General features: G+C 41.5%; 2 pseudogenes; one reads left to right on the forward strand and one right to left on the reverse strand.

The window, feature by feature from the left end:
- Positions 1–22,527: 22,527 nt before the first annotated feature.
- LOC124106628 (chondroitin sulfate synthase 1-like) lies at positions 22,528–27,182 on the reverse strand (annotated as a pseudogene).
- A 7,545-nt stretch (positions 27,183–34,727) lies between these two features.
- LOC124106629 (KH domain-containing RNA-binding protein QKI-like) lies at positions 34,728–36,401 on the forward strand (annotated as a pseudogene).
- Positions 36,402–72,089: the final 35,688 nt, after the last annotated feature.

Genomic DNA, 72,089 nt, shown 5'->3' on the forward strand with positions numbered 1-72,089 from the left:
CCCTCCAGGTAGGAGGATAGAGAGAGGGAAGAGAGAGAGCGAGGGGAGGAAGAGAGAAAAGAGGGAGAAGAGGGAGGAGAGTGAAGAAGAGGAAGAAGGATGGGAGAGGGTAGGAGAGGGAGGAGGGGAAAGAGAAGAGGGGAAAGAGATGGGAGGAGTCAGGAAGAGGAGGGCAGGGGCAGAGGGGAGGGGACAAGGAGGATAAAAGGATGTGCTGAAGGAAGGAGGGAGAGCAGAGGGAGGTTTCTGGACTCACCCAGCAATTGCAGGAGTACAGGAGCCAGCGGGCCGGCTGCTGCTGAGCAGCCCACAGAGCTAAGGTGGGATTGCCATCTTTGGTGTCTTCCCCAGGGTCCCTGTGTTCCCAGCAACCCCTACTCTGGCCTCTCTCTAGCCTGGGCTGAGGTCCCATGGGAACACACCTGTCCCCACCTGACAAGGCCAAGAGACAGTTCAGGGCTGACAGTATTACAAGTCCAGAGCATCAACCACCAGCTCAGTGCCCTAGTGTCTTCATACCTGCCCCAAGAGAAACACCCTACAAAATCATTGGGAGATCTGACTAGCTGGTATAAAAAGGCTTGAGGTGGCACTACATAAGAATCAGTTTTCTGATCAATATTACCAGTCTGTTTTCAGATTAGGAAACTGAGGCAGTGAATGGTTAATGCCTATCCTGTTCTTATCGCAAGACCATCCAGTAGGAAGGGAAGGTAAGGGAAGGAGCCACAGTGCTGCCTGAAGGTGAGCTCTAAGCAAGTCCAGCCCACACACTAATCTTGGCTTTTGTGTGGCCTGGGCAGGAACAGTGGCCATGAGGATCCTGGTGCCCAGGATGCAAGCCTGTTGGATAGGTACTAGGAACACATGATTTTCTTTTGTGCCATTAGTGGCTGGAAGGGGACATTTTCAGGGATATCCTGAGCTGTGGCCCCCTATCCTAGAAGCTGGTGTCAGAAGGCCATAGAGGGGTTGGGACATTAGTCAGGTCAGGATTCATAGATCCAACAGATACCAACAATGTCCCTGTGAAGTGGTCACGTTGCTGACCACAGTTACAAGGCAGAACAGCTCAGCACACTGAGACCAGGAATAGATCCAGATGGGGGTGGAGGGGCCAGTGTCATCCCCACACTGGATAGGGACAGGGCACCCCTTACCATGCCTGACCCCGACTCCTGCCACCCCCTACCAGCCATCTGTTCCCCTCATTCTCACTTCTCACATACACTACCCATCCTCCATCCATTATCAGGCCTGAAGACACGTGAAGGGGCAATTCAAATTCCCATGACGCTTCCTGTGCCCTTTGCACACCCTAAGTGCTAGAGATAGAGGGTAGCAGCAGATCTAGAGGGGGTCAGATCACCCTGTGTCTCCTAGGGGTGTGGCTCCCAGCTCCTGCTACACTGTCCAGGTGTCCCAGAGGCCCCTTCATTATTGATCTTGGCTGCAGGGATGGGCATACATGTCAGGTCAGTAATGGACAAAGCCACCAACCATGGCAGGAGAGCACTTGACACAAGTTGAGGGGCTTCAGGTCCAGCCATGTGCAGTGGGGAAACTGGACTAGTTTTGGCAGAAACCTACCTGCAATCCTACTATGACTGGGACAGTTCTGCTGGGACTAACTTGACTCTGCTAGGTGTTCCCTCTGCCCCTCTGGCCATAGGCCTTGCTCCTGCCCAGCCTGTCTTCTTTGTGATGTTGGGATTACCTGAGATAATAGGGTGCCTTTAGACCTAGGCTTGGGGCTGAGCCCCCTAAGACTGCTGATGACTCCTAAGGGTCAAATTTTGTTGACCCATTTTATAGATGAAGAAAATGAAGTTTGCTGGTTAGGGGGATGCTAGAATTCCTACCCCAACCCCATGACAAGAGGGGCACTGAAAAACTATTACCCTCCACACCCCTAAGCCAAGTTCCACACTTCCTCCACCAAAGAAAAGTTTTCAGCCAACACAGCACCCTTAGCGTCTACCTTGAGCCCTTTTCAAGCTAAGGACATGGAGGCTGGCAGGGGAGGGCCCTGGCTTGAGGGCCACTTCACAAAGGGGCAACACCGCAACAGGGGCCATCCACTCACTCACTCCTCCCTGTTTCCCTCAAACTACGTCAGGAGGTCCCTGCCCCAGGCTCTGTCCTGCATGCTGCAGATGGAAGAACACAAATAATAGCAGGTGCCATACACCGGTGTGTGTGTGTGTTAGGGGCCACAGCGGCCTGAGTCAGCCCCAGGGAGCATGAGGATGTTGGAGAGAACCCCAGGAGTCCACTGTCAGCAGACCCTCTGATGTGTAGAGTTCACAACTCAGGATCCAGACCTTAGGAATTCATTCTTTTTTAAGGCTGGGCTGCCAATCCAAGAGCTCCAGAACCTCACCTGGTCATCACATGCTCCAATCTGATGCCCACCTTGCTGGTCCCAACCTGTGAGCCTTACACTAGGGGTCCACAAGTACCTAGAGGCTCTCTCTGAAGCCCAATACCGCCCTAGGACACAGATAGTTCAGGCTGTCCCAGTTGAATGGACTCAGTCAATGTCTCCTTGAGCGGTGGCTGGTAGCCACTCCTGTGCCTCCTTCTTCAGGTGGTAGCAAACACCCACTGTCTAATTACCTGAAGGAGTCTGTCTCTAAGATAGCTCAATATGGTCCTGTGGCTAATTTGGCCCAGCAACCAGCCTGGGATCCAGTCCTGAGTCTTCAGGAGAACTAATAAGAAACTAGCCAGTAGCCCACATGCCCCTGCCCTTGGGAGTGGGGTTTTAAGAATGGGAAATCCTGTGCCATGGCTTGGGCTCCAGCACTGCTGCAAACTTGCCCCCACATCCATCTGCCCACCCTGCCCCTTCCCAGGATACCTATCTTGGCAGAGTCCACAGTCCTGGGTCTTGCCCTCCCTTGTGCCCCACACCCACTCCCAGGTCTAGCACCCTGACCTGAGCTGCTAACCATGGATCTTCTGCTGACACCAAACTGACCATTGCCTGTGGGTCAGAGTGTCAGCCTCTGACAGGGATGCTTAAAGTACCCAGGTGTGTACAAGGGGTATGTGCAACAGGAACACATATTCAAAGGCACAAAATCAGACAATAAGTGTGCATGGGGGGTCAAACAATGGGAGTGAATGCAGAGGGTACACACAATAGGAATGTACTTTTAGCCTGATTAATATGCAAAATAGGAGAACATCTTGGGAACTCAGAACAGGAGTAAGTATACTTAGGCCTTGGGCTTCTGGGGTTGCTATGTTGGGGCCACAAAGATCTGGGGAGCTGGTAGAGGGTCTACTCTCACTGTAGTGGGAGGAAGTGGTTAGAAACCTCTCCATGTATTTTTGAGTCCTCAGCACTTGTAAAACATGACCAGCCAGGCAGGTGGATGGCCTCTGCCCAGGCAGAATTCATTCTTCTATGAAAAGTCACATATAGATCTTGAGGCCACCCTCTGGAATTAGCCCATCCTGCCTCTCAGCCTCTTGTTAGGAGAACAGCCAGCCAGGCTGCCACTGGAGCCATTGAAGTATAGCCCTGGCCTGGCACATTCTCCTGACCAGGGGCTATTGCTGCTTCCCAGAGACATTTGAAAGAGCTGAGGGAGGTAGCAGCACATGGCACTTTGGCAGCACACAAAGAAGCCTAGTGAGGTCTGGTGAGTGTGCCTGGCTAGAGCAGGTAGGACTCCCACTGGAGTAATTCCCAATGAGGCAAGAATGGTGAGACCAGAGAACCCAGTCTAGGGTGCCAGAGGGAAACCCTCATCAAAGAAAAGGGGCTTCTTACCTCCTTTTCTATAAGCACTCAGCAAACTGGCTCAAGAATTGGCTGCTGCTTTTGTAAATAATGTGTTTGGGGCATACACCACACCTATGTGTTCAAGTATTGTCCGAGACAACTCATTGGCAGTGTTGAGTTGTTAAGACACACCACCATGTGGCCCACAACACTGGATTGATCTAGTGTAATACCCTTTACAGAAACTGTTTGCTGACCTGGTTTGTGACTGACTCCCTGCTACATGTGGGTGTTGCCACCTTCACTCTAACAATGGCCCAGTAGAAGCACTCAACTTCTCACCTAATGAAAAGAAAAGCAAGGGTTGTAGAGGACCACTGTCTTGCTGAGGCCATGTGACTGAATGTGAAAAGCCAAGAGGTGTCTCACTTGGTGGGGAGTCAACCCCCCAGGAGACCTGGGCGACGTTAGCATCTCACTGGGTTGCGGGTGAAGGATATGAGGAGAGACATACCAAATTCTGAAATACAGGGAAGGCCCATGGAAAAACAATTATTTTGCTGAAGAGGGTGTCAGGAGGCTTGTAACCAAACATGCATAAAAGGACAACTTAAAAATACAAAGAGCTGTGTGGCACACATCTGTCCTCCCAGCAACTTGGGAAGCTGAGGCAGGAGGATTGCCAGTTTAAGTCCAGCCTCAGCAATTTAGCAAGGCCATCAATAACTTAGTGAGACTGTGTCTCAAATTTTAAAAAATAAAAATAAATAAATAAATAAATAAATAAATAGGGCTAGGAATGGGCTCAGTGGCTAAACACCTCTGGGTTCAATCCCTGCTACCAACAAAAAAAAAAAAAAAAAAAGAGAGAGAGAGAGAGAGAAAATAAAACTAGTTGTAAGGATGAATAATACAGTGACAGTGATGATGTCTATGATGAAGATAATGATGGTGGTAGTGAGGGTGATCATAACAATGACAAGAATAGAAGACATCTCTATGGCCCACATTCCCAGGCACTGGGAGGAGGTGCAAAGCAACACAGTCCTCACGTGGGAGGAAAGGATGAAGACACTTCTTGGGAGACAAATCTAAGGGAGATGGTTTCTGAGTAGGCAGTGTGGGAAGCCTCTGGGGCCATGGCTTCTCCATGCCAATCTAGCAACTCCTAGCATCCTTCTGGGGTTGGGTGGCCTCTTGTTATACCATGTTCCAGGGGCTCTGTCTAGTCACATCAAGGATGCTTGCTGACCTAATGACAAAAGCTAAGTCCTTGGGGTGGGCATGGCCTGGAAGGAGTGTACATGTGCAGGTCAGTGCCTCTTTAGAAATAGGAAGTTCTGCACCACATTTGGTGGCCATGGGCCCAGCCACATATGAAGCCCCATGTCCAGCATCATGAAGGGAATGTGGGCTGTAGAGGTGTCTTCTATTTTTGTCATTGTTATCATCACCCCCACTACCACCATCATTATCTTCATCATTGTCATCATCACTGTCACTGCATTAGTCATCTTTCTATCACTCTGACAAGATATGTGAGATAATAAACTTCCAAGGAGGAAAGGTTTATTTTGGTTTATGGTTTCAGTCCATGGTCTTTTAGCCCTGTTGCCTTTGGGCCTGTGGTGAGGCAGCACATCATGGTGGGATATAGCAGAGGAGGATGCTTATTTCATGAGAGAGAGAGAGAGAGAGAGAGAGAGAGAGAGAGAGAGAGAGAGAGAGAGAGAGAAAGAAAGAAAGAAAGAAAGAAAGAAAGAAAGAAAGAAAGAAAGAAAGAAAGAAAGAGGGGACAGTGTTCCAGTATGTGCTTCAAGCCCATGCCTGCAGTAACCTAAGTTCCTTCTACTAGAAAGATTCCATCTTCTAAAATGATTATATACTTTCCAATACTGCCACAGGCAAGAGACCAAGCTTTCAATGCATGGGCCTTTGGGGTACATTTAAGATCCAAACTACAGCAATCACCATCACCATCACTACAACTATTACCACCATCATCACCACCACCACCTTATGCAAAGCTTTTGCATGAAGGGCAGCATGGGGCAGACCTGGAACACATGACATGTGGAACACATCCAGTCTCACACAAGGACAGAGAGTCTCAAAGGCAAGTACTATATAGACATCAGACATCCTTGAGTAGATGCCTTGGCCCAAGGACATCCCATTCCAGCATCAGAGCCTTGAGGTCATACAAGGATTTTTTGGATGAGCATCTGTCTCCTAAGGAGGCACTGTCAGTATACTATCATATCCCTAGACTTACACAGGGCCCCCAGTAGCAGGGCAGGGCAGGGCAGGGCAGGGGAAAGGCAGAGGAAGGGAAGAGAGAGATAGGGACTCTGGTTTCTTTGGGACAGTCCAATGTGTGAATATTTTTTATTTCTGGAAGTTACTTGACATCCCCACAGTGCATTCTCCCATAGCACTCCTCAAACAACAGTCTTGAGGCATGACAAGATCACCAGAAAGGCATCAGAGAGGCCAGGGATAGGGCACATAACTGAGGCCCTAGGGTACTCCTCCATTATGATCAGAGCCAACTACGAGCCCCAGAGACCACACAGGGAACTGCAGCCACTCTGGGCACCCTGACGCCCTAAAGCACCTCATCCATAACACTGACCTCCTTCCCTGGACTGGCTGAGGGTAGACCCTTGGATGGTTCTTTAGCCCTGGAACAGATGCAGCCTTTATACCCACTCTAAGACTAGTTGGAGAAGTTATCAGCCTCATCTGTTTGTAATCACACAAACAAAATGAGGATAGGCTAGCACCCACCTCTCCAGGATCTTAGACATATTCTCACCTAGGTCTGGCCTCTTTGAACAGTCTCCTGCCTATCTAGAGTCCAATCTGGATCCTGATACCTAAGACCAGTTTAGGTAGCCTTCTGGTGTGACCATGGCCTTGCTATATGTAGGCAAGAGCTCAGCTGTTTTTAAGTTGGAGGAGGTAATGCTGGCCAGCCTGCACAGCAAAATTTCCTACAGTCACTTTCCAATTTCAGTCTCAGCAGAGAAAGGAAGCTGGCAGATAAATCTAGATCCCAGCATAGCCTGCCTCAGCTTGAGAGTTGCCCACCCTCACTCAGCATTAAGTTGCTGCTGCTTTTTATACAACACTGGTGGTCCCCTTCCTCTTTCCACCACCACATTAGACACTCTAATTATGTTAGAGACTGCCGAAGTCTGGCTGGGCACAATCAGGAGCCACTTGTCAAAAGAAACTAACTTTATTTTTAGAACCACACACGCCAAACAAAACAGCCTCTCAGGAAAATCCCTCAGAGCCTCAACTGCCACCACTGGCTTTCCACAAGCCTCTCTCTCCCACACAAGCTTCTCTCCACCTCCCACAATCCTCCTGCTCTTGAGGCCGATTGGCTGGGTCACGTGGGCGGAGCCAAAAAAGTCCCCCAATGAGCAGCTCCGTGGTCTGAAAGGGCAGGGAAACAGCCCAATGAGCATCACCGCAGAGGAGCCAATCAGCTAGATGTTGCTGGGGCCGAGGAGCCAATCAGCTAGATGTTGCTGGGGCCGCTGTGAGCCAATCATCAGCCGGCAGCTGGAAGTTTGCTGGGGCCCCTTCGGCTGTGGCTCTCAACAAGAGACATGTGTTCTTCCCCTTCCTGAGATGATGATGACACAGAGCAGACCCTTGGAAAGGCAGGGAACAGGATGATGGAAATGTTTCCCCTATGGAAACATTCAGAGAAGGGGTCTTCATCACTAACATCTGGGGGTACCCTGGATAGCTCCTGCTTGATGCTTGAAACTTATCAGAGGATAAGCTTGATCTCTCCCCGAACTAGAAGAAAAATCTAATTAGTATCCTCCTACAGATAGAAGGGGATTTAAAACAAGAGCAGGGTGCTATGACCAAGGAGCCACCAGAACAAGAAAGAATGTCTAGAAATTAAAAATAGAATTGCTAAAATTAAAAAAAATCAACAGATGGTTTAAAAAATAACGTCAAGGAAATCTCTCAGAAAAAAAATAAAATGAGGAAGAAAAAATGAATGAGATTCAGAAGACAAATATAGGTCAAACATCTGTCTTAGGGTAGTTCCATAAAGAGGAAACTGAGAAAATAGAGAATTAAAAAAATAGAGAAATAATACCAGAAAATTTCCCAAAGGTGAGAACCTAGTCCTTCAGTGTGCATTCATAACACAGGGATCAAGAAAGGCCTGAAGCTCCAGGGAAAAAAAAGTCAATCACAAAAGATGCAAGGTGAGATTAGACTTCCCCAAACCAAATTGGATACCAAAGAACAACAAAAGTGAAATAGCTTCAAAACTCTGAGGGGACCCCATTTTCAAAATGGCATTCTGGAGCCAGCCAATCAAGCTAAACAAACTTGCAGCCATGGGAGGATTCAGAGAATGTTCTTCACTATACCTTCCTTAGACAGTTTAGTTGGGGTTGCGCTTCAGCCTAAACAAGAGTGTAAACCCAGAGAAAAAAATCATACAGTGAAAGTTGGATGCAACATTAATAGTGGTTAAGGGAATTCATGGGGTAGCAGGAAAAGGGCCTGAGATCTTTCAGGGAGAAAATAAGAAACCCACTACAAACTCTGACTTGGGAAAGAATAAGCTCATGAAATGGGATAAGAGGGAAAACAAAACAAAACACCAAAAACCAAAGTCAAGTATAAACACTGGGAAAAACCAAAGACCATGCAAGAGAGGGGCTAGTGTGAGAGCCTCAGAAATGCAAAGGTAACCACTAACAAAGGAAATGGGGGTAACAGTGGCTGCCTCCAGGGAGTCCTGCAGTTAGGAGTTGAACAAACCAATTTTCCAGATCAATAGCTGGGTAGAGATTTTAACCTTGTGCAAGATATTGTTGACCAAAATGTTATAGTTTAAAAACAAAAGCATGCATATTTGGCACTGAAATTTTAGAGATAATAAAAAAAAAGAAAGGAAAGTGCATCCTCCAGAAGGTGAAGAAAAATGTGGATTAGAAAGAGTTGTCTCCGAGGTGCAGGAGGAAAAAGCCCCTGCACACACAGCCTTGGGTATCTGGCATCTGGGGCAGGGTCTGAGCCCTGCAAACTGCTCTGTGACCCCTAACTCAGCCAAGTGTGGTTGAAGAAACATTGGCTCTACAAGGACACTCTGGGCTCTTGGTTACAAAGGATTCTGCAAACCAGACCCTTGAAGGGGCAGCTTCTGGCCTAAAATTCTCTGTGCTCAAGCTTTCTTTGCCACTCCTCCTTGCTCTGCCTGATGTTCCTCCATGTCCACCTGGCCCAGCCCGTAATGTACTGACAAATACTCACTCCTGGATCCCTCCTTATCTTTGCCTGCTCCTGTCCTCTGTCAAAAGGCACCTCCCCCATCAGGCTGGTGGGTCACTCAGCAGGGACCACCTTACACTGGAATAGGGTCTGCAGCCACTGGGCCTTAGACCTGACCTTGGCTGGAAATGAAGAGGCATCTTCCACTTCTGTGAGAGACCCCAATGCATTCCTGCAACAGAACTTGCTATGTGCACAGGCAAGGACAATGTGGATAAGTAATTGCTCTTTTATTAATGAATGATAAATTATTCCTATATGATTGTGTGTGAAAACTCTTGCTTATTTGAAATAAATTTGGGATGGAAATTGTTGGCGGCTTCTCACCTGCACAAGTGGGAGGCCTAGACGTCACTGCCTCCTAGAAGAGGAGGTCAGTGTATTTTGGCTACCTCCCTACATCCTGAGGCTGACCTGTTTACTGGATGCTCCTGCATCAAGGAGGGGAAGAGGATGGGATGCCCTAGGGCTTTGGAGTAGGTGGAGGCAGGGAACTTCCAGTTTCATTTCCTTAGCACCTTGGTCCAGGACTCAGGAGGAGGTCATCTCAGGCTCCCATCACTCCTCTCCTACCCACCTTACCCACTTGCAGTTTTTAAAAGAGGCCTGATCCAGTTAACTGGCCAGGACACAGATACTCCTAGAGCTGAGGAAGGACTAGCCTCATAGAGGAGACTCTAAGCCCAAGGGACCATCACAGGCACCAGTAGCCATAGCTGAGCCACCAGGAATCAGTGGCTACCCCCAGATCTTACTAACTCATTCTTCCCAAGTGACTCCTGAGGATCTATACTGTCTGATCTTTCACCCCAGAGGACACACATACCTCCTAGTTGCCCTTCCTGGACCACTTGCTCAGGTTACCCACAGGCTCTCAATTATCAAATCTGGAAGAGCTTTTGTCTTTTCCCTAGTAATTGTCCTAACAATTTCAGAACACAGTCACCCTATCCCTTCCCTTTATCCTCTGTCCAAATATAAAAGGGTCCCTGGAAAGCCTAGGTCTGGATCAGATATACCTGGCCTCCCTGTACCCAATGTCCCTGGCAGATCTCCGACTTCCAGAGATTCCCAAAGCCTCAGCTTGCTAGGAGCAGTGCCCTGCACCCTAGACCAGGCCTCAGTACCTAGTCCTGTGAATGCACATTTAAAACCCCACATCCCACCCACCTGCAGTGACACTTCTCTGCCAGGTCAGGCCCTCAGGAAGCCAAGCCCTGCCCACTTGCTCCTATGAATATTCCTTCATCCCCTCATTGTGGCTGCAGCAGACTAGTGACACTCAGACACCTCCAAGCTCACCTGTGTGGCTCAGCTCAGGCCCATCTGGAGTCTGGGTTTTTATCTGTGAAATGAGAGGACTAGTGGTACAGGTGGGGCACATTAGTGGACCCAAACCCAGGGTCCTCCTGACATCCACCCTGTACTTCCTGTCCACTGCCAGGGTGCCCATTCTACCTCATTCTATCTGCTGTTCAACCTAGCAGGCCTCTGCATGGCTTGTTTCTGTTGACTGTCCCTGGTCTGTGGGCTCCATGGGTACAGTATCATGGTTGACTGGCATGCAGTAAAATGTTACAAAGTTGCTTTTGGCTTATTCTGTCTGGTCTCATACTAATGCTAGAACAGGTGAAACAATGGGTGATTCATGAGTCTCTATGGCACAAGGTCCCTGAATTCTGTCTCAGGAAGGCCCTGCAGTCTCTCTGTGCTCATTTTGTCACATGGAAAATGTAGATCACAAGATTCACCTCACAGAGTGCTACAGGGCCAAATATATACAGGGCAAATGCAAGAGGAAATGCCTGGCTCATCAGCCCAGGACTTGGCAGTCTTCACCATTGTCCCCACTCTATAGAGAAGAAAGCCAAACCCAGATTCCAAGGTTATGTTAGAGCTTGAAGGGGAATTGCTGGCATCTAATGTAACCCTAACTCTGGCACACTAACTGTTCTGCGAGGCTCTGGTTTTCTCATGCCTGCTTTGCTCAGGCAACTCCCCTCCTCCAGTGTCTGCCACAGTCTCAGGCATATTCCCCCCAGGCTGCTCTTCTCCTGAACCCCTCAGGAGGCTGGACTCTTCCCAACTCCCATTTCATCTTACTACACTCTTGCTCCAAGGATGTAGAAAGCCTGCTGAGGCCATTACCCATTCCCATCTGTGGAGCACTTGGTGGGAAAAGGGCATAAACCTGGCTGACTGAGGTACATAATACACACTGGACCTCGTAGCCCCACACAAGGTGCAGACAATGAACATGATGTCTGGTACCTAGCAGGAAATGAGCCACTAAGATTGGGAGCTTGTAGACCTATAGTTTCCACTGCAAAGCAATATCCTGCTACCCCAAGGGCGCTTATTACAGTTGAGACCCAGAGGTAGCATGATGAAGATTGTCATGTGACCTCTGTGCTTGAGATCCCAACTTGCAGAGTTCCCTGGACATCCTGGGACAGAGATGGTACCCCCAGATGGGGTGATCAGGATGACTAACTGGAAGGGAGTTTAGCCAGAAAAATGAACAAAGGTGTTCCTGCCTTGTGCCAAAGCTGAGGCTCAAATGTGCTCTTTCCCAAGAGCAGGGGGTAGAGATGCTGGGACACTGGGGTCTGACTGTGACAGAAGCTCTGTGGGCAGGGAGAGAATGGGCAGGCCACAGTGTCAGGGAGGGCTCCATTGCCTTGGGGCTGGATTGCAGCTCCAGCAGCAGGTGAAGAATGGAGTCCATTAGGGCCAACATCTGTCTTGGCCATGATGGGTCCTCCCGGTGACATCCGAGAGGTATGTAGATGGAATATCATTATGGGGAGAGTTTTTCTTTTGCCAGATTTCGAACGGGAAGCCAGACAATTATCACACCTGTCCTTGTGTCAGCCTATGCCTGACATAAATTGGGGCCGAGGCAAAGAGATGAAAGACAGTCTGGACACGGCCCAGAGTGCAGGGCCATGTGTCAGACCTTGGAGCACAAAGAATCACTGGCAGTCCTCCCACTGGGATGGTGGTAGGAGGGTAAGTTCTTCATCTATTCCTCTCCCCCCACCATTCCCCACCCAATGTCAGGCTAATCCACCCTCTACATCCTCATGCAGTGCCCCACTCACTCCCTCAGTGTGGGGGGCTGTTCAGCATCTTTTAGCCTTCTGCTCTGGGAATTCTGGCAGCCAGGGATCACTCCCTTTTGGCTATAAGCTTCACTACCTCCACTGGACCTGGTGGGGGACCTATGGTTCTCTCCACAAGCCCTGTTGGCACTTACACTAACACTTCTCTTTCTCATGGATTTTGGCAGCATCTCTTTGGAACCTGAGGAAGTCTTGAAAGAAGAATATGTTACAAGATTCTCAGGGTCCCTGCTGCCCAGCACAGGACTGACCTAGAACTGATGCCAGGAATAATTCACTGAGAGAATGGGGGGAGAGGTCATGGACTCCTAGAGACTACCTCATGGTAGAACCTGCCCAGGATCTGTTCTCTCTTCACTGTATTGCATCATGGTACCTGTTAATCCCACAGAGGGTTCTGGGAGATGTGCTCCCCAGGGGATGCTGCCAATTCACCTGCCAAGCCACTCAAGATCACAGTCCTCATGGCCTCTGCAGGTGGGACAGGAGAATCTCCCTGCTAAGAGGATATGAATAGTCTTGTTGCTTCCTTACATGTCCCTGGAGGGTTCATTTGTAGCACTCAAGGAGACCTTAGAGGCCAGTCCTGGGCACACAGGCCATATACCTCATCCCTTGTAGGCCAGTGTGTACTGGAAGGTAGGGGCTGGGCAGGGTGTGACTAGCCAGTTGTGTGCTCTCTGTGGACACAGGGGACTGAATGTATCCAGGGAGACCTGAGGCCTCAACCAGTGTAGATGAGAGAAGATGATAGTTGAGAACATATGGGGAGGGCACTTGATCAGGCTTAATGAAAGGGGAGGTACACTAGGGCCAACTCCTAGGTTCCTGGTTGGGTACAGCATGCAGACAGGTAGGGCCAAGAAAGCTGGGTGTGGCACCTCTTGGGATAGCCCACAATCTTCCCTTAGTCATTCTGGTGGCTGGCCTATTCTGAGGAGGCAACATACCCCATAGCCCAATGAAAGAGCTTTTGAGGTGGAGGCCACACCTAGAGAACAGGTGGGCCAGCTTCCCACTGCCCAGACCTCTTACAAGGACTAGGCAGGAATACATGCAGCCCCTCCCATGGCACCATCAACCAAACCAGCTCAAAGTGAATGGTGGGACAAAAGCCTCCAAGCTTTCAAGACAGAAAATTTTAAATGTCCCTCTAAGCACAAATTTCCTAATGGCCATCCTCCTATCCAGGGACTTGAGCTAAACTTCAGTTTCCTCACTGAGAAATAGAAACACCCCTCTCCTCTGGAATCCCTAGCTGCCTATACCTGCCTGGAACCTGTGCAGCCTCACCCTCATCCTACTATGACTTAGGTCCCATTTGGGCTCTCCACAGCTCAAACAAATCTTTACTCCTCATAGAATGGCCAGCATGGACCTTGATGGAAAGAACCTGTGTGGGAGACGCCAGACAAGAGTTCCTTCTCTGTGCCTTCCATAGCCCAGCAGAGGTTTTTGCTCCAGGAATCTTTGTTAGGGGCACATGCCTATTCCCTTTGGCTGCCTGGGTTCTACCCTGGATTTCCTTGGAGCAGGACAGGTAGGAAGGAGGCCCTGGGAGGTAGGGGCCTCATCTCCTACTAAGGGGCCTGAAGTGCCATCACCAAACTCAATTTTCTCAGTGAGTTCCCAAGCTCAGGGCATGAAGAATAGGAGGTTTTCTAGAGTGCAAGGGAAGGAGTCCCAGGAGCCAGCCATAGCATCCAAAATAATTTCTCAGGGTCCAGGCGCTATAGGCAGCACTCCCTCACAAGTGAATCTACCTTCACACCATCCATGTATGGACAGGGAGGCTGGTGGTAAAGGCTGAAGGTCACAACTAGCCCATGCTAGACAGCCAGCCTTAAGGGTCCCTGACTTTGGCATCTCCCAGAGCTGACTCGGGGCATAGAGGAACCCAGTCATGGCTCATGTTGATGAGAATGCTGCTTCTCACTGACAGTTGCCTCTTGGGCCCTGCCTATACAGGGTGCTTCAGATATAGCCACCACAATTTTAATGACTCTCTGCACCCTCATGCCAGGGTTAGACTGTTTGGGAACATGGAGATGGGGTGACAGGAAAGAGCACCTTGAGCTTCCCCCAGCAAAGGTGGAAGAAAGGTTCTTAATGAGATCCTCTGGCCCAGGCCCTGAAAGTAAGGAGAAAAAGTTTCACTTAGAGGCAGCCTTGGGAGGGTTTAGGTGGGAGGGGTGAAAAATACCATCTTAATGGAAAATAAGATGGTAGGCAGGGGTGTCTGTGGTCTTGAACAAGACGGTGGAGGGGGTGATCTAATAAGGCAGGCCTGTCATGAGGAATAAAAGGGAATGGACAGGGAGAAGGTCAGACTTTGTGCAATGAACCTGTATTTGGGGATAGGTAGAGTGGGCAGGCAAAGACTGTGGGGTTGGATGTCCGATACAAAGGATTTGATATCACATAGAATGAATTTGGGGGTCCTGGATGCCCAGTGGAGTGCAGCTGTGTACAGGGCTGATGTGTAGCTGCTAGGAGGAAGTAGCTGCGTAGGTCCCACATATGGCAGGGAGGTGTTCAGCATTCACTAATCAAACTTCCAGATCTGAGAACCAGTGCAGAGCCCAGTGACAAGGCAGGTTGAGCTGGATGTGGCATCGGGGAGAGATAGGGGGCCAAGTAAGCATGGTGGCCATGGATTCTCAGTAAGCTTAAGACCTTTTCTGCCTTCCACTTTCACTCACTATTTTTACTGAGCACCTACAATGTGCAGGTTCTTCTCCAGGCTCTGGGGCTGCTATGGGATGCCACAAGCCAATCCTCATCCTGGCCCTGCACCCAGTTCCACCCATCTTCCCCAAAGCCCCACACCTGACAATCCCAGAACTTGGAGTGTTTCTACTTGTGAGGGCACTGAGCCAGGAACACCAGCTCTGGTCAACAGCCATGGATTATAGATGAGGCCTCCAGTGACCAGGGAAGGGAGGTGCTACCCAAGGTCACAGAGCCAGCCAGTACTGCACAAGCTGATCCTATGGCTGCCCAGACTTGGGGGAGGGGGGAACTTATGGCAAGTTCCTGAGCCGGCCCCCATATGGATCCTGGCAGGAGGGCAAATAAAAGCAACATCTTAATAAGGTCACAATGGCTGGGACAAATTGAGGACACAGTGCTGGGGACCTAGGCAAGCAAGGAGCAATCTGAGATGGGTGAGGGTCCTGAAGTCCCATCCTGGCTTAAGTCCCTAGGTCCTCCGTCCTCCTCAACCCCACCCTCTTTCTTGATGGGCCCCTCACCACCCAACTTCAGCCTTGGCCTGACATTTTTCATGTCATTTGCTGCAAAGAAATAGAGTCATAAATCCAAAGCATAAATTTGCACATTGCTTTGCATTGCTGGGAAAAACTATGGTCCCTCCATCCATCAGGAACCCCATGGGTGTAGGTTTGTGTGGGATTGCCCACCTATCTCAGGACCTGTGCTTGCTGAGGGCACAATGGTTTCCCCCACCACTTCTCTAAGGCACCCCAGTCACTAGGTCCCCAAATGGGTTCCTGGGCACCAGGCCCTGAAGTTTGGCACATAGGGATGTCTATCAGAGAGAATATTACCTACCCCCCTCTAAAACCAAGGCCCTGAGATGCCCTGCAGTAAAGAAGAAAAGAAAGAGTTTCAGCACCATTTAACCCAGCTGATCCAAAATTTGACCATAAAACCCTTGTTTGACATTTACCCACTGTGGAGCTTCAATTCCATGGACTATGATTCATGAGGGCCAGGTAAGAATGCTGAGGTATTGACTAGAGGGCCAAAGAGCACCCCTGGGCACCCCTAGGCAGGCTATCTGAATGAGGCTACGTCAGTTCTTAACACCTCTACATCCCAGATCAGCCCAGGTCCATGTACCAGAGTGCTGAATAGGGCTCACTGCCTGCCAGGCCCAACTGGTCTGACCTGAGAACTCTGGTTTCTGTCCACTCAGCAGCTCTCCAAGGCTTCTTAGGAAGGTCTACCAATAGCCCCTGCCTCCTGGCCCCACTGCCTGGATCTGGCTACCCTGAGCAGGGCCATCAGGGGCCATGGGCAGCCTCCATCAGAACAAGACAGTTAGAACAATGCATTAGACTGCCATCAAACAAGGCAGGCCAGTGCCACCATCATTTCAGTCTCTATCCTCTCACAGCAGGGCAAGGCCATGGACTCCACCCAGAGACAGGGAAGACTATTAGACTTAGCTGGTGAGGCTGGAAGCTATGTGAAGAGGGTAGGAGAGAAGGGGCCCTGAAGCAACCCCTGCAGAGATGGCCATCTTTAGAGCTGAGAACCTGCTGGGGTATTTATATGAGAGGGGAGCTGCAACTCTAGAGTCTGGCTACATGACTGTGGCCAGTATAAGAGGCCAAGGCAGGTTTGAATAAATAAATTATGGTGCATTTTCTGGAAGGGATTCCATACACACCAGTAAAGCATGATGAACAAGAATAGTTTCTGATGTGCAAAATGTTTAAAATACAGTGACAAAAGAAGAAACTGCAGCACAAAACACCCTGGGTGGTGGGACCTAGCCAGGCCCATGCACTCTGAAGATGTTGTAGAGAGATACAGAGGTGTGGGACTGTGTGCCCACCCTACTGGCTCGGCTTCCAGTGGGGGCTCTGTGATTGCCTGTCCTTTAAAGCACTTAACCCAAGGTGAGGATCACTTTCCTTCATTTGTCTGGTTCAGAGTAGGGTCTGCAGGCCTATGAATGAGTAGATGAAGGAGTAGATGGTGGTGAGCAAATACAACATCTAGAATTTGGTCACAAGGAGGATGCTAGTGACTTTGATCAGCGTGTGGGTGCAGCTAGCTACAGGGCAAGGACACTAAGAGGTGCAGAGACTGGCCCCTGAGAGAGTACTCATGGGGCTGGAGAGGAGGTAGGTTGCACAGTTCTTAGGGATTATACCATGGGTTGCTACAGAAGGTTGGGCAGTCCTGCCTGAGGGTCAGAGGTCAGGGCTCACCAGGCTGGGTACCTAGAAGCATGAACTTCACTGAGAAGGTTCAACCAAGTAGTTAGGGCCCTCAGTAACCCTATGACAGAGTTGGGGTAGGTGTCACTTGCTCACACACTCCCTCCACTATACACACACACACACACACACACACACACACACACCACATCCTCCCCCTCTCTTTCAGTGTCTTACTTCTCCTGACCCTTCTTCCAGAGGCACAGACTGAGAATCCCTTAGGAGAAATTCTAGGCCACAGGCCCAGGACTGCAGGAGGCCTCATTCTGCCTCTCTACCATCCTGGCTTTGCCAGCTGGACCCACCTTGGTGCTGTACTGGTTGCCATGGACATCCATGCCACAAAGCCAGAATTTCAAGCCAGGGCAGGAGCAAGTGGTGGGGGATGTGCTAGGATTGGGCAGCAGAGGGAGGCTGAGCCCAGGGCCTGAACAGTTATGGAAGGCTTTGTTCCACAAGCCCTGACCCTCACATACCGCTTATCACTTGCATCAAACAAGGGCAACAAACTGTGCTTCTCTCTTCTGGGATGGACTCTTGGAATCCCCTCATCCTCTTTGCCCAACTCAGCTCCTACCCACACATATTCACTATCCCCATCACTCCTGAGAACAAGACTGTCCACAGAATTCAGGGCACACCAAGCCGTTGGCTTTCCAAACTCTTAAAATCAGAGCCCACCTCATTTCCTTATCCAATGGTAGGTGTAGGTACAAAAGAGAAATAGGAGGAAGCTAAGAAGTAAACTGCCACACAAAAGGCCTGCCAAGAATTTCGGACATTCGCCAACAATGAGCTTCTAACTCCCAGGGAACTATTGTGACCAAGGAAATAGGTGCTCATAATTTCTAAGACATTGCTGGAGGGAAATGAGACAGGGCACCTTGTACCACAATTAGAGGTGGAGACATGTTTTATCTGAGGCTTCAACACTGAGGGGACTTGGGTTCTGACATACACACAGGATGACCAATTCGTGGCCCCAGAACATAATGATTCTTTAAAGTGTTTGGCACAGAAGTTCACCTGTCATCTCCCTTTGGTGACAGGGAAGTCATTATTTATTGGGAGTATTTTATTCAACTGTGGACATCAGCAGGAAAACTAGGTCCTGTACTAGGACTTTCTCCGTGAGGCAGTGACTAGCAGGGTTGGAAATCCAGCCACTCTCTGACCACGAAGAAATGATGAGTCTGTGGCCCAGCCCCACCCTACCTGCTCATGCAGTCCCTGAGCTCCAGTCTCTTTACTCTTCCATGGAAATTAGCAGGGTTGGGGCTCAGGACCTAGGGTCATGCCTGTGTCACCATGGGCAGGGGCTGTGGAGGGGCCACAATGAGGGCTCCACTCTTATGGGAGCTTTCTGTGGCTGCTGAAATAGATCACTGCAATACAGTGGCTCAAAACAACGTGCATAATTTATTCTCTCACAGGTCTGGAAGTTAGAAGTCCAAAATGCATCCCGGGGATCTAGAATCAAGGTGTTGGGAGGCCAAGCTCCTTCAGGGACTCAGGATGAGACCATTGTCTGAACTTTTCCAGCTCCTAGAGGATACCACGTCCCTGGACTCCTGATCCCTTCCTCCAGTTTCAAAGCCAGCTGTGTAGCACCTACAAATCTCTCTTTCTGGCTTTCTCTTCCCCTCTCCTCTCTTTCCTTCTCTTCTCTTCTCTCTCCCTCTCCCCTCGTCTCTGTCTTCCTCTACTCTCTCTCTCTTTCCTCTCCTTCAATTACCACATTCCTTCTCTTATTCTGACCTCCCACCTTCCTGTTTCCCCTACCTTGGACCACCCAGATAATTTGGGATAATCCTCCATCTCAGACCCCTTAACATCATCCCCTGGGTAAGGTCCCTATGGTTACAGACTATAATATATCACAGGTTCCAGGATTAGGTAGTACTATTCTTAGAGTCCCTCATTCAGTGGAGCTCAGCTTTGATCCTAATTCCTTGGGGATCAGGGTAGACATCTCCCCAATTCCTCTCCCTTTGTCCATCCCCAATCTGGGAATTTCTGGGACCAGCTGAGACTCAACCCTGCCCACATCCCTGCCTTCCACAGTCAGTCCCTAATTTGTCTAGGATCACAGGGAAGGGACTATGATTTCAGTCATTTCTCTGAGACATTTTCTTTCTATGACCCCTGGGTCTACTTCTCTGTCACCAAAGTGCTCTGGCTCTTGGAGGAAGATATTATGAGGATCTTTAGTCTACAATGGAGACACCATGGCCCAGAGACTCTGAGTGATTTGTCAAAAGTAGATCACTGAGTTGTCACTTCCCTGCTCCTACCATTATCAGCATGTCTCCAAGGACTCCTGGACTCCATGTCCTCCCTTCCCACCTCAAGCCCAGCATCTCCTGCCACATCCTCTCTATACACTTCCCATGGCACTGATGGCCTTCAAGTGGCTTTATTCAAGGATCCTCTCACTGCTCTCCTATATTGATCTTGGACCTGAACACTCCATGGAACTCTCACCATCTTGAAACTCCTCACCCAGCTGGACCCCTCTCTCTGGTCCTCTATGCTGGTGCTGCCCTGTCAGGACTATTGGGAACTGGCTCCTTGTGTACTCTGGGACTGTTGCTTCTTTGCCTGCTCAATCTCTTAGCCTTGCTGGGACTTGATGGCTGCTGGGAGCTGCTAATTTGGCTCTCCTGGTGGCAGCCCTGCCTCGGAATGGGCTTACCATTCATTCTGAGTCCCCACTGGAGGCAGGCACCGTGTGACAAGGGCTGTGTCTCTAGCAGCCTGTCCCTCAGAGGTTCAGTTGGGTTCTGGACTGGACCTTACTGAGCCCTCCATGTTTCACTGTAAAAGTTGCTCCCTGTTCTGCTGCAGGTATGATCTCACCTGCCACCACCTGTCAATGTAGTGACCTTGACTGAGGGTTGCTTTCAGATAAACTCTGAGCTGGTATCTGACATATTTTATATCATGTGATCCAGACCACCTTGGAGGCAGATGTCCATACTCCCACACCTTGTGGATGAGGAAACAGAGGTTCTAAGAACTAAGGCAGCTCTACACAGATGGTGAGCACCTAGGTCCACTGGCCCAAGGTCAACCCAAGGTGGCTACACCTTCCCCCATGCCTGACTGTAAGGGCCAAGCCCGCTTAGGTGCAATATGTGTTAAAGACCACATGTGTGTTGGGTCACTCTCCCTTCTAGGCAGGCTGTGCCTATACAAGGCCAAGAGAAGATGCTGAGCATGTGAACTCTCTTGTGGTTCTGTGGAGTTGGAGGACCTGGATTCCTCTGTCTACTCTGGCTCATTCGGTCCACAAAGCAAAGCACACAAGGTATTTGTGTGCCCATTTCCCAGATGAGAGGACTGAGGGTCCAACAATAAGTGGATGATCCAGTCAGGGTCACAATGAGTTGTGGGGTGACCTATCCCCAGGCTCTTTCCACATATCCTCATCCCTGTGGCCCATTGTCATTGAATCATTAATTCACTCACACATTCATTCAACAAATCATGAGTGAGCATAGCTGTGATATGGGCCAAGTGCTGGGTAGAGGGACATGAGGACCACCTAACCTGGAGAAATTCACAAGCTGCTAGGGGACAATGTGGAATTTACCACTGGTCCCCTCCTTAAGTTCCTGGAGGTCAGCACCATCCATGCAGACCAGGGAATGTCAGACACAGCACAGGAATCTCCCTCTAAGCTTTGGATGAATTTAAACAACAGAAGCATCTATGAGATACCTCAGTGGCCAATTCTGGGCCATTTAGAGCAAGTCACAGTACCTCATTGACCCTCCAGTGACTCTGACACCTGAGGGCTATGATTGCCTATTTCACAGATGACCTTGAGAGACATACACAGTCTGCTCAGGCTCCACATAGCCCAAAGGCAGCAGATCCAGACCTAATCCCACCCATCTTCTCCCATCTCTGTGCCAAATTCATACCTATATTGACCCTAGGGAGTAACATCCCCACCACACAGGGCAGGTCTATTTTGGGCAAGTTCCTCAATATACAAGGAAGAATGTGAGGGGCCAGTAGCTGATGGGCCCTGGGCTGAGACAAAGTTCTCAGAGTCAGAAGGGGGAAGGAGACTGGCTTTCTCTACACCAAAAGTCATAGCCCAGAATAGCATGGTGGGTGTCCGGGAGCCCTAGGGAGGGGACTCTGGGGCTGCAGAGGAGGGACAGTAAAGTGGCTGCTCTGGCCTGGAGGAAGGGAAGCAAGTGGCTGTTTGGGGCCCCTGGGGAATGAAGAAGCAGAGCAGCAGCTCCTGCTAAGTTGAACTGGGTGACTCTCCCAACCCCACTGTGAGACCTGCAAAGGCACCAGGAGAATATCCTCCACCAGGTCTGGACAGGAGACACCCATATCCTTCATCCCACAGTACTCATGACTCCCAGCCTGTATTTCCCAAAACATAGGTCCAAAACAAAGTTTTCAAGCCAACTAGAAATTTGAGCTTCTAGGAGTATGGATGACATAGTCACTGTCCACTTGTAATGCCCACTGACATTTAATGACACAACATAATGTTAGTGGACTTTGCCCTTTCTTTCTGACACATGAGCTTCTTCACCAGGGGCTCTGTCATTCCTGGTCCAGTTTTGCTGTCTCCCACCTCATCTCCAGAACATTTCCCTGCTGCTGTCTAACTTCTTGAGATCTCACAGAAACCTCAGTCTTCATCCCCGCTTCAGGATGGGTTTCTATGGCTCTAAGAAGCCACATTTCATGACCTTGAATCAAAGCTCCTACTAGAGCCGCCTCAATGAGATATGGATGAAGAACAGTTCTAAATCAACCTGGATCCCTCACACATATGAGATTGGATGATTCCCAAAGTAGCACTGACATGGTCTGGGAAGGTTGCTTCTTTCTCAAAAACATTTTTTTTTGTTCAAAGTCCCCAAGAGTCAAGAGATTGTCAAAATGACCTTGCATGAGAACTCCCTCCATCTGGGGTGATCTGAGGGAAATGCTTACCTATTTGGTCTTCTTGAAGAATTGTAGGGATGCCATGGGAACATAAACACAGAGTCATGGCAGAGAGTGCTAGGGTCAGGTTCAGTCTTCCTGAATACCTGCCAAGTTATTTAATCTCAAACCTAATCTGTTAGGGCAATAGTTCCACAGAACCACTCTAGACCAGTGGGGCTCTATGCAGAAGAGCTCTAGACCTACATCCTGGGGTTTCCAGATATTCCTAATTTTGTTGTACTCACATAATTATTACTAGTGTCTTCTCCACTCCCAGAAACATCCCGGTATAGTTGATGAATTTTGATCATTCAATCTCAAGTAACTTTCAAATGACTCAATGATGATCATGATAAGAAGGAAGAATGAGATAAAGACAAGGATGGTGATCATGACTGAATAATTTGCCTCAACTCATCAGATCAGCTGTCATGATCTCCAGGCTGGATCTCTCCAGTCCATAATGTTGTTTTCTCCTTTTCTGAGGACCAGGCCTGGTGATGAAGGCTAATAAACCCCACATGTCACTGACCTTGTAGATGAACAAAGTGTCCTAAAAGATATCATGCAGAGTTCAGGTGAGAGCCCCTGGGAGTTCCCTGAGCCAGTTCAGCTTCTCTCCTGTTGGGTTGCATGTCTCACCCCTGCCTCTGGCCTGGGACTCCTCACAACCTGGGGACTGGTGGCGGGTTCCATCCTAGTAGTCTGAGCTGCAGCTGTTCCTTCCACAGCACCACCATATGGGCATGACTATTTCACTACTCAGGACCCAGAAGCTGTGGTTTCCCCCAGGGATTGTCCCAGGAATCAGGGAGGAAAAACTGTCCCTAAACATAGCATCCCCAGCTATACCAATGTGCATCCTCAACTCCCCTCCCCCCAGCAGCTCCTGCACCTGCAGCAGGTGTCTCATGTCACAGACCTCATCCTCACACTCAGAAATTTGGAAATCCAAGTCTGGCTGGATCCTGGGAATTCCTCAGGGAGCCGCTGTTGCAGCTGCACCTCTAGATGCCCATACCCTCCCCTGCTCTAGACTGACATACACTTAGAGGTGAATTCTGGCAATGACAGAAGAGTCTTGGTTTAGCTGGCCCTTTTCTCAGTGTCCCTGGAGCCAGGCTTGTCTCTCTTGGGGAAAAGGGTTAGGTATGCCCTTCCAGTTGCTGCCAAATCAGAAGGACTTGCTCTAGCCTCTGGCTGCCTGATTTCTACTCACAGGCCTCAGAGACTCTGCCTGAGGCTATAGGGTACTCATCCTTCCTAGGCCCAGGTGTCCTCAGCTTCCTGCTCCTTTTCATTCCCAATGGTTCCTCTCATCTCATGTGATTGTCCCACTGCAGAGTGGGGAACTGGGGATTCTTAAACAGAGGATGACTAAGTATTGTTCTGGAGACATAACAATAGTTCTGAGTGTCAGAATTCTCAGGGGATAGCTCTGTAGATCCAAGTGCCCTTGGAGAGGCCTCCAAGATCTTAAGCACCCTGCCTCCTCTGGTAATATTTGGAGGCTGAGGTATCCCCTACCTTGCTCTCCTAAGGGATTTGAAGAGACTCTTCTCCTCTAGTAGAATATGGTATCACAGACTCAATGACCTGGCATGGATATTCTAGTTCCTTATATTCATGACTTAATGGAGGTACACAGAGGGAGTTCTCTTTCCTAAGACACACAGCAGATTTGTATAAAGTCTGTGTCCTGGGACTTTACCAGTGCCAGCTAGAGACCTGAGAGGACCAGTCATTTTAATACAACTTAGATGAAAACAGCCCAAAACTGGATGATGGTTTTGGGGAAATTTAAATTATTTAACTTCAAACTCCCCATCCAACTGCTTAGAATGCAATGTGACAGGGGAAGTCTAAAAGAGGGCAACAGACACCAGCCTTGGGAGCTGAAAGTCAGAAAGTGTTGAAGCTCTTCTTCATGGGGGAGGCTGGATATCCAGTGGAAGGCTGCAGGGGTGGTTACAGGAGGAGGGATGCAGGGATAAAACTCTGGTTCTGCATTCCTGCAGGGTTAGCTTTCCATCATTCTAACAAACACCAGAAATAATCAACTTATATGCATAAAAGGTGTCTTCTGCCTCTCAGGTATGGATATTTTGGTCCATGATCAGTGGACTCCATCACTTTGGCCCTGAAATAAGGCAGTCCATCATATTGGGCAGCATATGGTAGAGAGGATCTGCTCACTGCATGGCAGGTAAGGGAAAGAGAAAAAGAGAGAGGAACGGGGATTCCATATCCCCTTGAAGGGCACACCATCTGTGACCGGAGACCTTCCACAAGCCCCAGATCTTAAAGGTTTAACCATCTCAACACTGCCATGAGGCCAGACTGCAACATCAGGGACGCTTCTGCCTGCCCTCCCTGCTCAACTTCCTGCTCTAGAACTTGAGATGACTTTAAAAAAACTTGAAAAAAGAGACAAAAGTTAGAAACTGTGCAATGTTAACAAAACAGAATTTTACAGTGTTTCTTTTTTTTCCAATAATACTTCATGAGAATGTTCATGTTTTCTGCCATAGGATTGAAGAGAAGAGACCTGGAAGGAAATAAAAAAAATAATCCAAGACTTTCAAATAAGAATTAAGCTGGTCTGCTACATAATGTTCAAAGGAAGATGTGTTCAAAGGCAAACACTAACCACAATTTTGTTCACAAAACTCATTATTAAAGGAGTCCTATGTAAGAAAACTACTTAGAAATTATATCCTTGCATGGACTTCAAAAGCTGTTCATACAATTTTTTTAAATAGATAATTAAAAAAAAACATTTTTTCCAGGAGAGCTGGACATCAGGCTGGCTGCTTTGACTGTAACTTGGATCATTTTTCTCCAGTCCCATTTATGCTAACTGCAGCATGGAACCATGTGATGATACTTTGGACTCCAAGCACACTTTGTATTGTTTGGGATCCAGATTGGTGTCATGGAAGACAGTGTGTTGGACATGTGCTACTCCTACTTCCTGGCTTCTGAACATCCTCAAACCTGCCTAGAGAACTGTGTTGAAGATGTTCACATCTTTCAGCCCCAGCCTTGGATGGAAATTGCCACCCACTCAGACAAGATGTCCCTTACAGGTATAAGTAATGCCAAACCCATAGTTTCTACAGAAGCCAGTTTTTTAAGTAAAAGGAATAATGGTTGTTCCTGGGAACTTTCCCACCATAAATAATCTTTCAATCATAACTGTCTAAAGATGATTGGGGAATGTGTTTGTTGGCCCCAAACTCTATTTGCTCAACAATGTTGCAGGAGTTTCATGATAAACACCAGGTCAACTTCACAGAAGTGTAAACATTTGTTATTAAATGGGAAGATCCCACCCTGAGGGCAAGAGCGATTGAAAATTCTATAGACACAGGCAAAATCTTCATATCATCTTTAGGGTACTTACTGCTATAATCTCTCATCAGTTCCAGTATTTTGGCCTTATCAAGGTTGGAGTCAGAATTAAAAAGTAGTACAACCACTTTGGCGTGCAGATTTGGGGTGGGACATGTCTTCCCCAAGTTTCCCGGAAACCTCACAAACGTCAAAATGTCCAGATAATGGCATCAGGATATGACATTTTCATATTTGGGCTCTTTGCATTTGTTCTTGGATCCAGAGAACTGGAAAGGAACAAGCTACTTCAGGGAATTGGAGAGAAAGGATAGGTATCCAAACTTCTGGTTAGTTCTGTTGGCCAGCTCCTGAGTGTGTAGTTCCTCATGCTCCACTAACTGAACCTTGCTGTAAATCTGCTGTAGGTCTGCATGCCTCCTCAAAGGAACTGACATCTTATTTCCTTTATACTTCTTTTTTTTAAGAGAGAGACAGAGAGAGAGAGAGAGAGAGAGAGAGAGAGAGAGAGAGAGAGAGAGAGAATTTCAATATTTATTTCTTAGTTTTCGGCGGACACAACATCCTTGTTTGTATGTGGTGCTGAGGATCAAACCCGGGCCGCATGCATGCCAGGCGAGCGCGCTACCACTTGAGCCACATCCCCAGCCCCTTTATACCTCTTATGTAGAAGCAGCAGGTTCAGAATGTACTCTGCCTCATACATGGGATTCACCACAGGACAATAGCCACACCAGACCTCCTTGAAGTCCATGATGCATTCCCAGCTCTTGGTGGTGGCCTTGATCATTTCCATTACCTACATGAAAATGTCATTCAAGGCTTCCATCTGTTTGGAGTACATTCTTCTTAGGAGGGAGGGGTGCAGGTTGGCTAATGGTCCACAGCCAAAAACAAATTATTGCCAGTCATAAATTCCCATTGCAGAACTTCCTCTTGAGGGCAGGACTGAAATCTCATGAAGAAAGCAGGGATTCCCAGATGTTGGTCCGTCTTATGCATCTCTGTGTTGCTGTATTTGCTCATTAGGATGATTTCTCAGTGGAATTGTATAGTGTGATGATGCTGCTCTGCAATTTGGCAACTGAGAATGTAGCTGTGCAGTTTGTACTGGTAGCTTGGGTTTTTGTTCAGGTTGAACATGATAGCTTAGTGAATCTTACTGTTCTGGAGATCTCAGATGTATCCCTTCTTGTTCTTTTCAGAATTCTCATTTAAAAAAAGCTGATGCATCTTATAAGACCCAAAACATTTCTGTAGTGCTCTGTCCTGTCTGCCTGAGAAGCAGGGGCTCACTGATATTCAAACTCCTCAGGAATCTCTTCAGATGATCTCCGTTGATGTCAAAATCATCATCTGCTTCCAGATCACTGTCCAAGCAGTGCTCATGCATATACTTGAGCATCATAAAATTCTTCTGGAGTGGGTAAGTGCCATCCACACCCCATAGTGGCACAATTGGAAATGGTACAGATGGTACAGACACATAGTAGAGAAAAACTCCACTTTCCCAGAAAATTGTCTTAGGTCATATTCTGAAGGTGACCACAGTAGGAGTCTGAAGTATTTCTGGGTGATCATGACTCCCACAAAGAGAAGTTTCCTGTCATGCGAGGCTGCCAACTGGGCCAAGCCTTGTGGCCATTGCTGTTCCCCACAGACATCTTCTTGTGCCCTGTAGGCCTGGGATTCTTTTGCCACCACCAGCATCCCCCCAGGCTGCTGCAGCACAACTGACCCACTGGTTTCAGCTCTGAAGCATGGGGCAGGACAAGCCTATGAGGCCAGCACAAAGCCCAGCAGGAGCCAGATCTGAGGCAACAAGCAGAGCTAGGCTCACCAATTTGCCTGGAGCCATGCCCACACCACTCTGCCTGCAGGACTGCTTTCACCGCCTATGTTCAGGAGCCTGCCCACCACAGCTCCCAGCGGCAGAGACTGGTTGTCCTCATGCCAGGAAGCCTGGTCCCAACTGCTCAGTGGGTGCCTAGGGCCATCCATGCCCATGGCGGCCCCAGAGCTGACAGCAGGCCTGGTGCCGATGCTTCATTATGCACACCTGCCCGCACCACAGTGTCCTGCTCTTTTAAGAGGGGAACATGCCCTGCGCATGCAAGCTGCATCTCCTGAGCAAGGCCACCATGACTATTCTCATATTGGCACAGAAGTGTGGGGGCATTGCAAAGGCAATGTCAATGGCACCTGCTCAGAGATCTTGTCCTGCCCTGATGGCGCCCTGTCAGGCTCCGCCCCTGTTCTCCTTGTGACCTAGACTGCTGCTGCTGCTCTACATCCTTGGAAATGGCTCACCATTGCCCTTTGATATATTTTTAGTTGATTTTTGTGCAATGTGAGAAATAAGGGTCTAGTTTTAATCTTCTACATATTACCCCATGACCTTCTACCATGTTGTTTCTATGATAGAGTCAGAAGCTCATGGAGACCTGTGAAGCTACAAGCCAAAAATTAATCTGCCCTCCACTAACTTGTTCCTGTCAGGTATAATGGTTACAGTGAAGAAGAGCTGACCACCACAAATGGAAAAGTTACAGAGCACATTTTGTTCTAGTAGTCCTGCCCAGCATGAAATACTGAGGGGAGTCCTAAGACTTAAGAAGGGTAAGAGATGGGAACTTGAGAACCTGATGAATTAATATCTCTGCTAAAGGTACTTAAGTAGTTGAACATAAATCCTAACAATGATTGTATTTTAGTTTCTAACATATTGCCATAAGAATTAAAAACAGGAGAGAAATGTTCATAGTTTGAATCAATAATGGAAATGATCAAAAAATTCCAGTATGCACATCAGACTTTGACAACAGCATCATAAACAAGAAGGGACAGATGAGGGTAGGAGGAAAGGGAACATGGTAATAGAACTCAGCAGCATTGCAAACTATGTTGGTATTGATATAAAGCAAATAGAAACCACTATGAAAATAAATTTAAAATATAGATAAAAGGGTATGAAAGGTAACCAAAGTGGTATGATGGGAAAAAAATAAACCAATCACAATGGAATCTGCTAGAGGAGCAGTGAGGAACCTAAAAAAAGGATAAAATACATGTAGAAATCAGCACATTGGCAGAAGTCTGTCATTATATGTGATTACATAAGATGGAACATATGAGTCTTAGTTTCTCAATACCTAAGAAGCCTGCATCCACACAAAGTTTCACACAATTTCTCTACCCTATTGCATGTGAGGAGATAGGCTTGGGTTTGATGGATTCTCTTATAACAGAAACAAAGCACTTGGTAACAGAAACTTGACCTGCCATGACTCCTCATGCACTGTCAATGCCACCAATCTGAGACACAGGACAGGGTATATTTTGGCACAACTGGCACAGAGTGAGGCTTGTCATCCTAACAATAGGCTCTTCAATGACAGAAGATTTGGGGTCCTCAGGAGGGGGGCTGCTACTCTGTGAATCGTTAACCAGCAAGGCACAGTGGAGGGGCATTCAGAGGAAGCTAGGAGAGAAGCTGGGGTTGCATAGGCAGAGTGAGGCCAGCCCTGGGGGTGAACAGGAGGAGTCCAAATTCAGTCCATGAAAGGACATCAGAAGAGTTTAAACTGTGTCCGTTGTTGCAATGACTACATTCTGAGGGTCAAACACAGGGTCACCCCCAGGACACTGGCAAGAGCCAAGGCACACCCACTGGGAAATGCACTGAAGGAGGCTGATTGTATGTGTAAACATGGCAGACAATGCTGGTTGAATTTCCTTAGGGAGAAAACTCTAAGGTCCAGGTGCTGTAGGAGGGGGCATTGTATGAGAAAATGTGGGCTCCTACAGTCTGTTTCCTTCTCCCAGCCTGACTGTATGTGCCTCCTGCTAATCTCAGGAAACTATTTATCACTGTCCAGAAGTCATCCCTAGGAAGACTTCTCTAACCCAGGGTCTTCCAAAGATGGCTGCACAGTCCTCTCTGGCATTTCCTCCCACCTCCAGCCATTCATACCTTCTTTCCAGGAAGAATTTCTTATGTGGTCATGCATGAGGGAAGGGAGCACTTGGTCACTTCTCCCTGCATGAAGAATGGACAGGATCCCTGAGGAGAATCTCAGAGTGACACTGACTCTCAGCTGCCTCAATTCAGAGCCTTGAACCTGGAATTCACTTTGGTTCAGAGGCAGGATTCTCCCTGATTGAGGAATCCTTGACAACTCGTTTTTCAGAGCTCAGCCATGGAAACTGTGACACTGATGAACTTCACAGATAATAAAGGACCTAAATTTGTTTTGTCCATCAGGTCTGGATTGTGGTGACTTTAAACATGCCAAATAAAGCATGGATGATTAAAAAATAAAAATAATTGTGGCTATTTATGGTACATTGCAGAATGAAGTATGTCAAACACAATGTTTGAGACTAAAATTGGTGGTAAATCCATAAAAGAAGGTGGTTGATTATGTAAACAATGTATAACTGTGAAATGCATAAAAGCATGTCAACAATAAGAGGAACATTAAATGAAATGCCAAAGATGAAACCAAAGTCCATCTTGGAGCTACTGAGAGGACTACGAGAAGAACGTGAGGGCCCATGGTGATCTTATGCTGAGTCACTTGTCATCAGTGGTCTCTCAGCAGGGAGCCAACCTGCCTATGGATAGGAACATGAAAGGGCAACAGCCCATCTGAACTAGGTCCAGATTAAAACAAAACAAAACAAAAAAAACAGCTCTGTAGAGTTGGAAGACTGGCAAAGGGGTCAACATCTGGAAAATGACTATAACCAGAGGTCACGGGAGCAAGAATTATATTTTGCCCAAAGCAACTTGAAGAAATTTGAATGCTTAACCTCCACCTCCTGTCTCTTCTTTTGTCCTCACAGCTGATTTGAGTGGCTTCCTATTAGTAGTATGCCCAGAGGATTCATAATTTGAATATTGACCAAACACACACTTATCCCAAAAATCTGAGAGAGGTCTCAGAGATCCCAGCTGTGCCATGCATTTGAGGACAGAAATCAATGAAGAGTGATATCCCACAAGGGCATTCAGGGACTGTTATGGTTTGGATATAGGGTGTCCCATAAATCTCATGGGTGAGGCAATGCAAGAATTTTGAGAGGAAAAATGAAGAGGTGGTGAGGTGAAAACTAATCAGTGGTTAATCCAATGATATAGGTGGTAAGTATATACAGGTAGACTGGCTGAATGAGGTTGTCACTGGGGATGAGACTTTGGGATTTCTATTTTGTTCCTAGTCTCTCTGAGAGACTGAGGTCTCTCTGCTTCCTGATTGTCATGATTCAAGATGCTTTTCTTCTCTATGTCATTAGGCCATGATATTTTGCCTCAGTTTAGAAACAGAGAAATCAAAAAGGCCGTATATGAACAAATTTCAAAACCTGAGTCCAAAAAAAAAATCCTCCTCTAATTTTTTCTTGTCAGATTTTCATCACAGCAGCAACAACATACCTGACTAATCATGGACCTGGAAGGCCATTCTATACTCAGAAAGATGCTCTAGGCTGCTAAATTCCATGGTAAATACCCTGATGCCTCATCTAGCACCACTCTGTCCTTGCATTTGGTAAAATAAAAATCGAGCCAGACATCCTAGTATTCTGGGTTATGAAAGAGTTGAAGCATCAGAACCATACTGGAGGTGAATCCAAGGACATGTGAACAACCTGACCCCTCCTCTCTATGTAGTGGCCCAACAGATACACATATACAGGCATGAGTCACAGGATTGAAGGGATTCACTTCTATCCTCCATAGCTTATACAATAGAAAGCATTCCTCCTACTACCATAAATATACATGTGATCAATTTTTAGGAATACACTGAAGCTAACACATTTTTAACTAAAAATGGCACCATATTCCACATGTGTCAACCGGAAACTCATTGCCACTTCCATGATCACTCATTCTCCACCTAAAGATAATTATGATATCCAGGCTACATCTAATTAGATGATCCATCAACGCCCCCCCCCCCAAATGTGCATCTTTTCCAAGCAAGAGAATACAATACGCTTTTTGACCTCAAGTATGTTCATTTTCCTCCACCTATGATATCCTGTAAATTAAATATTGAAGTAAAATGTTAACTATTTTTATTCTTTTGAACAGAGGATTGAACTCAGGTGCACTAGACCACTGAGTCACATCCCCAGCCCTATCTTGTGTTTTATTTAGAGATAGGGTCTCACTGAATAGCTTAATGCCTTGCTTTTCTTGAGTCTTCTATGATCTCATAATCCTCCTGCCTCAATCTCCCGAGTGGCTGGGATTACAGGCATGTGACACCGGGCTTGGATAGTTACCTATTTTTAAAACACCTATGTTAGAGGACAATAGAATCAGACAGAGGAAGGAAAACATATTCAAATATATTCACATTAAAATAAATATTTCTTGTTAGAATTCTAATTCCTGTGATCATCATTGGTAATTTCTCACTTATCTATTCTAAATCCCTTGACCACCAAAAAATGCTTTGGCTAGTGTTGATCTCTAGCTAGTAGTGTCAGGTGGAATGCACAAATCCTCACTCCAGAAAACATAGGTGCACCAATAGCCCTGCTGAGTTGGATTGTGTTGGTATTCTGACCTTAACTGCAGTACAAGGAAGGATGAGAGAACATGCTTCTTTCCATATATTGCCTCCTTATTTTGAGTCAGCAGTGGCAACTTAATTCCTCTGATTATCAGGACCAATCATGACCCAATAGCCCCAACTTGGTCTAATGTTCCTTGTCATGAGTAGCAAAAGGGAGGCTTGGACCCAGGTTAGAGCAGTCATTCTTGTGTCCTGTGTTTGGAACAAAGTCCTCTGCACTAGACCAATAAAGGGTTGAATTACTAAAATGGGAAGCAAACATTGTGCTAGCGAGTCACTAGTGGAGTCACTCCCAGTCCCAGGCCCTCATTCCAGCTCCAGGAATCCTTCCTATGCCACAAATATCATCATGTATTGGATATGGGTGTAACCAGTCACCAAGATTCATCTTTGACTCCTCAAAAGACAGTCAACTTTTTTGTCAGACCTAGTGTTTTAGGATGTTGGGGAAATGTAAGAGTAGTAATGGCAGGAATATGGCTGATTGCTCCCCTTTATTGGCTGTGACATAAGCATTGTGCTCAGAAGCCCCATGTTGAATACCAAATGGTGGTTAAGGTGTTCACTAAGTTCATGGATAACAGTTTTGGCAAAAGCTCTGCAGGCAAGAAAACAAGCTCCCTCAAGGGTAAATGAATGTTTCACTGAGAACTAATGTCAGTCTGCCATGATGAAAGGTCTAGTGTCATCAATCTTCTCTGAGGTACCTGGCTGCTTCAAATAGGAAATAACATCATATTAGAACTCAGGGTTGGATTCTGCTGTTGTCACCTGGCTATAGGCAGGTCATCTCTGTGAGTAGAAATATGTTGTCATGACCACATGAATAATCTCTCTTCATGAAAGCATGGACATTTTGTTCATGAGCTGCTTGGGAAAACATATGTGTGTCTAGGGATGGAAGCCACCTGAGACACACCAATTGATTTAAGATCCACTTCATCATCAGGATCATTTCTTTCTCAGGTCACTGTTTGGTGATTGTGACCTGGCACCAAAATATCTTCATGATTTTGCAAACACATAGTTTATTTTCTTTATAGTAAAACCATGATGATGAAAACAGTCACTTAAAATCAACACTGCATTTCTGTGACCATAAATGTGAAAATAGCAGAGGCTTGTAATATTGAACAGTGAAAAGACTGCTTTTTTATATCCCCTATTAGATTATTTACATAACTTCTGTCTCTATGTATGAATACACAACCAGTGTAACTCTGCATCATGTATAACCACAAGAATGGTAAATTTTCCATATATATATATATATATATATATATATATATATATATATCCAAAACCACTCTACTGTCATGTATATCTAAAAAGAAGAAATAAAAATTTTAAACAATTATACTACATAGACTTAGAAGTGTTGTGTTAGTATACTACTTAAATTATGGACTTTCATAAGATAGTTGTTCAAACAGTAGTTTTGAAACAAACATCCATTTCCTTCAAAGTTGAATTTATTTTAACAAACACAAATCACATTTACATATCTGGCTGTAAATATCAAAGGGTAAATATTATTTCTGTTAACAATTTAGTGGTTAGAAAATTACCAATCATGCTTCGGTTAGTAAAGTAAATCTACCTTAAAAATGTAAATGAGAAAATAGAAAACAGATCAAACATTTCTGAGAAAATTTTACTGTTCAAATTAACATGTAACATAAATATATAAAACCTATTTCAAAGAAATGACATGAGAAAAAGAATATAAATTATATCATAAATAAGTGTTCATCTAACCTTTGTAGAAATGATACATCTTTGATACAGTGGGTTATATAACATTATTAAAATAATTATGTATGCATTTTTAATTTTAATGCTGTTAGGAGACTTTGCATAATCAGCTTTCACAGTATTATTATTAGACATTATTGGACTAGAGCCCTCAGGTAGCAGTAGTGTCACACTCACCTTGTACCCACAGCCTCATCTCCTCCAATGGGACATACATAGGACTCTTGGGATAGTGTCTGATACTGGAAAGTTGGAAACATGGGACCTTTACCATATGCCCATGCAGAGTACTGGGAGGGAACCCTGCTCTTGCTCCTTCCCAAATGTAAATTATCCACGATGCTGAGCCTCCTTGACCTTCTGACTGGCAAATCACACAGTTCTGGCCTCATGTTCAAGTGATGACTGATGTTGTTTTCTACCTACCAGGAAAAGGATTTGCACCATGGGCTATTCTTCAAAAGGTGTGTAATTCTCTGCAGCAGGTGACATGACAATTCCCAAACTCCCATGGTCTACATTGGGATTCTCCTGGAGGGATTGCCCTAAACAGCAGATTTTGTCTCCTATCACCAAGTCCTCTATTAGCATACATCTAGGGGATAAGACTGTCTGCCCAGCTGGGCCACCATAACCACTGTGGCATATGTCACTGTGTCTCTACACACTGGAGTACATACACATTCCTCAACTTTCACTGTAGCTTATATACAAGCCAGCTTCCACAGGCCTCAGCTCTGGGCCCAGAACAGGAGCTAGTGCAGAGAGGCACACTGGGTCCCCAGCAGACAGTGTCCAGGTATTGCCCCTGCCCATTCCTCCTCTCTGGTATTGGTGCCAAGGCATTGGGGGAAGTGATCTGTGGAGGATTGATCTGCGGGGAAGTTATCTATGGAGCCTGGCAGGGGAAATGAGAATCCCAGAAAACCTGATGCAGCTAGTGAAGGACAAGAAGCTCTTGAGCATCCTGTCTAAATTCTGAAGGATCTTCAACCACCTCTAGCGACTGCCAGGGGAATAAATTAGCAGAGTACCGAAAGACATGTACACACATTAAATGGCAGTACAAAAAATAAAAGGTGTGCAAAATTGCCTGATTATGTGGGGACTATTGTTCACTTATGAGAAAAACTAAATGTGCTGTAAGAGAATATTCTGATTTTTGTGACTGCAAAATGGTGTGACCACTTTGGAAAGCAGATTGGAGATTCCTTAGAAAACTTTTAATGGAACCACCATTTGACCCAACATTTCCACTCTTAGGTGTATACACCAAAGACTTAAAATCACACCATAGTAATGCAGTGACATCAGTGTTCATAGCAGCTTAATTCACAGTAGCTAAACCATGGAAACAATCTATATGCTCTTCAACATTTGAATGTATAAACAAACTGTGGTACATACACAGAATGGAACATTACTAATCCTTAAAGAAGAATGAAATTATAGCATTGACAGGTAAGTGGACAGAGTTGGAGAATATCATGGAACAAAATAAGTCAATCCCAAAAAGCCAAAGGCCAAATATATTCTCTGATAAGTGGAGCAGGTCCATAATATTCTGGGGGAGAGTCAAGGGAAGAATGAGAAATTTTGGATTGAGCAGAGGAGAGGAGGTGGAGGGGAGGGTGTGTGGGGGCGAGATGGTGGAATGAGAAAGACATTACTACCCTTTGTATGGTATGATTTAATGAATGGAGTGACTCTGCATCATCTACAACCAGAGAAATAAAAAGCTGTGCTCTATTTGTGTAAAAAAATTCAAAAAGTTTAAATATCTAGATTTTAATTTTCTTGGTAGTATCTTTGGCCCCAGAGGATTTACAGCTAAAGAGCTTGAGGCAGAAACTGGAGGTAAAACAATGGCCTGAAGCAAAGACTCAATGAAAGATAAAGAGAAGGAGGAGCAAAATAGAGCAAATTGAATTGGGAGCATTCACATGAAGATTCAGATGGACTAATCACTGTGGAAGATGCTCAGAATAGATCAAAGTAAAACTATAGAGGGCCATTGAAGAACTGAGGCAAATACTGGTACCTGCAGCAGAAAGGGAAAAATGTTCAAACTGAGTTAAAATTATAGAACTTTTATTTTATCTATCTTTAATAAAATTTTGAGAACAAGGTACATCCATGATGTTTCACTGTATTGGGCAAGCTGAAGAAGATGCAGCTGATGAAGCTTCTGATTCTGATTGCCTTTTCTCTTGTGACAACAGCCCCAGCTGTTCCTAGGATCATAACTGGGGCTGCACCTTTTCTCTCACCAGTGACCCTGAGTACTTGTCTCCAGCTGACCCTACTGCAATGTCTTTGATCAGACAAATACAGACCTCTGTCATGCCAAAAGGAACGCCTCACATTACTGTTGCAATTGTCCCTCCAGGGCCAGAGGCTGGGTTGATCTACACACCCTACAAATACCTTACACGTTGGCACCAGCCACTTCAGTCCTTGAGTACCCTATTGAAAACTCAATGGTGTGTGAAGTACAGTGACTACTGAAGTTCAAAGGCCCAATATGTGTGTCCATCCTTTCCAAAAAATTGTGACTGAAGGTAGAGTTGACACTAGCAACTAACCTATGAACTTCTGGTCTCTGAACTCTTTGCCTAGTAATGACATGACCATGCTTGTCTGCTGATCACTTAAGTGGTTATTGATTTTGCTTGCCTGTGGTCAGTACAGCAGGCTGAGGGACTTGTCTGTCAAACAAAAGATAAATAAAATGTTGTCTTCCAGCTCAGATTTTTGTCCCCCAACTCCATCCCTGTGTGGATGAAAGGGGTTCTAGAACCTGCACTGAATAGTAGTAAAGTATTTGGTCCCAAATCATCCCACAGCACTGATCATCTTTCAATGTCTTACTCCAAGATTAATTTACATTTTCATTTAATGTGCCACTGCTCTATTTTGTTTCTGTTACACAGACTGTTGTTTTGATTTAATTTATAATACATGCTGTGTCATTATGATTTTCATTTTGTTGTGTTGGTTGAATAACTTGTAATACTCAAACACTTGAGGTGACAGTGAAAAATGACACTATAATTTCTTTCAGCTTCATTTCAAATTTATTTAACCTGAATATTTTGGATGTTTATCAAAGGTCTTTTATGGGGAAAGTAAATTTATAAAATAATAGATATTGTCTCTGATCAAATTTTGAAAACTTAGTTGTCAAAATATTGGATCAATGGAAAAGAAGCATGAAATTTGAAATCTGAGTGCCTTGGTACTCAGTATTACCATTTTTTTCTTACATTTTTTAGTTATCAATGGACCTTTATTTTATTTATTTATATGTGGTTCTGAGAATTCAACCCAGTGCCTCACATAAGCTAGGTGAGTGGTCTAACATTGAGCTACATCCCCAGCCCATCATTCTTTTTTTTTTTTTTTAAAAAAAAACATTTTTAGTTGCAGATGGACACAATGCATTTATACTATTTATTATATGTGGTGCTGAGGATCAAACCCGTGGCCTCACATGTGTGAGGTAAGTACTCTACCACTGAGCCACAACTCCAGTCCCTGTATTATCATTCTTTATTGAATTTATTTCTTATTAAAATATATAGTTTTAAGACATAGTTTTTAATGTATTATGTAATTTTAGCATGTTCAGATTGGAGTGATGCTCATATGTTACCATAGAGCAGACATTTACATTTTGTCTAGACTTTATTATTATCTTAGTAGTTTTCATGCTCTCTATATATACAGCAACCAACCTATTTCCAATGAGAAACATGTCAGTTAATGTATTTAATGCCATTTGTACAAGTTTATAATGTATGTTTCCAACTTGTTTTATATGTATGTGATTTACAAAAAAAAAATATCTTCTTGATTGAGAAAAGGATACAAACTGTAAAAACCACAATTTTCATAAATGAAAATTTCCAAGTGTTTCCAAGCTCTTTCTTATATTGGGTGTCTTGACTGGAGATTTAGTTAGCTAATAAATGGATCAATTAATTAAACACTTATGAAATTTAGTTGGGATTTTATTTAGCTTTCAATTTAATTATTCATTTCTTTATTGTATCACCCACATCATTAATTTAGTGAATGTTATAATACCAACCTGAAAAAACAACCTAAAAAGCAAACTGAGGTGTATAGGAGGAGAGGACTGATAGTGATGGGGGTCACCAGGGTAACTGCTTTGTAATTCATTGGGATCTATCTCAGGAACATCTACCTCTGTTTAGTGTGTTTTATTTTGCAGAATGAATTTAAAAAACAACTATTACCAAGGAAATATAAATTTTATATAAAAATTTAACAAGAAATACTAATATTAAAATTATTAAACAAAGAACACATAAATCTGTAAATTCTATACATAATAGACTGTTTTGTCTTTGGAACCAAAAACAGCTCCTTCTCCAAGTGTTGCAGGCTAATTCCAGGTGCTGTCCACTACAGGTATCATCTCTCCTGTGTCCCGGGGCCAAAATCACTTCTTTCACTGGTGTTTTATGGAGTCTATAACATAGAATCAGATTTAAAAAAAAAAAAAAGGTCACTTGGGATGAGTTTCTGGGCACAGAGAGTGTCCAGGACCACAATTATTCTCAGGATATGCAAGATGAATTTGGGCCCTGGTGTCTCCTGGGATCTGGTCAGGGAGCACTGAGGCTGGTATGCTGCCTTCAGCTGAGGGTGTTGTCTGTGGGCAGAGAGTGTCTATGAATGTCCTCAGGAGCAAATTCCCATAGACATTCACCTTCACAACCTTCTGAGGCTGCTTCCCTAGACGTGAACATGAGGCAATGGGAAGGGTTCTCTAGGACATTTGGGTATAAAGGCTGAGTAGCACACATCTGGGACCCTGAGGAGCAGCACATGTGATGACACAGGGTGGAGCAAGGACCCTGCTCCTCCAGCCCTACCCTCTGTAGCTCTATCCTCAGACGGCTTCTTTGCACTGATTTTAATCAAACTGTACCTCCTCTTGCATGGCCATGGTCACATGCAACTGGGGCCACTTGAGTGCTCTAATTGCTTCTGATGGATTGCATAAAGTGCAACAAAGAAACTTAAGGAAGCAATGGAGCATATGTGGATTTTGATCTCTGCTCTCCCTCCCATTATTTCCACACTCAAATTTCCTCTTCCTAAACTGCTTTATCACCTTTGCTGCATTGAGCCCACATTTAAAATCAAGAGAAGACCCCTGGAAACAATTCATGTTACAGGCACTACTTTCCAATTGTGTAATCTTGACCTAGGAAAGGAAGAATACATTCATGCATGCTCAGAGCAGCAAAGACAGAAGAACCCAGCTATTCAATTGTCACTAGAACAGAGCCAGATTGTTTATGTCTCATGCATCAGGCAACAACTCAATATTTCTGAAGCCCCCTACATTCAAGCTCAGTGCATGGCCATGCAGTATTGCTCAGCATGATTCAGTGGTGTTGCCTGTGGTTGAAACCAGGGCAAGACTAAGAATGTTGGTTCAGAGAGATTTAACAGACTTTGAAGGTCCAAGTACCTCAAAGATCTGGATGAGGAAAGCACCTTTAGAAAAGTCATAAAATGTGGGAAAGATGCAACATGTAAAATCTACAGAATCTCTACATAAGAAAGGATAAATAAGAGAAACCAATAGAAAATCAATTATGTACAGATTTCTGGTCCTTTTCTCCTCCTCTTCTTCCTCCTCCTCCTCCTCCTCCTCCTCATCCTCTGCATCAGTTTCTATGTCTTCTCTGTGGACCATGGCCTTGATGGTGATGATGTGGCCTTAGAAAAAGGAAAGGCAGAGTTAAAGTCAAGGTGAGAACTTGAGTTGCTCCTGCTTCTGGTGTTCTAGAGTCAAAGTCAAAGCTCTCCATTCTTCCTCTTGTCTGCACTCCTGTCTCCTGGCCTCCATCACCTCACCTCTGCAATGAGAAATAGATCTAGGATCCCAAGAGCTCTTTTCCAGTTTACATTCTGCCACTGTTCTCAGTAGGGATGTCTGTGTCATCCTATTCCTCCAAGAGGCAGCCACAGTCTTCCTGGCTTTCTGGAGTTAGGCCTCTTGAATATAAGCACATTCAGATTTTCCTCCTAGTCCCAGGGCTTGGGAATTAGATGAAGACTGGAGGTTAGAAACATGTTCAAGGAGGAACTTCTCCCCACTCTTTTACAAGAGAACACAGTGGCCTATCCATGGAGTACTGAAACAATTTTCTTTAAGTTGCCCACATTTGGGAGTTTATTTTAAACCAGAATTAGACAAAACATAGAAGAGAAAGTGCTGCTCTATGAAGCAAACATGCAAAGGGGAATTTTGAATTCTTACTCACTGCTTAGCACTAGAGAGATCTTCAATTAAAGGTTCACAAACTGACTCTAAGAAAGTGTGTTCCATTAGATTTCTCCCACGGTGGTTCAAATCTAAAGTGCAGATCTTAATTCTTTCATGCCAAGTGCCAACAAAAAAAGCCAACAATAAAATCCAAGCTACTTGATGCTTAGCAGAGGGAAATTCAGGACCGAGTGGGACTTGCATGGAAGATTGTGTTTAACTGTCAAAGCAGAAAAATGTCTTCTTACAAACTGGATGCTCAAAGTCACGAGGTCTACTAACTCTTATTTTTATAAAAGCAATACATATTTCTGTTTATTTTTATTTCATGCCAGTTCCTTTTTTTCCCACATGAGTAGGTGAACTCAACTCCTAGAAGGACTCCTTTTCCATTTTGGCATGCAAATAGGGCTATTCCTACCTGCAAGCTCTTCTTCATCACTGCTTGAATCATAATCTTTGCTCCACATCCAACCTTTAGAGACACAAACATCAGAAACAGTGTTACTTAAGATTGTCCATGCATTATTTGTCACAATTAAGCTCATGATGGTTGCTAAGGTTGGATGATGTTTGTCCCACACAGGATTATGTGATTGAGGCTTGGTCCTTAGTATGGCCATAATGAGAGTTGTGACACCTGTATGAAGAAGGGTCTGCTTGGAGATGATGAGGTCATTTGAGGGCATGAGATTCAAAAGTAAGAATATAGATTTCTCAACTCTTGTTAGACACTGGTTATATAAGAAAAGCAAATGAATCATCTGATCCCTGTTGGCTTCCTGTCTCCCCATGTGATGTCTCCCTCCTGCACCTGCATCATGCTGACACCACCAATCATGCAATGCAGATAAGTGAGCATTCACTAAAGCCAAGTGTTTGAAAGCCAAGTGTTTGCCAGTGCCATGCCTTGTATCTTCAGAACTGTAAGTTAAACATACCTGTATAAATTATTCAGTCTCAAGGGTTTTCGTATCAGCAAGAAAAACAGAGTCATACTAACATTAATAGTCAGGATCACCCTGATCTCTGTTCTGGCTTCTAAGACCCTCTCTGAGCTCTGGGGAGTCAGAGGCCTCAACAGGATGCTGCAAACATTTGCAAACCTTCTAGTGAGAGAGTGGAACTGAAGGAATCAAATTTTAACTACTTCCTTCCATTGGCACATTATCACTCTCTCCTTGAAACAGACCAACCTGACATGCAAACTGTGATGCCAACAGTTTCAGGAATATAAACTCACAGAACATACCCTGTGCCATCATCAGAGCAGCTGCCCACAAGAGAATTGGATTGTTCTCTGCCTTATGCACATGGTTCTACTGGCCTCTTGAAATGTGGACTGGGATGAGAGTTTGAAAGTTTTGTATTAAAATTCAAACAAAATTAAAAATACACAGCATATCCAAATAGTGATTGTTCTTTTTAATGGCCAAGGCCTGGAGTTCAATGATGAAGCAAGCATGAATTTTCTTTCTCTGGGTTTCCTTGGACAACAGTTTGCTAGCATAACCTCACTCATCATTTATAAGTAGACTATGGACTCATGCAAAAGGGTCAGGAAGTCTCTGAGGGACTGAGGACTCTACATCAACAAAGTCAACATTAATATCCAGATGGCTCCCCAGTAGGTCAGGCACATTACACCTAGAGCTGATGAGAAATGTGGGTGCAGAGCTTGGACACAATGCACTCTTCTTAACTTCCCTACGGATTGTGGCTGGTCCTGGTGAGATCCCACGTGGATAACTGGGTCACTGTAGAGCCCCACATGCTGTACAAGTGAGGTTTTAGCACAGAGTGGCATTCATCAAATGCTGACAGGGACTAAGATAAAGACACTCTGCCCAGGGATGAGCTCAGAAATGAGGAGGAATGATGAGCACAGTGGTTCTACCCTCACAGTGACCATTCAGTGTCAGTATCCATGTATGTATGATTAGAAGGACCTAAATAGCATTTGAGACCAACAATGTGAAGTTCTATCAGAGACACTGTCAATGTGATATCCTGCAGGCCACACAGGGAGCAGCACAGACCTAAAATGTGGGATTAGACACCACTACTTAGCTGAGCTTGACCTTCACTGGAGCCCATCTTTTGTTCTGTAACTAGATGAGCTGCAGCTTCACTGGTCATCCTCCGTGAAAGTCCCTTGAGTTTAAACATGTTTCCCACAAAGTAGTGTCTAAAAAAGGACCCAATAAGGCAGGTTTCAATGTCAGTTGTAACATGCAAACAAAACCCTTCCTTAGCTACAGGAACCTCTGGCCTGGGCATCTTCTCTGTCTCAGATTACCATAAGTGAGCACAAAGTGCTAGTGGACCTGAGGGTCACTGTTAAGGATTGGCCCTGTCCAGAACTTTGTGCTTAGAATGGGGTTTGGAAAATAAATTCTGACACCTCTCAGAGAAAATGTATATGAATGTGAAAAACTGTCATGAATGAAGTGTGATGAACAATCAAATGCCCTGTCTAAATACAGGGCCTACTGATAGGTGAGGTTTGTTATTAAATGAAGATGCTACTGGTGCAGCCACAGGAAAGTAACAGAGCTTTTTCCTTATTGAGTGTCGTGAAAATTTTCCAGATTTGTATGGGATATATTTTGCATATTAATTGAGGTATTCTTGGCGTGGAACAAACTGCAGACATGGAAAGTTTATCATTTGCTCTATTTACACATATACAAAATCATGATTTAATGAACATGGCATTTTTTTAACATGTGGATATTGACATCTTGGTATGTATATATCTATATCTAGAGAAACATACAAACGTGCACAAAGGAACACACAGGAACACTCAGAATCAAGTGACATGGATGTACACAGAGCAACACATATAAATCTCTCATTGAACTAACCACATCATTCAACTCACACAGGTGCTTTCAGGAACTATGGAGAATGGCCATAGGGTTTTTTTTTTTTTGGTGTGTGTGTGTGTGTATGTGTGTGTTTTAATTAACTTGGACCACAATCTCCTCACTTCTCATTCTCAAGGAGGTAGTGGAATTACTGAGACTCTGCACTCAAAAGTAAGGAAAACTCAGCATGTTAGGGAGTTGAGAATACTTACATTTCTCCTTTGCTGCAGAGGCTACCTGTAGTTACAGAAAGGAAGACAGTTTGAACATGAAATCATTCTCACAAGTCTACTGTTGGCTGTGGTGACATTAGATAACTAGATGGGAAACAGCAGTTGGGGCAAATATCACAAAGTAAGGCAGAGAGGGCACTTGTGAAAAGACATGAGATTTGCATGAGGGATTTCTCAGGTACAATTTGATGACATGAACAAAATTCATTTTCCACCAAGGAAAAGTGCCACTGAGGAAAATGTTCACTACAATCATTTGACAATAGTTCTTTGTCATATGTTAATGTCATCTTAAACCATTCTCATAGGTAGTAGATGTGTAGTTGTAATTTCCCCACAAAAGAAATTGTATGAGTCACCTATAATGAACACTGTCATATTTTCCTGAATGAATTTGAATGAAAAGGAACAAAACAACACTTATATCTTAGACAAATAAGGGTCAGATTACCTCAGCAATATAATTTGTTTGGTCTCCTCCCAAATTCATTGATGCCACTTGCATGATGACTCAATTGCAATCTAGGAAAATACAGTGTAACTGTCAGTATATTGGTTTGCTGATGAATTACTCCAGGGGCTTCCTTACTGTGGACATGGGTCTAGAGTGTATGGAGATGGTTGTTTAACACACACAGGCTCCGTTGCTTCTGGCATATGATTGTTTCTGAATGGCAAGAGAAGGAGCATATCAGGAAAGAAAAATTAAAATAGAAAATAAATGGAAGAAACTACAATGAGAAGTGAAATATTCTACTGTTACACTAGAATGTTTCAGCATTCCTTTATAACAGTTAACAAATCTATCAGGAAGAAAAGAAAAAGTATACTCTTGAATCAGTCATCTCTGTTATGGGTCAAAATACTTCCACCCAAATATATGTTTAAGTCCTAACACCAGTACCTCCAAATTTCACTGGGTTGAAATGAGAGTCATTGTGATCTCAGCAATTAAAAGTATCCCCTTGGAGCAGGGTAGACCCATTCTCCAAATAGGGCATCTGTTCTCATAAGAAGATGGGGCACATTCATGAGGGACTAATCCCATGTGATGATGGAAGCAGAAAGCAAAGTGCTGCAGTTGAAAACCAAGCAGACCAAGGATAGCCACCAAACCAGTAAAAGTTAATAATGGGCAGAAAAAAAAATTCTTCCCTAAAGTTTTCAGAAGGAGCATGGTCCTGCTAACAGGTCAATGAGGGATTTCTAGGGAATAGAGCTCTAAGATAGTACAGTTGCATTACTTCAACCCAATAAAGCTGATACTTATATATGGCAACCCTAGGAATTTACCAAAATCATTATCATTCATATAGATCTATTTGGCATTTGTACAAATACTTCATACAACTACGAGAAAATAAAATTTGTTTTCAAGTTCACATGAGGTATTCATCAAGATAGAGTAGATTTTGGCCCTAAACATTCCTTGAAGTCTTGTGCAAATTGGCTGTCAGGAGAAGGGAAGTTGGCAGATTGGAGGAAGAATGCACCCACGACAGTTCTTCAGTTCAAGTCTTAGAAGGCAAGAGCAATATTTCTCAGTGAGGGGGGAACTAAAGAAACTCACCAAAACTTAATAGTGAATGGAAAACAATCATAGAGGCATATAAAGTCAGAAACTAAAGTAAAAGAAATAAGGCATTACAAAATGGAAGCAATATTATGGTAGAGAGAACATTTATTTCTTGTAGCTCCACAACCTGTAATGCAAACAGCCTGAATACTTTTTCCTCTCAGTGAGCAAAAGTGAGGTTTCACTAAAACTCAACAGTGGACACTCAGGGAGTCTTAGATAATCAGAAATTTGGGTACATTAAACAAAGGCAAAAAAAAAGAAAGTATATGGGATCCAAGCTGGTGGTAGCAGAAGCAGCAGTAGCTGCAGCAGCTGCAGCAGCAGGAATAGTGGACTGCTAGATCATATAGGGAGGGGACATGCATAGAAACAAAATAGATATATTTATTAAGAATCCTGAGGTCAGAGAGGCAGCATTTCGTTTGTTGAAGTAGAGGCTTCTTTGCACTATACACTGGTGCAAAATGGGAACTCTGTGATTCCCACTGTCCCCAGAGAGCAAGGCAGGAGCCACCTTGACACAGCCAAGCTGATGCTGCCAAACATTTTCACCAGAAGAATTCTAGACCTGATGGATTTAGCAATGTATCAGGAGAAAAGATCAACACTCATAAATCAATAGCGTTATTATACTCCAACATTGATGGCACTGAAATAGAATTCAAGAAAACCATCCCTTTTACAATAATCTGAAAAAGCCCCTGGGAATGAATCTACACAATAAGCTGTTTTCTGTCTACTGTAATGGCCTTTTTCCCTTGAGAGATAGAGAACCCTAGATATGTGACCTCTTTACATGCTATTTTATCTTACTTGAAGGTGAACTTTCCTATGGCAGATGTTAATAAGGCAAACTAAAGTGCAAAAAAATTTAGAGCATTTATTTGAGTGAACATTGATTCATGATGAAGGCAACCCCAAATGAGGACACACAAGGAGAAGGCTTTCATGGAGGGACACAGAAATGAAGCAAAGAAAATATTTTCTAGGTTGTAGTTATACAGTTGCCTTATTTAATCTATTCTGCTGGAAAATCCCTAGTTATATCAGTTTTTAAGAAGTTTCTGATTAATTTACCTTAAATTTTGTTTTTCTTGAACATGGGCATGTATAAGAAATAAATAAAGTTTCACTTATGTTTGCAAATTAAGCATGGTTTAAGTCATACATGAGGCCTAACTAGTTTTGCCTGCTCAGGGATTATTTAAGCATGGTGTCCATTTTAATGTATTTTAACACAAATAATTGACATCATAATCCAACGAATGGTTCAAGCAAGCTCTATTTTCTGTTGTCGTAGGGTGAAGATTTTCTCAACCTTTTTGGATTAATAGCACTTCAGCATTAAAATAGTCACATACCTCCATGGGCACATAAATCTGAAGTTATACTTTCTTATTAGTAAGTATCTGCCTATGTGCCTTCCAATAGCAACCATTACCTCCTCCATGATACCTCTTAAGTTCTATTACCATTTCTATTTAGGCTTACAAATGCCAGAAAGTCTAAATTTAAGAAGTCTCTATGTTTTCATGGAATGCTAGAGCTATAAACAATATTAACATTCAAGTAATCCAAAAATAAAAAAAAATAAAACCACTAAGAAAATAAATGTGATAATGTACAGTAAATTGCTAATAAAGAGCAATGGACATAAATGCTCCTGAAAAAATGTTGGTTTCCATTCTTCCTCACCCAAGAGCTCTTACACTATCTGTCACCAACCCTACATCCACCTCTGCAATCTGTCCAGGACCCTCGTTGAATTCCCTATTCCTATTACTGGCAGATAAAAGAAATGAATCATAAGAACTCTAAATGCAATTCTCCACCCCAAAATATTGTTATACACACTATAACCTAAGCCCATACATAATAAAATACATTTTGGAGCCAAATCAGAACCCCACACAAGGAAATGGTATTTCTATGGGAACATGAAATTTTTATTCTAAAAACTCAACTCAAAATCTTTTGGAACACAGTTTGATTTTAAATTAGAGTACCTAGTCTCCAAAATATGTAGGTTAATTTTTTTTAATTCATATATTGGAACTAAATAAAATGGTAGCTTCTTCTTGATGGTAACAGATTCCGAATACAGCTCTTTTGTCCAATTAAATGTTTTATGTATTTCTATTTTCTGTACTTAAAATCTTATAATAAATTTTCAGTCCAAAAATAAACTTTCTTATACTGATGAATGAAACATGTTTTACTGGAACTTTCAAATTGAAATGCCATGGTTCTTAGCAGTTATATATGTCACAAACTATTTCTCAAAGCAAACACAGTTTGGGGTCATGCTAATACATTATGTACCCTGCATACTAGTAGCCATACCATTCTTTTAGGTATAATTCTAGATTTAATAAAGCAAAGCTCTACATCACTGTCTTTTCCAGACTCATAAAAGACCCATTGGCAGGAATGTCCCAACCTGTCACATCTTAGCAAACTTCTACCCTATCTAATGGGTGCTATCACAACCTCCCTGACAAGAATGGAATCTCAAGACTTATCACTTCAGGATATCCTCTAATATATTCTTTCTTTTACTCTCCAGAGTTCTTTTTATCCTTTAGTAGGCAGTCACCTGCTAGTAGTTAATATTTCTTTATAATAAGCTGTCTTATTTAAAGTATTTTTTAGTGTGTCCTGATTGGACCATAACTGATAGAACTTCCTTAAACGTAATTTTTGTATTTTAACAATATTAATGATGCAATACTGGACTTCAGAAAATAAACCTTAAAAACAATTAGGAAGGTAACATTTAACCACATATGTTGAGCTTTACCCTAGAATATCATTCAATGAGCACATGAAGATCATTGGCAATTTGATTAAGGAATAACTGATTATTAAATCACTGGTCACTGATGACTGAACACAATGAGCTGACCCTTCCCCTGATTGGGGTGGAACTGAAAGTCCTAACTCTCTAATCACTTAGTTTTTCTGGCAAATTGCCCCCATCCAGAAATTATCTAGCATCTCCTCCCCTTATTCTCTCAGGAGTCATTCATTTGCATATAAAATATGGTAAATTCCAAGGGATTTAGAAGTTCTATGCCAGGAACCAGGTAAAAGGCTAGATTTTTTTTTTTATTAGACCACATCCAGCCACATAAAGCTACATATAGTTAATGGAAGGCACCAAATCATTTCATGCTTCTTCGTCCCTGTTCTTACACCTTTCTTAGTTTGGAAAGATCCCTTCAGTCTGCCTATGTGCCTTCCAATAGCAACCATTACCTCCTCCATGATACCTCTTCAGTTCTTTGTGATCATCTCCTTTAATCCCACCTATTTCATTTAACTTCTAATGTCATGCACATTTGGGCTCACACTACCTCCAAACTATAAGCTTTTTGTTATTATTTATTTATCAATATGTTTAAAATAAAGGAAAGATATTGATTAATGGATGGACATGATACTTACTGATTGTAAACCGAGTGAAAATGTACAACAGGTAACAGAGAGCCTGAATCTAGAGTTAGTGTGATGGTGTAACATTAAATTTATTTGAATATACAAACTTGACAGTAATGAATATATATGACTAAGAAAATATACCATTTCTCAAAAGATGGAAATTGCAAAGTGAAAAGCAAAAAATCAGACTAAATCTTAGAATATTCACACAATTAAGAAGAAACAAATAGTTCAAATCCACAAAGTCAAGAATTGTAAGTTTTCTCTTACATGTGGAAGCTAGAGATATAAAAGGGGGGAAAAAGGTTTGGGGTGGTGGCATCTCATGAAAATAAAAGGGAGACCAGTAGAATAGAAAAAGAGACCAAAGGCAGGGAGGAAGGGAGGTAAAGGGAAAGTGAGGAATGGAGAGATGGGTAAGGGAGAAATGAAAGATGGAGACCAGGCTGAGATACATATCAGAGTTTATTTGTCAGAGCTGACAAATAAAGGCCATCTCTCTATAGGAGAGAGAGGCAAAACCGGTTTGAGTTCTGGGACTTTTATGGGGGAGGCTCAGGAATCAGAGCCCAGAGGGTCCTAATGTGGTGGTTAAGTGTTGGTTGGTATGAGGGAGTGGTGAGTCTTTTTCAGAAATGCCCTTGGGTGGGAAAGTGAAACCTTTTCCTTAAAATGGCAGCTGTCACTTAAGATGGCTATCCAGATGCCAAGCAAGGACCTTATAGGAGGTACTAGGTAAATAAACTAGCCCTATTATATTGTTATATTGTTTGCATGTACAAATATATAACAAAAATGTACAAATATATAACAAAAATTTCTACAATTATATATAATTGTTATGTAATAATTTAAAATAAGCAGAAAAATAGTATACATTAATAACCAAATTCTACTATGCTTTAGAGCCCATATGTAACTGGTTTAAATATATTTACTTTCAGTTACAGTTTAAATATGTACTTTTTCTCTTTAAAGTATGTACTTAAAGAGAAAAAGCCAATCGATTTCTTGCCTAATTGCTAGGCCTTGTTGACAACAGCTCACCACTTCTCAACTTATTTGTATTTATAATAAGTTTTCAAATACTAAAAAGTGTCAGTATACTTGCAAAAGTTTAAAACTTTCAGGAGGTAGCAATAATGACAACACAATTACTATTCTAGTATAATCACACTATCTCTTGATGTCTTCATAGTTATCCTCTGCACAGCAGGACCTGGCTTTCCTGATTCACAGACACTTGGATATGTCCACAAAGTAAGAAACTCGCTGGAATTAATATTTATTTGTCACTAACTTGAAAGTACTCTATAACATTAGCTCTTATTTATAGCAAGTGTATCCCAATTGGTACTAAATCACAGAATTCATTTGGTACAAGACTCTGCTTGAGGCATATTACAAGAACTATAGATATATTGAGCTATAGGGAAAAAAAGAAAAGTTTCAAACTATGATCAAAACTTAGGGGTACATCTGTGATGATTTTCCAACAAAAACGTCAAAAACACAACTCTAAGATAATTGTTTTCAACAGAATACCAGGGTCACAGATATAGTAGCATGGATGACAAAATAAAAAAAAATACCCCCCAAACTTTAATAACATAATAAAATTCTGAAACACATATATTCATTTCCTTAATGAAAGTTGCAAATGCTGAATTACCTTCTGTCAAATTAATATCAACATTATTATTCTGAATTTTTCTACTTTTTTAAGCTTTAGTTATATCTAAGCTACTAGTTGGTCTTTGGCTTTACTGCATAGGAGCTATCAACAGAACATAATAAATTTATGCCTAGTTTGTTTTTAGGCAAGTTTTAGTAAACTATAATAAAAAGTTTTACTTCAAGGGAAAGAATACCTGAGACTTTTTTTCCTTTGAAATAGTCCCACCTCAAGGATAAAAATTACTATCATTGGGTAGAGCGTTAATAGGAGATGAACTGTTCAATAAAGTTGCTGGTTCTCTAGGAGTGAAAAATAAATTCATACACCTACTCAAATAATACACAAAAAATCATCCAAGTAGAATAATTGAAGAATTAAAAAATGAGAAAAATATTAGGGAACAATAAATGAGAATATAATTCAGACATGGAAATTTAAACAATAAAGAGAACTAGTACTATATAAGACTAAATCAAAACTAAGAATTCCTTAAGAAAGATGAAGTGTCAAGTGCCTGTAGTTCCAACAATGTAAAGCAAAAGCAAGGAGGTTCACTTGAGCCCAAGAGTTGGAGGCCAGCATAGGCATTATGAGAAGATTCTACATCAAAAACAAACAAACAAACAAACAAAAAACAAACAAACAAACAAAAATCTAAGAACTTCTTTTCACAGAAGGACATCATAAAGAGAGAAAAATAGAAGTTAGGCCATTGAAGATGTGCACTTGAAAGGGAATATTGAGACTCTAACCCCCTCCTCCCCCTTTTTTTTTCTTCCCAGCTTCCAAGAGGTATGCTGCTTCCTCCACAATGTGCTCTGCTATGATATACTGCCTCACCACAGGCTCCAAACCAACAGAGCCAGGCAACCATGGATTGAGACCTTCAAGACTATGAGCCAAACTAAACCTTTCTTCTTTTATTAACTTTATTATCTCAGGTATTTTGTTAAAATAGAAGAAAAGTAATGCAAATATTATCTAAACTACAAAGAACCTCTTCAAATCAGAAATAAAAAATATAAATAAGACAAAAAGGGAAAATGAATTAGAGAAACAAATGTGAATTTCACAAAAAAGAATCGCAATAGTCTTTAAACATAAAAAGCTAATCAAATAGTTTATCAACAGTAGAATGGTTAAGATGGGGTACATATAAAAGTGTAAATGAATTATCACACAAAAAGTTTTAACAAACTATTAGTAATGCAGGAATAAAAGAAAACTTCAACCTAATAAAAGGCATCTTTAAAAAAATGTGGCCAGATATGGTGGTGCACCCCTGAAATCCCAATGGCTCCAGAGGCTGAGGTAGGAGGATTACAAGTTCAAAGCCAGCCTCAGCAACTAGAGAGTCTATAAACAACTTAGTGAGAACCTGTCAAAAATAAAAAAAAATAGTGCTCCAGATGTGGCTCAATGAATAAGCACCCTTGGATTCAAAGCTAGTACAAAAAAAGTGTGGCTAAGATCATAATTAATAGAAAATGACTGGATGTCATTTACTGTCACTACTGAATGAATGTTTTCCACAGAAAATCAGGAATATAACAAGGACATTTGTTTTCACCATGTTAACATTGGAAGGAGGAAGAAAAGGAAAAACAGAAATGGAGAAAGGTTATAAATAAAGTAATAAAACAAAAGAGAGAGAGAAAGAGAGGGAAGAAGATTGAATGAAGAAAATTCACCAAGGTTATAAATATGAAAACTATTAGAATAAGTCAGCTGAGTCACATATCACAGAATGAAGCCTAATAAACCAAAGTCAACTATATTTGATGCATCAGAAAAGAATAATTGGAATATAAAACTAGACAAAAAATGAACTCCAACATGCAACAACCTGTAAACTTTATTAAGATATTAAAGAAAACCTAAATAAATAGAGCAATATAGCATGTTCTTGGATTAAAAGACAACAACATTGTTAAGACATCTATCCACTCAAAACTGACTTAACTATTAAACAGTCATACTCAAAAATCCTAGCTGCCTCTTTGTCCAGCTGTACAAAGTATTTCAGAATTGTATATAGAAATGCAAAACAATCAAGAGCAGCCAAAAAAAGAACAAAGTTGAACAGCTTCACTTACCAATTTCAAGATTAATTTCCAAACTGCAGTAATCAAGACAGTATGGTATAAGAATAGAAAAGAACAAACTGCAAAAACAGACCCACTCATACATGGTCAGTTAATTTTTCATAAAGATATCAACATAATTCAATGATGAAAGGACAATCTTTTCAGAAGAAGGTGCTGAAATGACTGGATATACATATAAAATCAATAAACCTTGATTCTTATACCTCAGAGCACATACAAAAATAAATTCCAAATGTATCACAGATTTAAATGTAAAAGATAAAGCTAATAAAACTTCTAGAAGAAAACACAGAAAAATATAAACTAACGTTCAAAAAACTTAGGTTACTGCATTAATCATAATATACATAAAATGGTAAACTGAACATAGTATTTAAATATTGCTAATGCAGGCCAGGTGTGGTGGTGCTCACCTACAATCCCAGGGATTCAGAATGCCAGCCTCAACAACTTAGTGAAAACACTTCCCCAAAGTAAAAACTAATAAGGACTAGGGGTGCAGCTTAGTGGTAAAGTGTCCCTGGTCTCAACCTCAATACTATAAAAATAAACAAACAGGTAAATATTTTATTTACCTGTTTTGTAAATTGCATATATTTGAAAAGATCAAAAAATACATAAAGAATTCCTAAAACTCAATAGGAAGAAAATATACAACCCAATTAAGAAATTAGCAAATGAGCAAAGCATGGTGACACATGCCTGTAATCCCAGTGACTGAGGCAGGAGGATCACAAGTTGAAGATCTCATCAAGACCACAAGTTCAAGCCTCCTCAACTTAGCAAGGCTCTAAGCAATTTAGCAAGACCCAGTCTCAAAATAAAATAAAAAAAATAGACAAAAAGGAATAGTTGGGATGTGGCTCAGTGGTTAAGAAACCCTGTGTTCAATCCCTAGTGCCAAAAAAATTGTAAAAGAAATTGGCAAATGATCTGAACATATTTGAAAGAATACAATAGTCAATGAGTGAAAGACAAGTGTGTTCTAGTACCTTCCCAAATGCACCCTAGTCGGCCTCCCACTCCCTTTCCTCACTCACCAAAGAAGATCTACCTTAGAAGCCTAAGGTAGAAGGACTTAGCACCAAGAGAAAGGACAAGGTTGGAGGGGGTTGTCCCTGAAGCAGGTAGCCCCCTCCCCTTGGCTATTAAACTCAGAGAACTCTTGTCTATTGCTCCAGTTGTGGAAAGAATGAAGCACATATCACATAACCTGGAATGCATAGGAGTTTCACCCCCAAACTAGGGATCCTTAGGTTACCCAAACCAGCCCCAAGAAGATCAAGAAAACACAACAGTAACACCAAATCCTACCTATGTTCACATGGTCTGTGGACCCTAACTCACAGTAGGACCCCATCACAGATGGCTGCTGTAAGGTTCACATTCCCAGACACCTGGGCCCCCTACTCATCTTATACCACAGACCCACAGAGCTGGCTCAGGCCAGGTCCTGTGCTGCTTTCACCTCCCTAGCTGAAGCTCTTTACATGCTCAAGGGCAATGGTGCCCTCCAAGAAAAGAGAATCAATGGCTTCAAGTGCTGCGTCACTGGGGGAAAGGCTGGAAGACAGTTCTGGGAATCTGTGTGGTGCAAAAGAGCCCACTGATCCCAGGTGGTCTGCACCGAGCTATTTCTTCATCCAAAGACTGAGAATTTTTAAATCTGAGATGATGCATTGGCTTCTAGTTACCTTTTCAGCCTCTTCCTCAGCCCTTCCCTGCTGTATATCCTTTCTCCAGGGCCTTGTGGAACAATTGCTGGGCTCTGAGACACCCAAGCCTAGTTCAGAGACTTCAGAGGAAGACACAGAAAACCCCAGACCTCTGGCTCAAACTTGTTTGTACAGCTCCACTTCAAGTAAATGAGACATATGATTTAGCTTGTATTCTGTATTCTGACAGGAGTTATGACCTATAAACTTTCAGGAATGTACATGTACAACTGGTTCTCATATTGGTGTTACCATATCACAGGTCCTAGACAGTAATTGTACATTCTCCTGACCCTCTTCCACACCTCTGCCCCAAACATCCATCCTGTTTCACTGAGTGCCTAGTTCTTATTTCTGCAGTTCCTATTCTTCAGTAATGAGCCTTTTTTTAAAACCAGGTATTAGTTTTTGAAAAATAAAATGAAGAAAAAATTGTGCAATTTTATTTTGAGAAGATATTATTAGCACCTGGCTTTTACCTTTTGTATAATCTTTAACATTTTTACCACTTTCAGAATATTTAACTACTATTATTACATATCTTTAAGAACATAAAAGTGGATAATATATGAGAAGCAAAAAGTTTCCAAAAGATAGTCAATAAACACATGAAAAGACAAATAAAACCATTAGTCATTAAGGGAAAACAATTATCATTAGTTATCACTATGCTCGCTAAAATGACTAAAATATAACAGAATGACAACACCAAGTTTTGACAAAAAAAAAGTAGACCAACTGGAATTCTCATATACTTTGCATGTAACTTAGCAATAGCTTAGAACAATTCTACTCCTATGATTTGCCTAAGAAAAATGTAAATATATCTACTCAAAAATCTGTTTAGCTGGGCACGGTGGCACATGGCTCTAATCCCAGAGGCTCCAGAGGCTGAGGTAGGAGGATCATGAGTTCAAAGCCAGCCTCAGGAAAAGCAAGGTTCTGAGAAACTCATTCAGACCCTTTCTTTAAATTAAATAAAATACAAAATAGAACTGGGGATGTGGATCAGTGGTCCAGTACCCCTGAGTTCAATACCAAAAAACAAAAACAAAACCTGGTACCAAAAACCAAAACCAAAACCAAAACCAAAACCAAAAAACCCCAAACCAAAACCTGTTTACAAATGTATATGTAAAACAAACAAACAAAACCCCACAAATGTACATGTAGCAATATTATGTGAGAGTAAAAAACTGGAAGCAACCCAGAAGTTCACTGATAGGTACATGTATATACAGATGTGGGAATATTCATAAAGTATCACTTAGCAAAAACAACAAAAACTTTTGGGGGCTGGGGCTATAGCTCAGTTGGTAGAGTGCTTGCCTTGCATGCATAAGGCCATGGGTTCAATCCTCAGCACTATAAACAAGCAAACAAACAAACAAACTATTGATACATGAAATGAAACATGGCTGAATCTCAAAAATATTTTAATGGGTAAATTAAATCAGATAAAAAAAGAAGAAAGAAATTGTGCACAATTCCAAGTATGTGAATAACTATAACGGCCTAAACTAACCTAACCCAATATCATAGCCTACATTAAATGTGCTCACAACATTTACATTAGTCTACATTGGGCAATATCATCTAACATAAGGTCTATTATAATAAAGTACTGATTTTTTTCCTGTAATATATTGAATAACTGTATCAAAAAAAGAAAGAAAGAAAGAAACCACTGTCAACACAATATATTGTTAAGTCCTACCAGTCATTTACCCTCAAGTTTCTGATTGGGAGGTATGGCCCACTGCTACTGATTCCTACCCTGGAAAAAGATTCAGAATTAGAATTCAAAATACAGTTTCTACTGAATGTATATCATTTTCACACTGAAAATCAGGGACTGTCTGCATTGAGCAATTCAGCCCTTAAAGACCCCTGCAGCCAATTTACACAAGTGCTAAAGGCAACTTCATCTTTAAGAATACTAACGAATTTCAAATAGTGTTCTTCAAACTTTAAATGCTGAAGAATCGCCTGAAATTCTTAGGAAGAATGCTATAGTCCAAGCTTGGAGCAGTGACACACATCCCTATAGGATCCCAGTTATAAGAAGCTGAGGCAGGAAGATAGAAAGTTCTCTGCCAGCCTCAGCAACTTAGCTTAAGTCCTAAAGGTCTCAAAATAGAAATGGTCTCAAAATAAAAAAGTCCTAAAGGTCTCAAAATAAAAATGGCTAGGGGATGTGGTTCCCTGATAAACTGCCTCTGGGTTCAATTCCCAATTTAAAAAAATATAATAAAAATAAAGAATGCTACTGTTCAACCCTCAAAGTCTTGAAACAGTAAATCTAAGGTGAGGCCCAGAAGAAATATGAACTTTTAGCAAGCAATACAGATAATGAAGATAGTTCACACTGAAAAGTTCAGTGTGATAGTTCACACTGAAAGAAATTCTCATATAAACATATTTTAACAAGATGGAAGAGAACACTGATGCACATTAAAAATATTTAGCAACTTTTCAAAGGAACCAAAGACTAAAAATAAAGCAGAGTATCACAAAAATGGAGCTAATTAAGGGGAAAGAAGAGAAAACTTGAAAAATAATTTATTACTTATATGAAGCAAGAAATCATGAAGGAGAATATTCTTGGAAATTAACACAACACTGCCAAAATAATGAAAGGGTTTGTTACTTTTCAAATTCAATTTCTACAAATTCAACTTTTACAGGATCTACTTGCCTATATTTATACCTGACATTCCTAAACTGGCTCTCACAAGCCAAATCTAGTTCATCATAAATAACACAAATCAATGACTATATAATTAGGAAATAGGCAGGCCAATGCTGCGCTGCAGGTCACCCCTTATGGCAATTCTATGACATTAGAGAATATTGTACTACCCTTACACTAAGCTAATCAAGACAGAAAGCCTGGGGAAGAAAATAAGGGAGGAGCAATGACAATTGTAATAAATAAATAAATAAATAAATAAATAAATAAATAAATAAATAATTTAAAGAACGAGTACCTTGCTTGACCTTACAGTTCCCAGGATAACAGAGAAGTGGGTGTCAAGCCAGGTATCTCCCCTCCACCTTTATAAAAGATGCCTGGAGTGAATGCTGTCACATGGGCCATCAGAATCCAAAGAATAGAACATGCAAGCATCAAAATGTAAAATACTACAATATCTCTTAGTTATTTAGAAACAGAATCCACATTATAAGTTGGTACAACTTACATATGTAAAGTTTTTAGAAGTATACTAGGTAAAAAGTAGTGAACTGTCCTTTTTAAATCCGAAATAACACAATAACCATTATCAACACATCTAACAAAAATTTATTAAAGGTTTTTAGGTAATGTAAGAAAAATGAAATTATAGGCTCAAAAATTGGAAAAATTGTAAAACTCATGATTTATTCATAAGATCTTTCACAAAGAAAATCCAAAATTATCTCTGAAAAAAAAGTACTGGAAAACTTTGACAAGGTGGCTAAATCTATTTGTACGTGCCAATAAAACAAATATTTTAAAGTTTCACATTAATGGCTATAGACATCATAAACTCCCTAGGGAAAATGATGTATAAGAATCCTTTAAATAAACATAAAAACTGTGTTAGAGATATTAATGAAAAAGTAAAATAATAATTATACCCATTCATGGACAGAAAGACTTAATAGCATAATGATGTTAATGATTCCAAACTGATACACAGAAATCAATAAAATCAATCCAGAGAAAAACAAGATTTTTCAGAGAACTTGCTAAGATTATTTTAAAATTTCAAATGAAAAGTAAAGTGCCATGGCAACTGTGAAGAAGAGGAACAAAGAAATCACTTTTCAAGTATTAGCAATTGCTATGAAGAAGTGACAATGAAAGCTAGTTGATATTCACAGAATGAGTGATAAAACAAGAGTCTAATAAAATTAAAAAAGAACAAACAGCAGCGTGGTATTCATAAAATTTACAATGGCACAGAAGGCCCAGTAAAGAAGAAGTATTTTACATGAAAATTTGTATACAATGAAGAAGACATGTCACATCAGTTTAGTAAGGGAGAGCATAACCTTTTCAATGAAGGAAAATTAATAAAAATAAATTCTTTTTTCATGATATATATAGTAAAAATCAAATTGTATCCCTACCTCACACCATATACAAATTTAAGTGCAGATGAAATAAGGTCTAAAATGTTACAAATATAATTTAAAAATTGTTACTAGGAAATAAAGAAGTATACCTTCTAGATTTTGTGATGGAAAGCAAAAACATCTAGAATGAAAATTACATACCTTTAGAAACTGATCTACATACAATAACTAAGAAATCAAAGGAAGAATGAAAACAAGATTCAAAATGATGACAATCTCAAATGAAAGTAGAGGGATGATAGCCAGATATGTGGCACATGCCACTTAAAACCAGCTGCTGGGGAGTCACTGAAGCAGGAGGATTGCAAGTTGGAAGACAGCCTCAGAAAATTAGTAAGACCCTATCTCAAAATGAAATAAAAAGGCTAGGTATATAACTCAGTGGCAAATGCTTGCCTAACATGTTCAAAGCTCTAGATTCTATTCCCTACGGTGAAAGGAAAAGAATAAAAAAGGAAAGAGATAGAGAGATGGAATAAAGAAACAATACAGTTATATAGAGGTTAATTAATATCAAAGTCCTATCTTTTGTTTTTAGTGGGTTCATGTGTCCTTATTTAAAAAAAGCAACTTAGTAAATAAATTCATTTTCAAGAAAAATTATTTGCATTAACAACTGAGTATTAGATCACTGTTACAATTAAGACAATTCTGTGTAATTCTGAATCAACTATAAATGAATATTATAATATAAAAAAGTATCTGACCACCTACAGTGGAAACATGTAGAACTGGAGTTATACATATAATGCTCTGGGTGGACCATGAAACTAAAATGCTACTCTAGTATAAGGAGCAAAAAATGGAAAGAAGAAAATCATAAAAATCTAAAGCCAGGAAGAAAGATGAAGAGTGTCCAAAATTCAAATAATGCAGTTTTAGAAGAAAAGAAAAAGGAAGAGGGTAGAATCAATAATTTAAATATTCATATAGCTTTCTTAAAAATATGTCAAAATTTTAAGTTACAATTTTTATGTAGAATTACTGAAAAATGCACATATGATTTTTTAAAAAATTTTAAACTCTAAAATCAAAGAGAAAAGTTTACAAGCTTACAGTGTTCATTTATCTACAAAACAAAAAAAAAGCCAACTGACCTCAAACCATCAAACAGTATTGAAAATAAAAGCAAAAAACAAAACAAAACAAAACAAAAACAATTGTCAAAATATCTTATTTATACAAAAAAGCTACTTACCAATAATGTATCTGTAACAAATTAAGAAAATTCATAACAGAACTACAACTCCATATCTTTCCAACAAATGCAGTAGTATGGTAGAAAAACATGCTAAAATGTCCTATCTGACTGGGGAAAGGGAGAGTAGTTATTAATTTTTTATGCTCACTAAAAGTATTTAACAGTTAAAAAGCAGAAATAAAGAATGTAAAAGGATTGGTAGAAGTGGTAATATAATGAAAACATGATCAATCCATCAAAACTGAATGGAAGAATAAGAATAAAGAAAGGAAAATCACAGGAGAAATAATGCTTAAATTTATCCTATATCACATTTGTGAATGGATAAATTATTAAGACAAAACCACAATTTTGGGTTAGAAATACAAAGAGAAATAAATGGATCACATTAAAAGTAGAAATGTCAAGATATCTTTGTTAAGATTTCTCATATTAAAAGATGAAGAAAAAATGTGAAATATTCAAATAACACTGTGTTTGCTTCTACATAAATATTTAGAATTGTAACTTTCAGAAAATGCATGCCCTTTCCGTATGCTTATAGAAGCACATGTATTTGCTCATAAGAAAATGTTAATAAATTTCAACTATTACAAACCATATACTCCAAACACAGTAAAGCAAAAATGAAGACCAACAACAAAATGAGTACTTCAAAAACTCCATCTTGAAAATTAAGTCAAAAAGAAAATTTAAATCACCTTATAAATAATTAAAAAGTAAAATCCAAAAAATTAGATAAAAATTTGCAGCCCAAAAGTCTTTTCAATATTAACTATAGTGATAAACTCACTAAATGCTGAGTCCAAGTTCTAATGAAAGAAACAATAAACACCAAAAAGAAAATGGTGAAATAAGACAAAAACAAAAATTTATGTTAGAAAACAAAACAATTGATAAACCAAACAAAAGACTGGATTTTGGAAAGGAGAATAAAATAGAACAGCACCTGGAAAACATTATTAAGACTGAAACAGACAGGAATGAGAAAGGATATAGCTCTACATACACACAGTTCTATTTAAAAACAAACAAACAAACAAACAAAAAACTACAGACCAATAAACATGGAAATACAAATGAAAAAATCTGAGCTAGATTTTCTAAAACTATAAAAGTTTTTTAAAAATTTGACTCTGAAAGAAATAAGAAATCTTAAAGATAACAAAGCAAAATTTGGGAAGCTTATCTAAAAATTTGCTGTAAATAAGTTTTGCTCTGAAGATTCATCAAATCTTCAAAGTAACAAATACTTAAGTTTAGCCGTACTTAACATTAACCAATTTTGACTAGTTCAACCTAGTCCTACACTAAATAATCCCCAAAGCATAGAAAACAAAAAGCTTTCTAATCATATTAATTTTTTTATCTTAAGAGCCCATATAAAACACAAGCAAATCTTATTAAAGAACACACATACATACATACATACATACATACATACATACACACACACACAAATCCAGGATAGATTTGAGTATATTAAGTTTGGAAATACATCAAAACAATACAGCATCATGACCAAACTGAGTTTTATCAGAAACTAAGAGATAGTTGAAGCAATATAGATTTGAACAAGGGCTTGTGGCTCTAATGTCCCCAAGTTTCAGTACTATGACTGAAATGTTACTTTAGTTCTCTAAACTCCACTACAACAAGAAGGGGGTTATCACTTCATAGATGAAGTGACATCTATACATCTATACATGTAACATCTAAACCTCTGAAGGCATAGATGAATGGGAAAATTAAATTAAAAAAAAAACATTTCCAAGACTCTTAGCACCGTAACTTTCAATTATCACACAGTAAATATTTATGCTTGCTAATCTAGAATTATGGTTATATTTTATTGACATAAAATATAACATCATCCCTTGAATGGGATAAAAAAGCATTTGATAGAGCCACATCTAAATCTGATTTCAAAACATTTAGAAAACTTGAGAATACAGCACAAGGAAATCTCCATATTATGATTAAATAATACATAACAGAACTAATATTATCCCTAGTAGTATCATATAATCTTAGCTAAACCATAAAAATAAAACAAATAAAAATTATGAATAAGAGCAGAGTTTGTAGCTCAGTGGTTGAGAGTTTTCCTTGCCTGCATGAGGCCCTGGATTCGATCCTCAGCACCAGATAAAAATACATAAGTAAAAATAAAGATATTGTGTCCACCTAAAACTAGAAAAAATATTTTTAAAATATGAATAATGACAACCTACCTCACCCACTTCATCTACAAGTTAAAGTGGTTTCTGGGAGGAAACCTCCTATTGCTGCCCTTAAGAATCTCAATTTAGAACTTGAATATATGTTTCAAATTTCTGCTCCTACACTTGGGTAAATGTCAAGCACAACAACTAAAGATACATATCAAAGACCAAAATTAATAAAGGATTTAACTGTACTTAATTTTGCTGCACTTCACTTCACCTGTAACATCTAAACTTCAGAAAAGCAGCCCTCAGCAGTGTTACTACATCTCCTAATTCCCTGGCTTATCCAAACATCAGCAAGCAAACAAAGAACACAAGAAGGGAAAAGACAGCCCCTTGTCTTTTCATATTACACAGTGGCATGCTATTTTTTAGATAAATAAAAGTCCTAAGAAAGTTTTGGGTAGTGTTGCTTTTTAAAAACATTATTAGTCTAACATCCCTCTGCAGTAAAAGAAAAACATCTTGAAAATGTGGGAAACCATTCCAACTACCATAATGCAAATATTTTCTTAAAACTTACAAGCACACCAGCATACATGGTTTTAATGAAAGCAGAAAACTAAAAGTTTGGCTATGCAACATATCCTAGACACCTCTCATTTTACTGAAAATGCATACAGTTTCTAAGTGAAAATAAAAGTTTCACTTTTGTTTCTTCAATAAAGTTAACTTCCTAGTTACTGGCTTGAAATCTACTTCCTAGTTCATAGCTGATATATTTAAATCTGTTAATTTACTTGAGGGAGGTGGTTTCAAATATGTATAATCATATAAATATTTTAAAATATTTATATGAGTAACAAAGTAATAGTGTATTGACATTTAAAACAAATATATGTGTTTAAAAACCTCATGGAGTATATAAAACTGTTACACTGATCTAAAAAATTTCTGTAGTATGAACAAAATGATCTAAAACACATATACATACTAAAAAATAGCATCACAGTGATAATATTTTGAATTAACAACTACTCCTTTTGTGTAAGGAAGATGGGCTCATTAAACTAGGAACTTGGACATGATAATCAAGAGCAAATTCATTAGTTTGATTTTTAAAAATTTTATATGTTCTAATCAGTTACACATGACAGCAGAATGCATTTTGACTCACTGTACACATTCAGAGCACAACTTTTCATTTTTCTGGATGTACATGTTGCAGTTACACCATTAGTGCAATCATAGTTGATTGTACAGTTTTATGCATGCACCTCTGGTAAGGAAGTCTGCATTAACTGACTATGCTACAGAAGCTATTTAGTCAAAACCAATTAAAAATATCTCAAAACTTCTTGCCATTGTTCAAGCTTAAGAGATATGCAAAATATGAGCCACTTTTCCCATTTTGAAACTAACAAGTTTTAATATTCAATACTGAAGATGATTATAAACAAAATGATACAAAGTCTATTAAATATTGCTTACTATTCATATAACCATATGATCTTCCCTAAGTCTTAATTCTTACCAAATATTTAACATCACAAACTAAACATTAACGTTTTCAAAACAGAATAGGATTAGGAGGCAAACTATTTTAAACTCCCATCATCATATCTTGAATTATTTCACTGTAATAAATTGCAGTTTGCAATAATCTTCTCCAATCACCATTAACATCAATGAATATGAGTTTCAAAACAATTTTCCTAAAGTGTCAAAAATAACAATGTAATATCCTTGCTTTCCAAAATTATTGACCATATTCAATTACCTCTATAGTATCATAAAATTCTAAAAACAATCTCAATAAAAAATTTAGCAAACTGTGTGTGTATAAATAGCCCACTTTATACAATAGTTCTTGTAAAGACAAACACAGATAAAATAAAACTACTGAATGCCAAAACTACAAAAGGGTGGGACACTCATTTCTCACCTGTATAAACCAAACAGCTTTGGTCACTCACAGTAAAACTAATTATCCTCATAATTCCAATACAACTAAGGCTACTCATTGGGATATGGTGCAAGCCTTAATTGTGCACTTAAGATTCTGAAAGCAAAATCTAAAATAGCAGGATGAGCTCATGATTCACTATAAAGATCTGATGTATCAATAAACATTTTTTTTAATTCTTGCATAAATGAGTGACCATTTGAATTTGCGACTGATGCAAGAAGAAAGGGTGAATGACAGAAAAAGATCAAATTTAGGGGACAAAAGATTCCTGGAATAACATAGTCAGAAAGGTTTCCTTTCTTAAGGGACAGTTTCAACATTCAAGAAAATAAAAGAAAACCACCAAAACCCTCTACTTGTACATTGAAAGTTCACCTCGTCAGTCAATGTACCTGCCCACAAAGGGCAAGCAATTCAATTTTGGTGATCTTTACTGCAGAGTACCAGGCCTGAATCCTACCACCTTCGAAATATAAACTGTGCTCAAAAGGGATGGCAACTGGTATTTTCAGAAAGAAAGAAAAAGAGAGGAGTAGGGAAGAATAAAGTTGAAATAAGAAGCCACACAGGGTTGAGTGGGTGCTGGGATTGTGGCTGAGCAATAGAGCGCTTGCCTAGCATAGGCGAGGCCCTGGGTTTGATTCTCAGCACCACATAAAAAATTATTAAAATAAAGGTATTGTGTCCAATTACAACTAAAAAATAAATGTTAAAAAAAAGAAGCTGCACAGAGCACTATAGGGATGTGAGGGTCGCTCTCAATACCTGGTAGCATATGTTATGGGAAAACAGCAGAAGGAAGTGGATTCAAATCCACAAACTACACCCTTCTTCCACATGCACCTTGGCACTGACTGAGCACGAGACCCCCAAAGCAAAAGATTGGAGTAGCTAGTGGCGGAGGAAGAAGCCCAGGCCAGCACTCTGGAAGAAGGAGGTGGGCTCGCCTCACCTTCTGCACAGCAGGGCTCTGCTGCACCAGCAGGTTCTCCTCCAGGGTCATGGTGCCCTTGGCTGCAGCTTCTGTTTCCTTGAACCTTTGCCAGCACAGGCCAGGCACAAGGCTAATTCTGTGCCACAGCAGCTGTCAAGTCACTCTCGATGACAAAAATGGGTACAAGGTACAGGAAACTCCCTACTCACCTATTTTGTGAGCAATCATAGGACAACAGTCTCCATTTAATGAGCTGGTTTCTCAATATTTTTTTTTTTCAGATTCAAAATCCTGTCACTTACTTCCTGAATCCTGAAGTCACTCATTAAATTTTCAGGATGGAAAATATTTCCAGTGAGCCTGGTTTCTGCATTACACACTCATACTCTCTTCCCTCCCTTTCAACACAGAGTGTGTCAGAACAACCTATTTTCTGACCTTCTCCTGACAGTTTGGCATTGAGGACAGATGTTAAGATCATGAGCCTGGTAGGATGGTGGCCCCAGGATGGGATGTGCTGATTGTCCAGACCAGCTCTGAGTATCTGAAAACAAGATCTACCAACAGCCGACATGATTAATAAGTGCCCACATTGCACTGGAAGGGGAGGCACAGCACCTGGATCTGTAGGAGAAGTTCATACCAGGGACAGAGGCTTATAGTACCCCATAGATCTTTAAAATTTTCATGGACATTTCAACAGGGAGAAATTTTATTCCCATAAAGCTTCATTGCTCTAATCCAGGGCAGGACTCACACCTGGCTAAGCCTCATGTTCATCTGTAAACTGGGTTCAGTGAGACTCAGTTCTGTGCTCTGAGTGGCCAGGCCAGCCCAGTAGCCAAGCCTAAGCACAGAGTGAGGTAGATGATTCTGCCCAGACTTGCTGGGAGCCATTAGCCAAGTAGGTATGACAATTTCCTTGCCAGCGTACCCCATGTTGCAGTGACATTGAATGTACGTGACCTTGCTCAAGGACCAAGGCAGATTAGGGTGTTCCCGGTTTTAAGATAATCGTGTTTAGGGCGTTCCCAGTTTAGGTTCCAGGTTTAAGGTTTACGATTATTCCTGCTGGGAATAGGGCGTATCCTGCTGCCTGAGTTCCCCTTGAGTTCTCACGGGATTCAGACAATATATTTGGGAGATAGAAGCCCAGTGGAAGTGGATTTGGGCAGAGAACGTGGATTTGGGAAGAGAACGTGGATTTCCCCAGAACGTGATTGTAGATGGCTGGTGTGAGTTCGGGAATAAAGAGTTGCTGTTGGAATCTACAAGCTGTGTGGTGGCTCGTGATTTTGTGCCCAGCCAGACTGCGGCATTTGGCGGCCCGTGCGGGGAACTTCTGAAGCTTGGAGGTAAGTGAAATTGCTCGCCCTGAGGAAGAGCGAAAGAATGGGTGACCAACTCAAAAAACAATGTGTTATTGTTTTGATTTATCTTGTTTTTGTTTCAAGCTGCCTATCCCTAGAAATTTCTCAGGCAAACTGGAAAAAATGGTTGACTAAAGGTTTGAAGTTTGTCGGCCCTGAGGAAGAGAAAATTGATACAACGATTTTTTATTCCGTTTTTGTTTCATTCAGTTTCGGTTTTGTTTTGTGCTATCTTATTGGGTTGCGTTATCTTTATAGTAGATTAGAAATTAGTAAAAAACAAACCGAAAAGATGTTAAGTAAATTGTTAGAGGTTCAGACCATGGAGAAAGACATTTTAGATCAAACAAAAGAGAAGGTCTCTCGAGATAGTCAGACAGAGGAAGAAAATTTGAAGGAAAAGGGGTTGTTAGGAAAAAGGCCACAACAGGAGGCTGTTACTAACTCCATTTTATCACAAGAGGGCGTAATTCAACCAACAGCCCCACCGATGGAGACAGCTGAGTGGCCCTCAAACCCCGTAGTTGATAAATGGGATCCTGAGACAGGACCTCAAAGATTAGCATGCCCTGTACTTGAACAGGCAGGAGGGCAGCGAATTCACCGTGCTTTAGATTTTAAAACAGTGAAGCAGTTAAAGGAGGCTGTAACAACCTATGGTCCCCAAGCTCCCTTCACGGTAAGCATGGTTGAGTCCATTACTAACTTGGACATGACGCCAGCAGATTGGGCTAGCATGTGTAAATCTGTACTAAATGGAGGACAATATTTGTTATGGAAGGTTGCCAATGAGGAATTTTGCGCGGAGACAGCTAGGCGAAATGCAGCAGCCGGTTATCCTCAAAGAAATCTAGATATGTTGTTAGGAAAAGGACCTTATGAGGGTCAACGGCAACAAATTGAATATGATCCTGCTATATATGCACAAATTGCTGCAGACGCAGTTAGGGCATGGAAGACTTTACAAGGACATGGAGATTTACAAGGTCAGCTATCTAAGGTAATACAGAGAGCTAATGAACCTTACGCTGACTTTGTAGATAGGCTAATTCAAACGGCTGCCAAAATTTTGGGGGATACAGAACAAGCAATGCCATTAATAAAACAACTGGCTTATGACCAAGCACATCGTTGCTGCAGAGAGGTTATTAGACCATGGAGACATGAAGATTTAAACACATATATTAAATTATGTAGAGATATTAATGAACAAGGGCAAGTCTTGGCAGCTGCAGTACAACAGGCTTTAGATGCCAGGCCAAAAACATGCTATGATTGTGAACAAACAGGACATTTTAAAAGGAATTGCCCCATAAGAGGAGGGTTTAACAAAAGTAGGTATCAAAGGAATAGAATACCGGGTATTTGCCCACGATGCCGTAGAGGGAGACATTGGGCTAATGAATGCCGTTCTCAAACCACCATAGAGGGTACTCCCTTATCAAAAAACGGACAAAGACCAGGTATTTATCCACGATATCATGGAGAAAGGCATCAGTCTCCATTGCCAAAAAACGGACAGGGGGGCCCAATGCTCCGGGGCCCACAACCACAAATCTACGGGGCAGTGGAGGATCCCAGCAACACCATCAGGGTAGTGCCCAGGACACATTGTCCATTAAATCCCTCATCAGACAAACCCGAGGGAGCGCAGGGTTGGACATCTGTGCCTCTGCCAGAGCAGTATTAACTCCAGAGATGGGAGTTCAAATCATTCCCACAGGAGTAAAAGGACCTCTTCCCCAAGGAACAGTAGGCTTATTATTGGTACGTAGTTCATCTACATTAAAAGGACTTATGATAAGTCCTGGGGTAATTGATCCCGATTATGTAGGTGAAATAAAAATTATAGCTAGTTCTCCAAGAGGTATATCAGTAATTTCACCTGGAGATAGAATAGCACAGTTGTTAATAATACCCAGCCTACATAATAAATTTCCTAGTCATAGTGTAGAAAGAGGTTCCAGGGGATTAGGCTCCACAGGTGTAGATTGGGCTATGTTGTCTTTAAATTTAGATTCTCGCCCAATGCTAAAACTAAATATTCAAGGTCATGAGTTTAATGGACTACTGGACACAGGAGCTGACCTTAGCATCATATCTCGTCAAGAATGGCCAAAACATTGGTCATTACAACAAGCCACTCAAACGCTTCGAGGCCTAGGAGTGGTGACTAATCCCCATAGAAGTTCTATGATATTAGATTGGAAGGATCCTGAAGGATGTGAAGGAACTATACAGCCGTATGTATTGGATCATCTTCCTATAAAATTATGGGGATGAGATGTCCTAGATCAATTAGGTTTGACGTTAACAAATAACATCAATCCTAATGCGCCCACTACTAGGGCTAGACAAGGCTTTAGGAAAGAAAAAAGATTAGGAAAACAAGGGCAAGGTATAGCAGCACCAATACAAATAGATCAAGGAACAGACAGACATGGGTTGGATTTTCAGAAAGGGCCACTGAGACAATCAAAATTACTTGGAAATCAGAAAGACCAGTGTGGGTTCCTCAGTGGCCCCTGACAAAAGAAAAGACACAAGTAGCCCATGATCTGGTCAAACAACAATTAGCGGAAGGACATATACAACCTTCCATATCTCCCCATAATACTCCCATTTTTGTCATCAAAAAGAAGTCTGGTAAATGGAGATTATTGCAAGATTTAAGAGCCATTAATAATGAGATGGTTATTATGGGACCTGCTCAATCAGGGATTCCTCAATTGTCTGCTTTGCCAAAAACTTGGCATGTTTTAGCTATAGATATTAAAGATTGTTTTTTTTCAATTCCAATTCATCCCAAGGATAGTCCACGTTTTGCATTTACTATCCCTGCATTAAATCATGAAGGTCCTGATCAGAGATATGAATGGAAAGTACTCCCTCAAGGGATGGCTAACAGTCCAACTATGTGTCAAATATATGTTAACAAAGTAATCCAGCCACTTAGAAATCAAAATCCTGAACTACAAATATTTCACTATATGGATGATGTATTATTGGCACATAAAGATAAAAACATATTGCTGGAATGTTATGCCACACTTACAAACTTATTAAAAAATTATAATCTAGAGATAGCAATAGATAAAGTACAATTAAATTTTCCAATTAATTATTTAGGAATTCTATTATCCTCAACCATGGTCCGTCCACCAAAAATTCAAATACGAGTAGATCAACTCAAATCACTTAACGACTTTCAAAAGTTATTGGGAGACATAAATTGGATAAGGCCTTATCTAGGTATACCAACAGGAGAATTGGGACCTTTATTTGATATTCTAAAAGGTCTATCAGATCCAAATTCACCCCGCATGTTAACTCCTAAAGCAAGAAAGGCATTAAAAATTATTGAAACATATATGGAAAACATACATTTGGATAGAATTGATATAAGTTTGCCTTTATTATTTATTGTACTACCAACAAAAAATATTCCTACAGGAGTATTTTGGCAAGAAGGTCCATTATTGTGGATACATTTATCTTATTCTCCTAACACTATTCTTACTAGGTATCCTGAGGCTGTAGGACAATTAATACTCAAAGGAATAAAAGCAGCAAAGGGAGTGTTTGGAATTTCTCCCAATAAAATTATTACTCCATATACTATGAATCAAATTGATGAGTTAGCTAATGAGTTAAATACTTGGGCAATAATCATGTGTAAATCTAATGTTTCATTTGATAATCATTTACCATCTAATCCTTTGTTGTCTTTTTGGTCTAAGCATCCTGTAGTTTTTCCTAAAATGACAAGAAAAACACCTATCATGAATGCTCCAAATATATTCACTGATGGGTCAAATAATGGTACAGCAGCAGTAGTTACCCCTGATCAAACTTTTACATTTTTAGTACCCAAACAATCAGCTCAAAAGGTAGAGCTTAATGCAGTTTTACAAGCTTTTGTGATGTTTAAAGATTCTGTATTTAATTTATTTTCTGATAGTCAGTATGTAGTTAATGCTATAGTATCTCTTGAAGATGCTGGTAGGATTTCCCCTTCTTCGACTGTTTTCTCTTTGTTTTCCACTATACAAAGTCTAATCTGGGACAGAAAAGATCCATTCTTTATAGGACATATCAGGGCACATACAGGATTGCCTGGAGCCCTTAGTTTAGGCAATGATTTAGCAGATAAAACTACACATGACATACATATTTTCTCTACATTTGAAGAAGCTACAAATTTTCATAAAAGGTTTCATGTTAATGCTAATACTTTATAAAAGCGTTTTAAAATAACTAAGGAACAAGCCAGACATATAATAAAACAATGTCAAAATTGTGTGACATTTTTACCACAAGTTAATCTTGGAGTCAATCCTAGAGGACTGATACCTAACCATATTTGGCAGATGGACGTCACACACTTGCCAGAATTTGGAAAATTAAAATATTTACATGTTACAGTCGATACTTGTTCTGGATTTTTGATGGGCTCCCTTCATGCCGGAGAAAAAACTAAAGATGTTATAGCTCATTGCTTACAAAATTTTGCCACTGTGGGCGTTCCTAAACAGTTAAAAACCGATAATGGTCCTGGCTATACCTCTACCTCTTTTAAACAATTTTGCTCATCATTTGGTATTACTCATATAACAGGAATCCCATACAATCCACAGGGACAAGGCATAGTTGAAAGAGCTCATCAAACTATTAAAACATACTTATTAAAGCAAAAAGAGGGAATTGGAAGGGGGTATATATCCCCCAAAGATAAACTTAAAATAACGCTTTTTACTCTAAACTTTTTAAATTTGGATTCATCAGGACTTAGTGCTGCGGAAAGGCATATGTATCCAAAAAATGTACATAAGCCTAAAGTACTTTGGAAAGATATTCTAACAGGACAATGGAAAGGTCCTGACCCAGTGATTGTCTGGAGTCGGGGGTCTGTTTGTGTTTTTCCACAGGGAGAACAGCAGCCCATTTGGATTCCAGAGAGATTAACTAAAACAGTTTCTACAGATCGAAAAGAAGATGATTTGACTCAAATCCATAACAGCTGATATCCAGAACTCCAGCTTGGCCATTCTTACATCTGTGACAGTGATTAACCAGGATGCTTTTTTCAATAGCTATTTTATTATTGCATTTTTCCACATCATAAGGTTCTATTTTTATTTTTTGAGCTCATACAAACCTAGGTTAATGTTTTTCTGATCAGTTTTATTTTTTGACTGTGGAGTTTTTAAACATTGCAATGGAGATTTCACCCAGGTAAAGCTACAAGGCCTTTACTATTTTCTTATGTGTTGTACGTTTGTGTACACTCTTGTGTTTTGTGTTGTATGTCTGTATGTGTGTATGTCCATATTTCTTATATGAGGAGCGCTCATGAAAAAATGGATCCGAATTATTATTTTTTTTATTCACGTGATTTAAATGGTTTAATTTAAATTAGGTAAACAGCTGTTAAGGATTGTTTTTAAAGGTGGTTAACAGATCTGTTTGTTTACTAATTTAAATTAGGTAAAAAGCTGTTAAGGATTGTTTCTAAAGTAGGTTAACAGATCTGTTTGTTTATTTTCACCTTTCCTTTTCATTATATTTAATAATTCTTTTCAGGATAATGTCTCTTTAGCATCATTGCCAGAATTCCTATCTCCATCCCAGTGCCGGTGAAGAACTCAACAAGTAATGCTCAATCAAAGAGTCAACTTACTTTGGGATGAAACGGATTTGGGGAGGAAATGGACATATTGATAGATTCCTCTGCTTTGAACTGCTTGCAGAACTTGCCTGGACTATGTAACTATCGTTTGGTGCAGCGAATTGTGGTAATGCTGGCATATCTTTGCTGATGGTGTCACTAGTGATGCAATTTTTCCCAAGGAGCCATCAATTGGCTTGGTGTCGTGGCATTTCTGTATCCTCCTCCCTTCTGCTAGTGATGGTCTAAAATTTGGGGGCCAATGGCTTATGCTGGACCGGTAGTCAGTGACGGGTATGATCCAATTGCAGTGGTATCAACCTAAGACAGGAGGCTGACGCCTAAAGGTCAGTTTTCCGATGACGGGTAAGAACCATATGTTGAATTGGACAACCTACCAGGCACGGTCCATAAGCCACATTAACCTCACTCCCCCACTGGCACCAAGGCCAAATTTGGGGGCCAACAGAGGTGAGGCAAAGAACCTCACCCCCCCACTGGTGCATAGACCTATCCACAAGTATGGCTGTATGCTGGACCGGTAGTCAGTGACGGGTATGATTCAATTGCAGTGGTATCAACCTAAGACAGGAGGCTGACGCCTAAAGGTCAGTTTTCCGATGACGGGTAAGAACCATATGTTGAATTGGACAACCTACCAGGCACGGTCCTTAAGCCACATTGCTTGTTGTTTAATTAATCCGAAGGGGGGAGATGCTGGGAGCCATTAGCCAAGTAGGTATGACAATTTCCTTGCCAGCGTACCCCATGTTGCAGTGACATTGAATGTACGTGACCTTGCTCAAGGACCAAGGCAGATTAGGGTGTTCCCGGTTTTAAGATAATCGTGTTTAGGGCGTTCCCAGTTTAGGTTCCAGGTTTAAGGTTTAAGATTATTCTTGC

The sequence above is a fragment of the Marmota monax genome, unplaced genomic scaffold (genome assembly GCF_021218885.2).
Source record: "Marmota monax isolate L192 unplaced genomic scaffold, Marmota_monax_Labrador192_F-V1.1 WCK01_AAM20220418_F8-fsc00416, whole genome shotgun sequence".
Classification (NCBI taxonomy): Eukaryota; Metazoa; Chordata; class Mammalia; order Rodentia; family Sciuridae; genus Marmota; species Marmota monax.